This window comes from Protopterus annectens, chromosome 2.part0, assembly GCF_019279795.1.
Source record: "Protopterus annectens isolate FY-2018-M chromosome 2.part0, PAN1.0, whole genome shotgun sequence".
Lineage (NCBI taxonomy): Eukaryota > Metazoa > Chordata > Ceratodontiformes > Protopteridae > Protopterus > Protopterus annectens.
Window position 1 is genome coordinate 752,953,587 of NC_056728.1, and position 72,089 is coordinate 753,025,675.

The following is a 72,089-nucleotide window of genomic DNA, read 5'->3' on the forward strand; positions in this document are numbered from 1 at the left end:
ACACCACTACAAGCTAATTAGTATGTGCCAACCAAGATATCCCATCTCTGCCATATAACAAATCTATTCCAGGCAGGGTCAAGGCCCACTCTACCAGGGCACTGGCTTCATCTATGGCTTTTTGGAAAGGGTTGGATTCTAGAAATACTCTAGAAGTTACTTGGTACTCTGTACATACTTTTACAAAGTACTATAAGCCTGATTCCTTCTCTCTGTCCAGATCAAGCTTTGATAGGACTATTCTCCAGGAATTCCTGGATTCTTCTCCTTCCGCCACCCAAATACAGTTAGCTGTGGTAATCTACCCATATAGCTAAGGCTACTGCAGCAGTGATCAATAGGATGAATATAGTACAGTTGTGTAAGTTAAATTGACCATAACAGTAGAAGTTCAAATGGTCACTGCTCCAGTAGACACTCCCACCCTCCATCCCCCTGTTTTTCTGTGTTTTTATGCCAGGGTGTGGGCATTATTTTTTTGTTGTTCTTAGTATAGTCCTTTCAGGGCTTAGCCCCCCTCTTTCTGCTGGCAGAAAAGCTCTGTCAGGCTTTGCACCCAAACTTGTCTTTTACTCAGCTCAGCTCAAGCTGCTTGATAGTTTGGGTGCATGGAAGGTGCCCTGAAACTTTGAAATCTGTCTGGCTGTTATATCCTTGGCAAGATATAACTCATGTAGCTAAGGCCATCCAAACATCTACTGTTATGGTAAGCTCAATTTACACAATTGTACTTTTCTCTATTGTCTGATATACAGAGAATGATCATTTTTACAAAAATTCATTGGTGTTGCCAGTTTTTAATACTTTTCCCTTCTGCAATGAGTAGCAATTTCTGCTGATATGATTGCATATTTACTAGTATAGATGGCTTTCTGATGGCCATATTTGGAGGATATGTACAATGTGCTCTTGCAATTATCAAATCTTGCTGTTAACACCAGTGCAATTCCTTGTTATACTTTAATACCATTACTGCAGTCTGTTCCTAAAGTTTCTCTGATCCAGCATAAAATCTTACACTTAATCTGCATGTTCTGTCGTTCTAACTCTATTATTTTCTGAGAAATCTTGTACTCAGCTTTTCTTTGCATTTTATTCTCAGATGTTTGGAGTTTTATCAGTTCACTTGAGTAGCTACATTAAGCTTTTTCTATTCTACAGCCTTTTGTCATTTGACTTCATATATTCCTCCATTATCTCACTTATTTTAAACACCTGAGTGATGTATTTCATTTATTTTTTTCCTTTAAAATGCTGGAAACCATTTCCTGTACTACAGCTGAAACTTGAACTACTTTTGATAGAGCAGATAGAAGGTTCCTCCTAGCCAGAGTTTTTTCTTTTGTGGTTAGTTTTCACTTTCTTCAAATTTCCTCTCTGCTGACATCAAATTAGTGTAATTACTAGCCATCAACTGAATTTTACACAGACTGATTACTTCTATTGACCTTTTTAACAATTTCCCAGTTTTCATACTGGAACAGTTTTAATCAATGTGCTAGACAGCCAGCAGCCATGTTGGAAAGGTGATAAACAGTCAACTTCTCAAATTCCAAAGGCTACTGTAATCTGAATTTCAGCCTAACTTTAAATGACACCCTTTCCATGGCTTCAAAACGTTATGAAAATTTTAAGACGATCCATGAGTTGTCCCAGGATTACTGTGCTTTATTTGTATAGCCTAATATATTTTCTTCATGAATTTCTAATGTGTTATACAATATTATGATTTCTTTCCCTCCAACTCCTCCATTTATCTCTCATGCCCAGCCTTTCCCTTCTTTCTGACATGTTAAGCTCCACCCAACACATATTTGAAACTATCTCCTAAACCTGGCTGTCTTGGGAGGGTTTTTCTTGTTTCCATCTTTTCATTATTGTTGTTTTTTTTATCTGCAGTCTTTATTGTTGCTAGGACTCGCTTTTCACAATATCTTAAAATATCCATCAGTCCCCAGTAAAAACAAATTCTTGCATCAAAATGACTTCTCCATGGATTATCTCTATTAACATATTCTACAAGTCTCTTTTAAATGTGCAAAGCATTGGGCAGTCCCAAAAATAAGTTTCCATTTACCTCTCCTGCCATCTCTGCACCTCCAGCAGACCTCTCTAGCATTTGGGAATATCTTATTTAGCCATACCTGTGTGTAAAAAATATCAGTGCAGGCATTGCCATGCAAAGACTCTAAATCATCCAGCTTTTGTGGCATATCTTAGAAGTCTGATAATCTCTACCCAATCTTGTACGAAACCAACACAGCAGGAAACGGAACGGAACCAGCGTTGTTTAAGCAATCCAAGTTTATCGAAGTAAAACAAATAAACCACCAAATGGTAGATAAAGTTAATGCCAACAAGTGTAGAATTCTATTCTTCACTGAACAACAACGTGAACACAGTAGTATAATCCAATAAGTCAAGCGCTTTCGCCCGGGCTCTCCCGGGCTTTTTCAAGATACTTTTGTTCTGCAACCTGTGTCCTTATATACCACCTGGTTGCTTAATTAATTATCTAAATGTTTCAATTAGGACTTTTTTAAAAAGGAATTCCTGTAATTAAAGTTGTATTCCTTTTGTAAAATCAATTATGTTAAAATTCTTAAGATATTTTTTAAAAAGTTAAAGAATTAATAGATGTTGCCGTTATTTTGCAACATGTTTTACCTTCCTTAGCCCATTCGCTCTATTGTGAAATGTTTTTCTTATGGTAAGGTTACTGTTTCTGCGATGAATTAAACTAGTTTTTTACATTGTATTGGACTTCTTTGTTTAAATGAGTAGCAGCAAGTGTTGTCAGGGGTTTGCCATGTATAGTATTTACCATCTTTTAGTATTGGGTCAATTTTATTACACTAGTGTATTCGCATTTTATGGAAACTGTACTACTTTATATTCTTTGTTTAAAATTATTCATTTTTATCAAACTATAATATATAATAGAACAATGTTAATGTAAAAACACTTAGGCACTAGAAACATAGGTTTTAAATGGTTTTATGATTTTAAATGTTGGACTTTTTTACTTATTTATATAAAATAAAAGGTAGAATATGTAACTTATAATTATTTATCAATTATTTAATGTGTATTTATTCATCATATAAAATAAATTAAATAAACAAACATGTATTTATATATTTATTAAATATTTATCAAACAGACAAATAAATATTTAATATTTATTATTTATCAGGTCACTATTTATTATTTATTATTTATTTAATATTTTAATAATCAAAATGTGAAATTACTTTAAATATACATTGAAAACAAAAATATTAAAACTACAAAATGGGTATATATAACTTCATAGAGACATATATTATTAGTATGCATAATAAATACAACAAATTGATGCAAATACAAAATCAAACATTGTTTAGTTTGATAAAAATGAATAATTTTAAACAAAGAATATAAAGTAGTACAGTTTCCATAAAATGCGAATACACTAGTGTAATAAAATTGACCCAATACTAAAAGATGGTAAATACTATACATGGCAAACCCCTGACAACACTTGCTGCTACTCATTTAAACAAAGGAGTCCAATACAATGTAAAAAACTAGTTTAATTCATCGCAGAAACAGTAACCTTACCATAAGAAAAACATTTCACAATAGAGCGAATGGGCTAAGGAAGGTAAAACATGTTGCAAAATAACGGCAACATCTATTAATTCTTTAACTTTTTAAAAAATATCTTAAGAATTTTAACATAATTGATTTTACAAAAGGAATACAACTTTAATTACAGGAATTCCTTTTTAAAAAAGTCCTAATTGAAACATTTAGATAATTAATTAAGCAACCAGGTGGTATATAAGGACACAGGTTGCAGAACAAAAGTATCTTGAAAAATCCCGGGAGAGCCCGGGCGAAAGCGCTTGACTTATTGGATTATACTACTGTGTTCACGTTGTTGTTCAGTGAAGAATAGAATTCTACACTTGTTGGCATTAACTTTATCTACCATTTGGTGGTTTATTTGTTTTACTTCAATAAACTTGGATTGCTTAAACAACGCTGGTTCCGTTCCGTTTCCTGCTGTGTTGGTTTCGTACAAACCTGGAGGTTGTCCTGCATTGTTCTTGGTCTCTACCCAATCTTCATATGTAATGCTCTTTTATATCCTCTTTTCCCAGATATCCTTGATTTTCTTCATCTGATTATCTTCCTTACTTCCTAACAACTGCAACATTTTAGCAATAAGTTTTCTGCTTGAACCCACTGGTATACTACACTGATCTGTTTCTTTTAATTTGGGCCTCTCAGTCATTCTTAGCACTCTTCTTTTGAATATTTCACATCTAGCAATTATACCTTCATATTCCCATTGTATCTCCTATGGCAAGTGATATTCATCCCATATATCTTCCCATTTTTTTACATACTCTCCATTAAGTACCAGACACCAGTACCTATGTGCTTCATCTTTTCCATCTCCATAATAATGTATTTCTTTCCCTATTTCTGGTTGTTCCCAATGCTGTGTGATTTTCCCATAACCTTTTATTATTGGTGAGGTAGTCCATTGCACTTGTGACTCTAATAAATATTCCCATGTATCCTCCAACCTCACCCTAGTTCCTCCCATAACATTCCATATTGTTTGAAAGTTTATATCCATTATTCTAATTACATTCTTCATCATGTACACCTTAAGATACATCTCTTCTTTTGGGACCCATAAACCACCTTTTTGCTTTGAAAGTGTTACTTCTTCCCATGCTACCTTTGCTCTTCTTTGGTTCCCCCACAAAAACATTTTTAAACATCATTAGATATTGTTCCACTGGTATCAGCAAGAATACCTGCCCAGGATATATAAATTGTGGAAGAAATTTCAGTTGTATTATTTGAACTTTCTGGCCCATGTCTAGATTTATTTGCTTCTAACCTTGGCTAATGTCATCTCATAATTAATTTCTGTAAGGCCTTGACTGTTGTTTTCAGCCAAATACTTCAGTTCTTCAGTCCAAATGTTTCCCATTGCTAACCTGACTCTTTCTTCCTGTTGTGCATTTATTGAAAATTGACTGTGTTTTTGACTGCTTTACTTTGTATCCTGAGATTCTGCCAAAACTTTCTATGATATCCCATAACTGTCCAGAATCCCTTGCTAAGTCTGTCAGTGTTAACAACACATCATCAGCATACAGGGAAAATTGTCTTTGTTCCTCTCCCCACAAGTATCTACCTATACTGCTACTTCTGATCCGAATTGCTAACGGTTCTAGATTTAGAGAGAATAACAGTGGGGACAGAGGGTCTCTTTTCATGTTCCTATTCCTAAAAGAAACTCCCTAGATAACCTTGCTCTGAATTTTACTTTTGGTTTAGACCCAAAGTACATTTTCTGTAACAACTTTATCCATTTTCCTGGGAAGCTCATCTTGTAAGTATACTAAACAAGCAACTCTATCTTACTCTACTGAACTGCTTTTTCAGCATCAAATGATAAAATTGTTGTTTCCCTTTGTTTTGCACATCCTCTATCAGCATGAACATTTTTATTAAACTATCTGCTGTCCTCCGCAAAGTTAAAACCAGTTTGTTCTTGGTGCACTGTCTGTGAAACCAGTTGTGCCAGTCTATCTCCCATTATCAGCACAAAACACTTATAATCATGGTTTAAATCAATTTTCATGTGAAAAAGAGTATTATTTGCAGCTCTCATTAGATAACTCATTACATCCGAGTGACACCTCCAGATGCATCTGCAGTTAACTCCTATTGACACCTCTAGGTGTCAAATATTGCTTGTTCATATCTGCATCAGTAATTCCAAAACCATGCCATGTACAAGATTTTAAAAGATTTAATCTTAAAGCTTACACAATTGCAAACTCAACTGCATTAATATTTGACCTCTGTGTAGTGTGTCAAAATAGATAACTGTTGTTTTTATGATATTAATTTATATAGATATCATTTTTCACATGTTTCTAAATATCTCAACAACCAAGTAACACAGACAGAACTTCTTTGCCTCGTATGAAAACAGTCAGCTAGATGAATAAAATACTGCTGACTATGTGTGTAACTTGAGTGGTTGCCAAGATATTGTAAGCTGTTTACAAAATATTACAAATAGTTCATAGGTAGGTACTAGGCTATTGGCCCTAGGGCCTATATAAGCCTAGCCAAAAAGGTACCCTGGCTTTTGCCACCCAAGAAAATAATTTTCCTGTGCCCCTGTTGAGCACAACCACAGAGGTGATCCCTGGGGTGAATTTCCTATTTCCCATCCAATCATCAAGATTTTTCTTGAAGAGTGCTAAAAAGGAGCTTTGTTTGATATAGACAGGTAGTTTGTTCCAGAGTATGGGAAGTCTCTGGGACAGGAATATATCCCTCCAGCATGTTCTGTTTATTGTAGTGACATGGTTTAGGTCCCTAGAGTGTGTAGCTCGGAGGGATTGGGATTTCTTTAAGTGGAGCATGTCCAACAGCTCTGGGTTTGACATAGCTTTGTATGTTATGCAGAGATTGCCTCTGAGTAGGCGATATGCGACAGAGTAAAGCTGGAGTTTTTTGAGACGGTTGTATAGGGCATCTGTTTGAGATTGGTAATCCTCTTTGTCAGGTATTTCTGTGGCCTTTCCAGTTGTTGTAGATGTCTTGTGAGGTTCATACCAAAAGGGGCATTGTACTCTATAATAGGACTAATGAGTGATGAGTACAGGGGAACAATGACCTCTTTTTTCCTGGATGAGAAACCTTTTGTGATGAGGTGTGCCATGTAGAAGGATTTCCTGACTACTGGGGCGATGTGATTATCAAAGGAGAGACTACTGTCCACCTGTGTCCCCAGGACTCTTATCACACTTGCAGTGTTAAGTAGACTACCACCTATGTGGTAGTTTATGGGTACAGAGTTTTTACCAAAGGGGATGACAATGCACTTTTTGGAATTGAGCTTGAGGCCATGGCTTTGACACCAGGCATCTGTCTCAGTGAGGCCCTTTTGTAGGATTGTCCACATCATTAGGAGTTTTGATTATGGCTCCTAGTTTGCAGTCATCTGCGAATTTAGTTAGCCAAAGACCCTCTGTGTTAGCCTGTACTTCAGAAAAGTAGATACCAAACAGGAGAGGACCCAGAACTAAACCCTGTGGTACTCCACTTGTCATTGGTCTGAAGTCGGATTTGGAGTCTGCTACTTTCACAGTGTGGGTTCTGTCAGTGAGCCAATTGGCAACCCATCTTGTGACATAGGGATTTATACCTGGTTTAGTGAGTTTATCTATAATTCCAGAGTGGGGGGATGGTGTCAAAGCCTTGACGATATCTAGATAGGCTGTGTGAACCACCGTTCCCTCGTCTATGGCTTTGGTGGCTGCTTCAAAGAAGTCTATCAGGTTTAGGAGACAAGATCTGCCTTTTACAAACCCGAACTGGGTGGGGTCCAGAGTTTGGAGATTACCAATGTCTTTGTTTATAAGTTCCATGATGATACGTTCCATGGCCTTGCAGACCAGGCTCGTTAGGCTTATGGGGCAGTAGTTCCCGGGGTTCATGGTGGCTCCCCCTTTGTGGAGTGGGATAACTGTCGCTGTGCACCATTCAGTGGGCACAAAGCCTGAGGTGAGGCTATGACTGAACATGGTGCTTAGGTGGGGTGCCAGTTCATTCTGCAGTTCATGTAGAACGCAGCCTGGGATGTTGTCAGGTCCCACGGATGCTGTGTTCTTGGCTTTGGAGAGTGTGGTTTTTACCTGTGCAGCCATGATTTCAGGAAAATATAATAGTTACTGTGTTTACCGTGACTTGTAAAATTCCATTTAAGACCTAGAACCTAAAGAATATTACCACTACAAAAACAGTTTGTGCTGAAGAGTTTGCCATTTATACTTCTTTCATAATCCCTATGGTTCCAGAGATATGAACATTTGTTTGAAATGTGAGGAAATTACAGTGCAAACTTCCTGTGCTCCACTGGAGTGAATGAGACAAGAAAACATCAATTATATGACTCAGCTATAGTCAGTCATTATGAAAAAAATGGAAAATGTAAATGTGTTTTGTTGGGGGCTGGTATAAAGGTTAAGGTTTTTAAATCACAGACACAAGGTACAGGGTTGGATTCTCACTATTTGAAGGAAATTGTCTAGGCTTAAAATGACATAAAAATGCAGCTAGCCTAGTACTTACCCATTAACCAATAGCAAAAAATAAATAAAAGTACCAAAATAGCTAAAGAAGACCACTGGTGGTATCTAGCAATGAAGGACCATATCTCCATCTATATGAAATGTTTATGTCATTGATCTTTTTCTACAAAATAAGCAGAGCTTGCGACTTCAGCTGTAAAGACACATACCTAACATTGTTTTCATGTAACATGCTTTACTGTCTGCGACTCTAAAGCTGGGGGTGCCAGGGATTCCAGCACCAAAAATAAAACTTCTAACTGCAGGAGAAATAAATAGGATGATTATTTTCTGATAGCCTATAGTTTAGTGCATAAGTACTTAGACCATTACATTTAATTCACGTTTGTAATTTCATTATGATTTTTTTCAGCCTGTAACAACAGGTTACATACTTAGAAAAAAAGCACATGATTGTATTCTAGCCTTTCAGTGCAGCATTATTCTGAATTTATCATGCCACTTTAGTTTCATTACTCTATAGCATGCTCTCTAAGGCATGTTACAAATGAAAAATATATATTATTCTGTTAAATGTACAAGATTTACTTCTGATACAATGACAACTCTGTGAAGAAGCACAATGGCATATTTAGACAGCACAATATCCACCATGGGGAGTAATGCAAAATATCAGGCTATAGTAGTGAATACCCATCAACGAAGGGATCTGTTGGATATGCAGAAAAGTACCCATATCAGTCCCCTTTCAGATACCATTAGGAAAAGTTTAAACAGTACACACAAAAAAAAAAAAAAAACACCCAGGCCTGCTACACTGTGTGTTTCAGTGCAGCACTCCACTAACACTGACCATAGCAAATTGTTTGTTCCAATCCAATGCATGCTGAAAACAAAAAAATATATATATATTTATTTTTCTAGTAAAATTTTTCAGATGTTTTTGTCTGATGTAATGTCGACACAGTAAAGCAGCATTCTAGGTCATTATTATAGTCAGTATACTGGGCAGGAATTCAATACAATAGCCAGAATGAAAATAGAGGACAATGGAAAATATCAAACTGTGAAAGAGAAACACATGTAAACAAGGGGATCTGCTGTCTAACTATAAAAGGCCACAACTCAGCCCCCTCTGAGATTTCGGTCTACAAAAAATAAAAATCAACGTCATACTGTGGGAGAAAAGTGGATCTGTTGTCTATATATCAAATACCATAGTCTCACTCCTTTTTAGAAACATGCCAACTAGAAAACATAAATAACAGGGTTATTTTTCCTCAGGAATTTTGGTGCACCTCAGAACTGAATTTTACTATAGCATTTCACCTGACTGAAAGCATGGGAATGGAGTCATGGCAGTGTTACAAATTAATGTTTGTGTGTGTGTATATATGGGATTTGTCGATCATAGCTAATAGCAGTCTTTGTATTGTTGATCCACTTTGAGCAACAATGCAGATAGTCAGCAGTTGTGGAATAAAGGATAATCCCTGGAGAAGGGAAATACGCCCTTTACTGGGGATTGTGCTATCTTGGAGTTAGTATCATAATTAGCAGAGGGTTTGGGCAGTGCTGGGGGCTTGCCGCCTTGCAAAAACACTTTTGAAATTGTTATATGTTCCAATGAGTAACCTTGGAACATGCTCAGGTGGATGATGGCATTTGCAGCATTTTGACATCACTGAGTTGACATTAGGCACATCAATCAAATGTCAATTCATCATACGCCACTAGTTCCATAGAAATGTGCACACACACATTTTTTTTTCTGGTGAAATATACAGGATTTGTAATTGTCATTTAATGAGAACACTGTACAGAACTATTACTTATCTGCAAGCACAACACCGCAACTGGAAACCAAGTATATTACAAAATGTTAGATTATACTAGTGAAGGAATATGAACCAAAGTAAATGATGACTATGCATAAAAGGTTATATCTCCCTACCCCCCCTCCCGAGATTTTATTGTGAAACATTCAGGCTGTAACAACACAGTGGTCTTCTATGAAATACAACTAATAATATAGTTTTACAGTCAGTAATTTAATTGCAACTTAATGAAGTTGACTACATGGCATTCTCGCTATGGCATGTTATAAATAAAAAAAAATGTTGGTGAGATATACAGGATTTTTACTTCTGACATAATAAAAACTGTGAGTCTGGCAGTTGGCTTAGAGGATTAAGGCACTGCTTCCTGTGATCCAGTGGTGCAAGGTTTGATTCCCTCAGCCTCCATTGCCTAAATATATGACTTTTGAGTAAGTCACTTAACCAGGCACCCTGGGAAACAAACAATAAATATCACTTATTAATGCACATATATTCTAGGCATTAGTTTCACCCATTTTGAGAGAAGAGGTCAAATAGTTCCAAGAGAGAACAGGATATAGGGCCAGCCATATATTCTAGGCATTAGTTTCACCCATTTTGAGAGAAGAGGTCAAATAGTTCCAAGAGAGAACAGGATATAGGGCCAGCCTGTGACAACAAAAGCCCTCGGAAACACAGGATTTGCTAATATGTATAATAAGTCATATGTCAGTTATGTTATGGCAGTTTACAAGAAAAATCAATTAATTTTATTATGCTACATACATACAAAACAAACTCAAGAATGCCTTTTTACCCTCACAGGCATCTCACTCTGGGTCAGTCTTGATTTACCTGGCACCACATGAGTCTAGGTCTCATTTATATGCAATAACTGAAATATTATACTTTGGCTGGTGAAATAAAAATTAGTTATTATTGTTATTTTACTTCTGGTCTAATGAAGACTTTGTGCGGGTCTACTTCAATCGACCAAAACATAAAAGAATTAGACAAAAAGATTGCAATCGCATATGAGCAAATGTTTACAATGCCGAAAGTCATAAGAATGAAACACCCGCTGCAGATGTCACACATTACTCAGCGCTTCTGAATGGAGATCTCGGTACAGTGAGGATAGCAAAATGTACCCTTTTCCCAAATGTAGTGTAATCTCGGAGTTGGTATATATAATTTGCAGGGGGGGGTGGAGAGGGACTTACCCTCCCTGAAAAAATTTACAAAAATATATATTTTTTTTGAAATTATGTGTTTAAATGGAGAAGCTGGTGTTTCGTTCATAAGACATTTGGCATTGTAAATATTTACTCATGTTAAATTGCAATCTTTTCATCTTGTTCTTTTTTCGGTTATGTGAAAATTCGACAGACTGAAGTAGCTCCCTTTGTGCATATGTATATTCAGAAAGTTAGTTCCACCCAGCTGTATGAGAAGAGCAGCTACCATGTAGAAACCAGGTATAATGCCATCCAGTAGTACCAAAAGCCGTCTATAAAGCTGAATTTCCAATCTGCACATGAAGCCATATGTTACTTCCAATATGGCAGTTTGCCATAGCACATTAAAGTAGTTCCCCAGATATTCTCATCTAATACCACTGACCTGTTATTCTTGAATACACACTAAGAAAATAATATCTAAAATTAAACTGGTCAACTATATCCAAATCTTATTACAAATATCTAAACCCAAGCAGAAATCTGAGTGATAATTTCATCTAAAATGCAGCCGCATCACACCTGCTACCATACACAATACTGTTTTGAGCAATCTTAAGTACATCTTTCTGGAGTAGCCCTAATGGAATTAAAAACAAATAAATGTCCAGAGTAAAATAACAGACTTGCATACATAGTCACATATCTCTATACACCCCTGACATAATCACAGGAACATGAACCTGGTTTAAGTCGCACACAAAAGATGAAAAAACTATTGCCTCCTGCTTTTGATCATACCAGTAAAATAGTTGTTGGTGTAGTCATTGTATACTCAAAAGCTTTTAACCTGACTGTGCACCCCTATGCAAATAGCAAGATTAATGGTGCACTTAAAAGTAACTCGCAAAAGTCAATATGTATAGCAAAGCTATATATACCTCCTAAAGTAGTTAATTTGGCTATTAAAAACATATTATCCTGGACAACTTCAAGCATGTTACTTGAAACAGTAATCCTAGCTTAATTTTGATTGGTCCCAGTGTACTCAAAAAACTATTCATCCTCCTATTAATCTATATGGCTTAGCACAGCTAATACATATTACCACAAGGACAGAGAAAGTGAAAAAGAAAGAATTTTTGAACTGGATATTAACAATAGTCCCTGATAAATTTCCTATGTAGGAATTATGCTTGACACCAGTTTTTGCCAAATGAAAATATATCTAAATATACAGAAACATCCACTATAAAATTGTCAGAAATAAAAATAGCAACTTGTCTTTAGATGACACATTAATGTAGTTCAATAAAACTTTTCCCTCCATATTAAACTCTCTAACACATCAATATAGGAAAATACTCAAATCAAATCCTGTACCAATGCTTATACCAAATAAAAAAAAACACTAATGCACAACAAATACAAAATATAGAAAAACCAAGGAGAAATAAAATAAATGATCTGCAACAATACTGGCCCTTGTGAAACGCCAGAAAACCATCCTAAATGCTAAGCAAAGGTAGTAGACTAGTCCAAGGAAAACCACAATAAAATCATCAGTCAATAAACATATATAATTTAATCAAAACATTGCAGGTCTGCCCTTCTCAGAAGAAGTAAAGTATAACATAGTATGCAGATTTAATTCATACTACATAAATGTTGCTAACTCCCTTACTAAACCTAGTGGACCCATCTCATCAGAAAGTGACATGGATGCTGTCACTATCACCTTCCTATCAACTCTTATCCCCAGTAAAAAGTATTCAGAAGGTAAACCCACCCCTCTTGCTGCTGATAAACTACCAGTAGCCAATGTAAAAATAGCTCCAGAAGCCGCTGCATATCTATTATCTAGATGTATAAATCACTTTCTCCAAGAAGGTATAATTCCCAGAGTCTGGAAACAATCCTCTGATATTCTTTTACATAAATGTGGCAAATCACTTAAATGAGCAAACAAAAGTCATACAGCTATATTTTCCCTCTGTATAAAATACTTGAAATATATGTTTACATATAGGTGATCAACTACTTAACACAGAACAAATTACTTTCTACAACAAAGCATCGATTTAGGCCAGGCCATAGCATAGAAAGAGTTTTGCTAACTTACATAAACTATATTCATGATGGATGAAATCAAGGAGAAATGACTGTTTCCCTGTTTTTAGATCTATCCAATGCATTTGATATAGTTTCACATTCCATACTATTACTTTGATCCAAACCAAAAAGTAAAAAGGTCACACAAACAAATTAGTTAGTAAAAACTACAAGAAAAACCTAGCCAGGGTAGAGTTTTCACTATGTGATACCTTAAACCTCCTCTAATAGAGGCCCATAGGATATATGCAAATGGCCCCTTAAGGACATCAAGTTGTTGTTGTGTCTTTCGGCTTTTCCCGGTAAGGGGTCGCCACAGTGGAACTCCTGTCCGCTAATGATTGTCAGTAGAATTTTATGTGCCGAGTTGCCGGCCCTGACGCACAACCTTCAACGAAGGTACGCCCATTCACGCATGTCTCCACACAGAAGACGCTCTAGCTGAGAATCGAACAGGACAACGTCTTACTGTGAGGCAACAATGCTACCGCAGCACCACCACCGCAGTACTATTTCAGCTATATGGCTTCTGAACATCTATGTCTTTTTACTTTTTTCTTTTTAAGTCTTTGTAGAAACATTCAGTTCAATAAAGCGAAACCCGGAAAGACTTAAAAAGAGAAAGTAAAATGTCACAGACATTCAGAAGCCATATAGCTGAAACACTTGATGACCTTAAGGGGTCATTTGCATATATCCTATGGGCCTATACTATTAAAGGAAACATGGCTCAAAAGCAATGCAATTAATTTGGTTTTAAAGCTACCTCAGCAAGCAAACACAGTGTATATATGCTGGGCCTGTCAGCTCTTTGACAAATAGCATTAGGAGTGCCACAAGATTCAATATTAGGACTTTTACTCTCTAACATATTTACAAATAAAATGCCCACAATCTTTAACTGAAAACATCACCATGTGGCACTTCCTTCCTTAAGTGGCTGGATCTATTTAATCTACTAGTATATTCTCATATTAAAATGGCTAACATCCATAAATGGCCAGCACCAGCCAGTTATTACACTGGTGCATGCAATCAAAGAACAACACTCACTAAACCAACACCTAGTGCTAATCCAGAAATCTGAAAACTGATGTCTATACTCTGCATACATTGCTAAGCTATGGAACTCAAATCTAGGTAGGTAGGTGCATGCATGGGTGATTACTTGGCATGCAATCCAAGAGACCATTAATGATCCCACCCCAAATTGCTAATGGTCCCCAAAGCACTAGCTGGTTAAATGACTTGATCAAGGTTACACAGTAAACAGATAAAGACTGTGAGAATCAAACTCTGTACCATACGAAGTAACTCATTAACAGCTCACAGCTTTAATACCTCTTCCAATTACCAGGCTTTGTTATGTACAATTTAAAATCTCTTTGAAGACATACCTCTCAAGAAAATGGTCATGCAATTGTAATAACTCCATTATTCAACCCCCTTCTTATTGTAAATATTATCCCATCTACAATTTACAGTCTCAGTGTAATTAAACCTATCAATAGCACAGTCCTACCTTTGTACCAGCCCCATGTCTAAGTACCCTCCTCAAACAGGCAAATCAAACAAATATCACAGTAATTTCTGGCTTACAGGTCTCAAGGGAATTTAACAAAGTGTATATGCCTGGCCTGTGTGCGAAAATTACAATGGAAGTATGTACATGCTGAGTGTGACTTTTACATCCATTACATACCATATTCAGTAGATTTGCTTAATATGCTGTAAAGCCTATAAAGTGTATGTAACATGGTGATCACCTTTTAAGCTATATAGTCCTGGGTGTTAAATATATTTTAGTGTTAGCTCATTCAAATGTATGTAAGGTAAAGCTTTTTCCTGTGCTTCCATTGAAAATGGGATTTATTGGCAAATAAAGAAGAAAGTTGGGAACAAAACACACTCAAGCATGCCTTTCCATCCCTCCAACAGATTTCACTGCAGCTTAAACCTGATTTACTTACCAGCGCACTTTCTTTGACAGCACATGTAGTGCAGACTTCACCCTATGCACATTAATGGACAAGCTACCGCTTGTGAAATATTTTGTTTTACTTCTTATAATGAGGATTTATTGCACATATATCATTGACATTATTTTCACTCAGTCCTGTGACCAAATAAAAAGCCCCCGGGTGGAAATTTGATGTAGTGTCACATTATCACAACAAATACATGTGAAATGCTGAATATAAGATGCCATATAACGTCCCTTAAGGCAGTTTCCAATAAATAATTGAAATTATAGTAATATACTTGGGGATAAAACACAGGAATGCCATTCTGTCTCCACAGATTTTACTGCATCACAATTCCTAATATACAAGGCAATGCTGTTTTTTTTTCACTTTTGATGTAAGGATAACAGAAAAAAATTAATTCTGGTTATGGGCTACAGTCTGCCAGCTTGTACACAAGCTGTTCATGCACACCTGATGGAAACAACTATAACACACATAAGCAGTCTGCCACATTCCAATGGTGATGTTATCTGATGAAGTCTCGCATTAAAAAGATGAAAGTGCTTAAATATTTGGATCTATTTTGATTCATATTATGTGTGGTTTTGCAGATATTTTTATTATATCATTTTTACCCCCTTGCTGACTACAAACCCTCTAAAGTGCCATTATCCAAGAGCTTTTGTATTACCATATGGGCTACCCCTTTAATCCATGAATACATGCATCTCCCACAGCTGCTATCAGGGGCTACCATGAGTGGCTTTGCTGGCCACACCTACATCCTCCTGTCCCAGCTCCCATTGTATGTGCATGATCACATTTACATCCCCCTGACCCAGCATACACTGCATGATGAGTATCCACTCTCTGTCAGGGCAATAACCAATCCACCCCTATGATGAACATGCTCATCCTCCCTGCTTTCACATATTCTGTTGGCCATATTGGTAAAGACTATCAATACATAGTTATATCGTTGAAATAATTTGACATTCAGTTAAGAAAAACGTTCGGACAACAAATCTCAATATTCAGTTGTAAACTGTAGTTAGATTGTACTTTTAGGGCAAAGCTAAAGGAGTAGCAGTGATCCTGTAAATGCACTTTGTTTTCATAAGCAGCTTGACCCCAAAATGATAGCTACAGGGTGCACACATCTGATGTCTCACTGAGAAGAAAATTAAAGACATGATAAACACAATACGCTGCTGTTAGACAGATGCATCTCCAAACAAGCCATATCATTTTAAGCAGTAATCATGTAACTATCCTGTACTTTTACATAGAGCATGCCTACTCCCCCCACCACAATAAAACTAACTTCTATATATCCCTCTGATATTTGATAGCAAGGAAAGTGAAGTAAAAATGACCAGAGTAATACATTTCAACTCTGGTTGTTATAAGCCTCATAAACATTCCATTACTCCCTCAAAAACAAGCCATACCAATGACTGTTTCACATGGATCATACGACTTCTCTCAGCTTTCAAATACAGTTCACTCTCTATCAAGACATCCACTTTCTGTGCATATTTCTTGCATGTGGTTTTGAAGAAAGTGAAAGGCACAATAGCCTAATTAAGGAACATAAACTTATTTTGTGATGCATACACTGGTCATACACAAGCAATATCATATAACTGCCTTAGAATTTCATAAATAGCCTGCCACCCTACCCCCAGAAGATAGCTACCTTATGTATGTCTTTCTAATGGACTGAAAGCAAAATAAAAAATATGGTCACAGTAATGTATTCAAGTAGCTGCACTATACCTTGCCACAACCAGGCCATAGCAACAGCACCCCACTGTGAACATCTAACTGCCCTTTGCTTTCAGCCTCAAATTTCCCTTAAAACAGTCAATTGTGATAATGGTTACAGCAATGTATTTCAACATGCTAGTGCAGACATTTTGCCCTGATCCCCATAACAGAGAAACGTTAATAAATTATTTGTACTGCTGTTACTACTGCTGATATATACATATCTAGGTTCCAGGCTGTATAACCAAAGAGAAAATTGTTCTGGAAGATCAAAGTGTAGTCAAATGACTAGGGCTCACAGACATCAGTTACTTATGGCAAACAGTAACAAGGCATTGATGAGGTACCCATTCTATGTTACTGTGTCAGAGGGCAAAGGTGAAACATTATGCTAATGAATAGCATAAATTTTCACTTCAGAGTCCCCTTTTCCATCCTTTTTATTGGGAAGTGGCAGGGTAATTATTTGGCTAGAATATTCACTTGATTAGTAAAAAAAATATTTCACTGGTGTCCTGGATATTAGCAAAAATTGCCTTTTTATTTTAAAATCAATGTCATACAAATTTTAAAATGAGAAAAGATATGTTGAAACCAATTTATCTCAGCACCTCTGATGACATCCTTACCCCATCAGTGCTGAGATGACTCAGCAGAAGTGATAAAAGGGTTCTTTATGGCCCACTACGAACTGAACTGGAAAAAAGAGTTGTACATTGGAAGGGAGTATTTTTGTATTTCATCAAAACTAAATGTATATCTCCATAAAAGAAAGTGCTAATGCTCAAAGCTTTCCTTAAGTTTTTTTTTTTTTTTTTTACTATCTGAACTATCTTCTTACTTTAACCATTTGACCAAGCCTAACTTTCTATTTTATTTATTTTATTAAATAGGTTATCCAACTAGTTAAATGTCCATTTTCACTGAAAGCTCAGAAGCAATGTTTGGTTAAGTGACATTGCTCTGAATAACACAGCAAGCAAATGGAGTGACTCAAACCCAGGACTACAAACTAAAGCTTATTATCAGCTCATAGCCTTAACCTCTGTACTAAACTACTGCAGTCATATTACTACATACCATGAGTAGAAATTCCCACTGTTCTGAAAAGCTTTGAATTTCATACTATGGACCATTATCTGATATTATCATGTCAGGAATCATATACCTTGAAAACAAAGGTTTAAGTACATCCAGAGTATTATCTATAGTATCCATCAACTTCATGAGCCAAAGAAACAATATTGAGTAACAACCAAGATCAAATACACTTACTCTCAAAATAGAGACAGAACTGTTCTTACTTTATCAGATGGTTTTCATGGAATTGAACAAGGAACCATTTCTTATTTTGGATTTTTTGATAGACTTTATATACTAAACATAATTAAACCTCTTGATCTGTTTCTACTGACAGTCCTGAATAATGTAACAGATCACTGGCTATTTCATTATGCTTCAGAATTCATGAGGGTAACTTGATTATTCTTGCTAGGTTTTGTTTGTTTGCTGGAGTAGTGGACTTTATCCATGTGAACCATTTTCAGGCACAGGCAAGGGTTAAAAGTGTACAGAGAATATTTAGGCAATGTCACGTTGAAGTAAACACAACTCTAAAAACATTGCTTACACAGAAGATAGATTTAACAAGAAACAGCGCAGCAAAAGCAAATGTTAAGCAATACAAGTTATATATAATGAAATAAAATAAATTTCATGGAAGAAAAGGCAAATGCTTAATTACACATTTACCATAACGCTTAACAGAGGCAGCTGCATAAGTGTGTGTGTGTGTGGGGGGCTACAAGTGGGATTTGCAGGTGGGAGGAAAAAAGCAGAAGCAAGCTGCCCTTTCTAAAGAGCATCCTCCAGGTTCTGTCTGAGGCTTCCTCCTTGTTAGTTGCATTAACCCCATACCATCTGACCTTCAGCTTGCCAACATCCTAATGCACACTGGCGACTTAGTGTTCACCCACTCTGATTGTCATTTGACAGCAGCATATCTGTTCTCCTTCAGGATCTCCCAAGGTCTTCTTCCAGCTAGAAGAGAAGCAACATGTTCTAAATTGGAACAAAACAAATTATACGTTCTCCAGAATCTATGCCATTCTTAAGTCTTATGATATAGCCAAATGACCCCTTAAGGACATCAGATGTTTCAGCTACATGGCTTCTTAATATCTATGACTTTTTTATTTTTTGTCTTTATGGTTACACTCAGACCAATAAAGCCAAACCCCACTATCTGTGGACATGCATATTTCAGCCTTTTTAATTACCTCACCTAGCAGCATAAGTGGACAGTTTGGCTAAACCTCACTATCTGTGAACATGCATATTTCAGCCTTTTTAATGACCTCATCTGGCAGCATAAGTGGATAGTTTGGCTATACTTCAGAAATACAGGATCTATAGCCCATAGGCCTCTGTTACAGGAGGTTTAAGGGATCACACGGAGAAAACTCTAGCTTGGCTGAGTTTCTCTTGCAGTTTTTACTGAATGATTTGTCTGTGTGACCTTTTTCCCCTTTAATTTGGATGTTAATTGAGATATTTTACTGGCACCTTAGTCTTTATGGACATCAGCTGGGTTTATAGGCCCTGTGTTTCTGAACTATAACCAAACTATCCACTTATGCCATTCTGATAATATTAGATGTATGCCTTGCCTTCGAAGCCATTAGGAACCCAGTTGTTCTGGAAGTCTGATACGTCCACTAAAACAATTGTCCTACAAATACCAGAACCAAGAATCTAAATCTTCATCAGCAAATAAATGAAACATTGTGGAGCGAGAGAGGTTCAATACACAGCATCTGCTGCAAATTCAGCAGCGTGATATCACTATCTTCGTTCAAAGCAGAAATGGATGACCACATGGATATTCACAAATTCAGCCCTGGCTTGACTGTTCTAGCCCTCCTTGAAAAAAGGAGGGACAGTCTAAGGATGGGTGTTGGTAAAGCATAATTGTTTGTGAGATGATGTGAGGTATTGCCAGCTATGCCAGGAAAACTAGGGCAGTGGATGTGTAACACATGCCAGCACAGCTGGCTGAAATTTTGTAAAGAATTATATGTCACTGTACTCAGTAACATATAAGCTGCTTAGGGGAGAATTGTGCCTGGCTTACAGAGCAATCTCTGATCCCAACCTGATCAAGTCGCTGCACATCTGTAAGGCAAACGGAACTAGAATTACCAGCTCCAGTAAGCTAAATCTGGCCTGTGATTTAAATAGGATATGCTGGAGAGACAAATTCATCTCACAGAGGTTGCCACTTCTCTGGAATAGGCTACCAAATCATGTTAAGCAGAGCACCTCTATGACTCTGTTCAAAAGAAGCTTGAATGAATGGATGGGAAACTTCAAATTCTTGCCAGGAATAGCTCCCACATCCCTCTTGGACATAGGCAGTCATTACTGATAATAATCTCAGGCATTGACTAGACTTTTTATCTTCAAATATAATGGGTGTAAACAGCTAGCCTTAAAACGACCCTCAGGTCAATAGCCTATTAACCTTCTATGAACCTATGTCATTTGTCTATCAAACTGATGTGTACAGATGCTTGCGTTAAAAAAAAAGAAGTTATGTCTTACCATAACGTTCCATCAGAGTTGTTGATCTTCTTCCAGTCATCACTGATGGGTTCGGTTCCGAGCCCTCGGAACCGAGTCGGCCTAATACCAAGCTCACGTACACCAAAAACACTCGAGCTAGGCTGCTACCCACAATGCCCTTCTCCCAGTTACCACAGATTGAGTTTGCATGCAACATATAGAAGAATCAGGAAGACAGAGGCCATCTCTATGCAGAAACCCTGAAACACCACAAAGACCCTGAAGATCCGCCAGGAGTCTTTGGTGGGGGACGGTGGGAGAGTGTGATGACTGGAAGAAGATCAACAACTCAGATGGAACATTATGGTAAGACATAACTTCTTTATCTGAAGTTGTTAATCTTCTTTCTATTCATCACTGATGGGACAGAATCCCAAGCTACTTGGAGAACCTGGGTGGCCCTTATGGAAGAACATTCCTGAGAACCATTGAGCCGAAGGCCGCTCTTCCCCTGGAGACCAGATCCAATTTGTAATGCTTGATGAAGGTATGGGGTTTAGCACAAATGGCTGCTGCACAGCTGTCATCCATGGAAGCCCTGGAGTGGAAAGCAACAAAAGCTGCAATAGCCCTAGTTGAGTGAGCTTTGATTTGAGCAGGCTTGGATTCATTTGTAAGAGAATATGAGAAGGTAATGCAATCTCTGAGTCATTTTGACCAAGGTAACTTTAGATACAGTGCATCCCATTCTAGGACCAGAAAATGAAATGAAAATTGGTCCGACAGTATTCTCCCTTGTTTGAATAATTTGGGAAAAATACAAGGAGCTCAATGGACTGGTTAATAGAGAAGGCAGAAACCACCTTGGGGAAAAAAGATGGATTAGTACGAAGTGATACTCTGTCCTTATGGAAGATCAGGTATGGGCTCTTGATGCATAAGGCTTGTAACTCAGATATCCGCCTGGCTGAAGTGACCGCCACCAAAAACAAAGATTTCCATGACAGGAATTTTAGATCACATGTCGCAGCTGGCTCAAAGGGGGGGGGTAGAGAGAGAGAGACTGGAGAACCCAGGAGAGATTCCATGCCTCCACAGGCTGCCTGATAGGAGGTCTGCTATGGAAAATTCCCTTGAGAAAAGTCTTGCAAAGTCGGGTGGAAATAAGAGGGACTCCATCTGAACCATTATGGAAATTGGAAATAGCTGCTAAATGGGCATGAATGATGGAAGCTGATGCCCCATTGTCAAACAACTCAGAAAGATAGTGAAGAACAGCAGCTGTAGGGGTTGAAAAAGGATCTAGAATTTGATTATGTGACCATATAGTGAATCTTTTCCATTTGTCTCTGTAAAGTTTTCTGGTGGATGGTTTATGGGAGGCCAGAATAATATCTCAGACAGATGAGGAAAGGGTTTCCTGCCTGGCAACTAATGGAAGTGGAGAAGCCAAGCTGTCAGCTTGAGAGTGGAGAGATTTGGGGGAGTCAGCTCTTGTGGGTGAGAAATTAGGTCCTGACGAGTGTCCAGGATCCAAGTAGGTTGTAACAGGTGAGGTTGGAGGAAGGCAAACCACACTTGACGAAGTCAGAAAGGGGCAATGAAGATTACTTTGCATCTCAACCAAATAGCTTTCCTTAGAAATAGAGGTATCAGAGGATAAGCATAGAGGAGACCTGCGGGCCAACCGTGAGTCAAATTGTCTCTCGGTGACTCCCCGTCTGGGGGAAAGAGGGCAAAGTAGCTGCTGCATTTTTTGTTTGATGCGGAAGCGAAAAGATCACAACAAGGCTGGCCCCAACTGCTGAAGATTTCTGCCATCACGTTTGGGTTGAGAGACCACTCGTGTAGATAGAGGATGCATCTACTCAGCCTGTCTGCAATCACATTGGAGCACCCCAGGGTATGCGTTGCGATTAGAAAGTAGTTGGAAGCTATCGCCCAATGCAAAATTTTCATGGCCTCGCAACATAGGGGGTAGGATTTGGTCCCTCCCTGTTTGTTTATGTACCAGATGATGGACATATTGTCCAACTGGATTGCAATCATTCCCGATGGAAGGAGCGGATGAAGTGCCTGCAATGCTAAAAGCACCGCTCTTAACTCCAGGACATTGATATGCAAGTTGACCTCTAGACTGGACCACATGCCTTGGACTGTCTTTCCCTGGAAGTGGCCCCCCCCACCCTATCAGGGAAGTGTCCATGGTCACCGTGGCATTGGGTTGGGGAGTCTAGAAGGGGTGACACCAAAGATTTTCATCTGTTTTCCTCCACCAGAGGAGATCTTGTTTGCAGGAGTTGGTGATGAGGATCTGTGAGCTCAGGGGATGAAGACTGGATACCCACTGGGACAAAAGGAGCCATTGTAGTAGTCTCATGTGCAATCAGGCTAGGGGAACAATTGGGATGGCTGCCTCCATGGACCCCAGAGCCTGTAGAACTTCCCTTGAAGAGACCTTCCTTCAACAGAGTATCAGTTGTACTTGTAACCTTAATCTCTGAAGTCTGTGAGGAGGAAAAGAGACTTGGCTTGTTTGAGTGTTGAATACTGCCCCTATAAATTATAACTGCTGGGTGGGATGAAGGTTGGATTTTTCCCAGTGTATGGTGATGCCTAGGAACTCTGCTAGTGCTAGAGTGTAGTGGAGGGCCCTGACCAGTAGGCACTTGGTGGGGGCAGAAAGGAGCCAATTGTCTAGATACAGAAACACCTGGAATTCCTGAAGTCTCAGATGAGCTGTCACCACTGCTAGGCATTTTGTGAACACTCTGGGGGCCGTCAAGAGACAGAATGGCAGGGCTCTGAATTGGTAATGATTGTCCCCCAGCCAGAAGTGAAGGATACTCCTGGAGCACTTGTCCATTTTGATGTGGCAATACACATCCCGGAGGTCTATCGAGCACATCCACACACACTCCCGAAGAAATGGGAGAATGGATTGTATCGTGACCATGTGGAATTTGGTCTGAGCTACTGACTTGTTTAGTTGGCTGAGATCCAGAATGGGTCTCCAATCCCCGGTCTTTTTTGGCACCAAAAAGAATCTTGAGTAAAACCCAGATCTGCACTGGTCTGGGGGGAATTGTTGGATGACTCGTTTTATACACAGCTTTGCTATTTCTGAAGCTGCCTCTTCCCTTTGACTGGGTGGAACACCAGGAAGGGATTTTGGGGGTCTTGGATAAGAGATTAGAGGGATGAAGTAACCTCTGGAAATTAATCTCTGCACCCACTGATCATTTGTAATAGAGTGCCAGGCAGCTTGGTGCAGAGAAACGAGCCCCGACTGCTTCCAGAGGAAAGCAATCAGGCAATGCTTCAGGAGCGCTGATACAGTTGTCCAGAGAAAGAATCCCTGGATTCCTGATTTTGGGGACCCCCTCTGCCCCAAAAGGGGCATCTTCCATTATTGGAACCCCCTCTGCCTCTGGGGGTGTCCTCACCACGTGCACTACGGAAAGGGCCTTGAGATGTTTTATGCCACATCTTTCCACTCCCCTGATTCCTGGAAAAGGAGTGCTGAGGTTTGGAAAAAATGTACGCCAATGGCAGGTAAGTTTTTTCCATCCTGCTCATACCTGGCTAATGTGTCATTCACTTTAGAACCAAACAAAGCTGATGGTTTGATAGAGGCTTTTAAAAAGGAAGACTTGAAGGAGTCCACGAGGTCACAAATGCACATCCAGGTGTGGCATCTCATAACTACGCCTGCACCCACAGGTCTAGCCACCCTTTCAGTTGCGTGGGACAGCAACCTCAAGGACGAGATGGAAATCAACTCTAGGGTGGCAAGTTGGGAAGCAACTTTATCACATGCCCCATCCGAAACTTCATCAGCGAGGGTTCCAGAGAGTTCAGTGATGAGATCTCTTTGGAGCCTCGTAAAATGTTGCAAAAAGTTCAGAGACCTAACAGCAAAGGTTGCTGAAGCAAAGATTCACCCTAATCGGTCCAACACCCAGGACTCTCTGTTGGGTAGGTGGACAGCAGGACTTTCCTCCGCAAGGTCTTTTTTTGTGGCAGCCGCCACCACCACAGCACCTACTGGTAAGCCTCTAGATCAATGGGGCTGATCCTCTGGAGGGGAGAGTATTTTGTCTGATCTTCAGAGAATGGCCTCAACGATATCAGGGTTCTACCATGCCCGCTGCATGATGAGCTTGACTAACTCATCAGCAGGGGGGTCACCCAAGAAGTGGAGGGCTGAAAGCAGAAGGCCTATCTCTCACACTCCACTATTTAAAAAAAGAACTTAAGGCACATTTACTCAACTCCAGAACCTGTCCCTGCTATGACCCTACATAGCTCTCCCCTCCCCCCACACTCACATCCCTCTCAGTTGATCCTACTCACACTCTTGACTCTCCCTCACTTGTACAGTAACAAAGAATTTGTCCTGAGGGGAAAAAAAAAATTCAATTTATTTTTTCTTTCAATTATAATCTTCACATGTAGTTGTTTACTCCTTACTATTGTTTGTTATTATTGTTTGTAGTACTTCTTTTCTTACTGTAATTATATATTGTACTTCCTGGAGCTTTTCTCCTTGGGTCTCCACTGAAAATGGGACAAAATCCCAGTTGGACTAACCCGGTTAACAAATGTCAATAAATAAATAAGGATTCCTTCAAGGAAGGGTTGGAGGACTTCCAGTCACCCCTCTGCCTCAAAATTTCCAGGATGTCTCCAAAGGAAACATCATCAGGGGTGACCGTGGGGACCCTTACCCATCATCATAGCCCGTATCTTCAGTGAGGGACTCCTCCGGGGAGTCCATCTGTTTCCTCTTACACATCCATTTTTGAGGGGGTTCTTCAGTGAGAGCATCTGAAGAAGACTCAGAAAGGGTTACCCTGTACAGGGGTTTCCTGAGGCTTGTGCTCTCATAGTCCTGGGGGGGGGGGTGACCTGTTGACCTGTAATAGCTGCAGCTCAGAAGGAGCGGAAAGAAGGTCCGACGTAGGAGGATTGCTTCTTGAAGCAAGCATCCTCTCCATCACCCAGAAGGCAGGCCCACCTGAAGAGGAATGGGAGCCTGGCACCGAGGAAGACAATCTCGGAGTCATGGCCCGCTCCCAGTGATGGAGCCTCAAGCAAAACTGGGGTGAGAGTCACCCTCAGATCCGAAGACGGAGCTGGCGAAACAACCGGAGCCATACCTGGAACCGAGGGTTCCACCCCACCAAGCATGAGATTGAGGAAGGGTTGGTTCCGAAGGAACCGACACCCAAAGGGGCCTCGGAGCCTCAGACAAGGTGACTGTTGGCGCTGAGGATAGGAGTCCTTCCGCAGACGTTGGAGCTATGGGCCTCCGAACTGAAGGGTCCAAGGGAGGAGAATGCGAAGGAGTCACAGGGGCAATGGACCCAAAACACAGAGTGGGTTGGGTTCTAGGAAAATTTGTAATCACCCTGGCTGTCAGCAGCTGATCAAAGAGGGGAACCACATCCAACTCAGATAGGTTCCTGGTGGACCTTACCGACTCACCTGAGGGAGAGTCAGGTCGGTCCAAAAAGGGGCTAAAGGCTTGTCCAGCAAATGGATCCAAAGATGGGGAGTACTAGGTCTGTGGTGTAGTAAAGATCGGCACCGAGGATTCCAGTTTTGGCACAGGCAAAAGGGGGATTATCGGTGCTGAGAGTGGGCTCGGAGCCGAAGCAATAGCCAGAGTGGAAGTCATCATCAGCTCCAAAGAGGTAGTCGGTTCCAATCTCAGAACAGAGATAGGGGATGTCAGTGCCGAGGTAATGGCAGGCAATATGGCCAGTGCCAAGACTACGGTAGGAACCGTAACTGTCAGTGCTGAGAGCGGTGCTGACGAGGAAGTCATGACAATCTCTGTAGGGGCCACTGGAGCCGAGCTCAGAGCCGAGGTGGTTGGAACCAAGGAGGCAATCCTGTGCTCCATGGAAGTCTTATGAGCCTTATGCTTATGAGGCTTGCCCCTATCACTGGCCGATGACAGGGGGTCAGAATGAGAATGTTTTTTGTCCATAGATGGGGAGGTTGAGACCTCCAATGCAGAAATAGCTTCAGAAAAAGGAGAAGGAAGCAGGCCTTTGAGAATTAGTTTATTCCTTCTTTCATTCAGCATCCGCTGACTGAAACTGGCACAAATGTCACAGGGAGGTTTCACAGATAAGTGTGGAACCCCCAAACAATATACATATTCCTCATGTAGATCACTATTGGGGAGTTTATCACTGCACGAAGAGCAATGCTTAAACCCCGAAGTCCCTTTCTTTTCAGACATACTACAACACAACAACTAACCAGAGTAAGGAAAGGAAGAAAAGAGAGAGAGGAAATGCCAACAATGGTATTCAGAATACCAAAAAGGTAAAAGGGCATTTACCAATGATGGTACAAAAAAAGGGATACCCATGGGCAGAGCTGAATAAGATATCCAGAAATAGAAAAGTTTAAGAGGAAAAATTTCACAAAATACTATAAATTTTGAAAAATGTAATACTTAACTGGAGAGCTCAGTGAAATGCTGCTATATGGCTGCACAGCAAATGAGATCTGAGGTAACTGGGAGAAGGGCATTGTGGGTAGCAGCTTAGCTCAAGAGTTTTTGATGTACATGAGCGTGGTATCAGGCCGACTCAGTTCCAAGGGCTCAGAACCAAACCCATCAGTGATGAATAGGAAGAAGATTAACAACTTCAAATATGTATTTGTAAAGTTGCTTGTATTAAAAATGTACCAACAGTGTGCCTGCTGGATAGAAAAAGAAATATACATGTATTATTGTAACTGTTTAAATGTATATGTTTTAACAGAGGATACTGGAAGAGAGAAGGTTAATCTCAAACTTTGAAAATAGTTTGAAATTAAATTACCTGGCTTAGGCCATAAAGATCGTATCTTGCAGTTCTCAATGCAGTCAAAGACAAACAGTCTGTAGTAGGAAGCATCCTGTACTGCTGTTGGAGTGAACTAATTGCTACTCTGGAAGGGTGGAGGTTTGAAATTGTTTTATGACTTCCAGTAACTGCAGCAGATGTTAGCAAGGCACCCTTTCAGCTGTTGTATGGGCAAAGGGTGAGGGGGCTGTTAGATTTGATTCGTGATGAGTGGGAGGGTGAGTGTGAATCCCACAAGGAGTCTGGTGTGGCATATGTTCTAATCCTCAGGACAAGGCTTAGGAAGCACATGGACTTGGCTCAGGAGAACCTGCAGGAGCCCAACAGCAGAAAACGGTCTGGTGTGACCAGAATTCTTCGGCCCGAAAGTATGCTGTGGGACAGCAGGTTCTCATTCCTGTCAGACACAATAACCTTCCAAGTGGTAAGGAAGTTCAGTGATGTTAACTACATGGTAGAACTGCTAGGCAGGAGGCAGGGGCCCAAACTGTACCATGTTAACATGATGAAACCTTTCCATGATAGGGAGGCCCTGGTGCTAAGTATATGCAGTAGGAGGCAGGAGGAGTCTGAGGGGGATCTATGGCCAGCCAGCAAAATACTTAGGGTTGCAGGCATATAATATGACAGTGCAGTACTTTACTGGGGTCAGAAATGTCAAGGCAGATTGGATCTTAAGACACAGTATGGGTTAATGTATTCCCAAATAGGCTCCTTCCTATCAAGCAACAGTCACTTGGAAAACTATCTTGAGTATTCACAGGGGAGAGAGATGTAATGATGTGAGGTATTGCTTGTGTTGAAAAATTTATTTATAAATTTCCTTGTGTTAAAAATGTACCAACAGTGTGTCCTGTTGGAAAAAAAAGAAATGTACATGTATTATTGTAACTGTTCAAATGTATATGCTTTAACAGAGGATACTGGAAGAAAAGAGGTTAATCTCAAAGTTTAAAAATAGTTTGAAATTAAATTACCTGGCTTAGGCCATAAAGACTGTATCTTGTAATTCTCAATACAGGCAGACACAAAAAGTCTGTACTAGGAAGTTTCCTGCACTATCACTGGGGTGGCCTAATAGCTACTCTGGAAGGCTGGAGGTTTAAAATTGTTTTATGATTTCCAGGAGCTGCAGCACATCTTAGCAAGGCTCTGTCTGAGTGTATTATTGACACATATGTGCTAAATCCTGACAGCTTCTAGTCAAGGGGGGAAGCATGGGAACCAGAAGTCAGATGGCCAGATGCATGTGATGTCATTATATAACCCATCACTAAAAATAATGTTTAATACTAGGTGAGACTGAAGTGCTAGGGTAGTCTGTTCTTGGAACCTGACAAACAAGGACCCCTCACCTACTTCATCTTGCCTTGCTCTAGTAAGTAACCAAAGAATAATAATTCTTTAGATCAGTCAGGAAAATATAGCGATATTAGTTAAGTATTGTTTTTTTCTGGAACTGTGCGAACCTGTTCACCTGTGCTATTTTTAATATTTCCTTTGATTGAAACTCTGTTTACTGTAAACAGATATATAGTATGTTCATGTTCATTATTTATTATTAAATATATTTAAACTTTTTTATTGTGGTTGGTCCTTTAGAGAATATTTTAAACTTTGAGAGACTTGTATCTATTTGGTGACACTATGGCCACTTCTGGAAGCTTTGCTGCACTGGCCAAACACTATCACTTGTATTAATATTAATTTCACTCAGTATAATTGGGTACCCTTCTAAGAGCCTTAGAGTAGCTGGCTTTGGGGTGTATGGTGGCAGTGTAACTACCTTATAGTCTCGGCAGAAGGGGGCATAGCTAGTAAATCTGTGCCAGCCTTTCCCGCGCGCGCGCTCGCGTGTGTGTGTGTGTGTGTGTGTGTGTGTGTGTGAAAATCAAATCTCAAACTGTGTGTGTGTGTCAGGGACATGAAGCATTGGTTTCACAGAGAGGGTGCTGGAGGACTTGGCTTGGATACTCAGTTGAAGACTCAACTCTACAGCTGTGCCAGTGGAGAGTCTTCTGGGATCTGGACAGAGGGAAAACTCGTACCCCGGGCTGAGTGTGTTCCCTGTGTGCTCTTAAGGAAAATTGTGCTTGTTTCAGAGAGCTGCCTCTGAAAATACTCGGTGTACCCATTTTTGTTCCAATTGAACATCCCTCTCCAGTGCCAGCGGTAAGGATTCAGGCTCCTTGATTACTGGCCTAAAATTGGGAAGTCACAGTTTGCAAGACACAGCTGTCTAGTATTCCCTATGATAAGGCAGGGTGAGCAAATCAAGAAATTAGCCTGAAATTATAACAGTAAATGCAAGCTAAAACACAGGTGTTCACCAGACAAAAGCCAAGGTGCAGTTCTTTCTATGAAAATAAAATAATATCTATATGGTCTGCCCAAAAGTTAGGTCTCAATAAAATGTCAAAATTAACATTTAAACACTTAGGTTCATAGGTGTTTACTAGGTTAATGATCAAAATGGCCTTTTTAAGCCTAGCCATGCATCCCAAATCTCTGACAAGTTCTGATACCCTTGATAAGTGAAAACAGAGGTTTGGGAGATGAAACATTTACAAGCAGGGGCCTGGGAGATGAACCATTTACAGGTTGCCTGGGTCCATTAGAGACAGGTGCCAAACCATGGGTGAATTTCTGGTTTCCCATCCAATTATCCAAGTTGCACTTGAATTGGGTTAGGGAGGAACTCTGCTTCATATGGATGGGGAGCCTGCTCCATAGATGGCGTAGTCTCTAGGATACATACCTATCCTTGCAGCAGGTCCTATTTATATCACAGGCAAGGTTTAAGTCTTTAGAATGGGTAATTCTTGTGGTGTTTGTTTTGTGGATATGCAGGAGGTCAATCAGGGTGGGGTCTGACAATGCCCTGTATGCCAGGCATAGATCTCCCCTTTTAAAAAAAATATAATGATCAAATTGTTAATATAAAGCATGTCATGTAATCAAATATTAAACAAAACCTGGATACTTTTAGCATATGTATATGTAGTATTTTGTACTAGAATGGATAGAAGAAACCACAAATCTGAAAGGCTGGGTAGTAAACAGACTGATCTTAAAAGAAACTGCTTTAATCATCCCATCTTACTAGGAAACTGATATAAGAAAGCATTGAAGGGATTGTTGGACAAGTTTTAGCTTCCTGTGTAAATATATCTTATAAAATGGATAGCTTCTATGTAAAACCGATGCTGGATGGCAAGTCTCCTGGAAGAACTCAGTACTTTTTCCTTTTTCATACAATGACTTCATGAAGTCATTAGTAAAACTGCTAAATTACAGATTACTTGTGCTATGGTGACATGCATCTAAAATCTGAGTTTTCACATCTCTTAGTAAAACCTAACCTTAGCCAAGCTTGTCCTCAAATGACAACTCCTGATATTGCTTTCCTAGTCATAGCAGCCAGAGTCATAAAAGTATTTTAAATTTTAGAGGCCAACAGTTTCAGCTAGTAAAAGCTTTCTTTTTCCCCTTAGCATCTAGCATAGTGCTTAATTCAGTTAGCACTGGTGACAATACTGAATAAGACAACTAAAGTGCTAAATAACTACTGACTCGATAGCTAAGACACCCAGTGTTTACACCTTGTTTTCCCCTGAACCTAATGACCTTTTCTCTCTGTGAATGAAGTGTTCCAACAAGTGTTGGATGTTTCCCAGAAAAGGAAAAAGGGGTATCCAAGCTTTCCCGTCAGCCTTCTGGTTAAACGGCATGAATTGTCTTGATCATACCTATACAGCAGTTCTGCTTGCCTTGTGTTGGTGGACAAAGTATCTGTATGTGCAAAGTTTTCTTTCCACAAATGCTCTAAGGTCTTAAACAATGGACATATTTAAAATGACTTTTTCACTTCAAGCATCCACAGTTTTCTTCTTTTAGGTGAAAAAAAGCACTTGTTTAAGGTTTCATCCACAGAATCCACCATTCATGGAAGGTAAATTTCTGTGCAGGGGAGCTAAAAGAATTATGAGTTCTTTATGTGAATAGGGAGAGAACTGATAAGAATATTAACATACCTCTTCACCAAAAGAGGGAGGAGATGGGGTTCATAGGTACACTATCTCAGAGACTTTTGCCATTATAAATGTGGGTTTCCCTTGCTGGAGTATGACCTCAAATGTGAGCTTGTACCCTGAAGGAACTAATGCCTTTACAGAATATCTATCAAGAAAAAAGCAACTTCCTCATCCAACAGTTTTTCTGATGACTGGAAGGTGTCAGTGGGTATCATGATTCATATACATCTTCCATTTCTAGTATAATCTTTGGTAGTACAACACTTATGCAGATACCAGTATCAGGAAATGTGTTCACTTCCAAGTGTAAGCTGAAGGCATCTATGCTGTTATATGCCTCCATGGTATCAAAGAAACTTACATTTCCCTGTGTCTGGGAGTTGGTGAAGTGTCTGAAAGTGCTGGCTGATAATTGTGAAGACATCTGGATCCTGCACAAAATAGGTTTGTTTCCTGCTCTTAACAGATGCTGTTCTTTTTTGTATACCCTTCTTCAATCGAGTATTTTCTTTTTCATAAGCATCATTTTAATGAACTCCAGATATAAAAGACAACATTCCAAAGATAAAAGAAAAAGAGTAGTGTATTCACAATATCAATCAAACATATAAATTACAAAACAAAATTATGCATTGATCTTGTCTACCCCAAAATCCATGGAACGTAAGAATAGTAACAGTTATGAAGCATGCAGTAACATAAATATCAAGATTTCCAATGTAAATTCAATAGCAGAACCAATAATAAAGAAAAAATAGATATCTATTGGAGACCACTTGACTCAACAAACTAAAAGACCTATTTTTTTTTCCCACTGATTCCTCCACATATTTATCAAAATTTAGCTGATAGAGCATGATATATCCTTTCTTATGCCATAGTAAAAATGTCCTCAAGCACTTCTGCCACATTCTCTGAAAGAGATTTGTCCTTTCTTTTCTAACTCAACCATAACTAACTTGACTGTTTTAACAATGGCAACATTATCACTATTTGTGATTGTCATCTCAAATACTGTCTGTCAAAAGGAGGAACTCCAACTTTTCTTGGCTTTTCTACAGGCCCTACTTCTCATCAAAGCCTAACAAAAAAGTAATTAAATGTATATGAGAGCAGAAATTCACCTCTAACATATCCTGTACTGGCACTCTCAAAATTTGCAACACTAGAAACCTGCAGAACACATGCACCACTCCATCTTGATGACTCACCACATTTCCAACGAATATTCGATTCAAAGGTGGACATGCTGAATCCAGGCTGGCATGTAAAAATACCTGTGCAAAGACCCTAAATCTTCTAAATTTCATTGCATACATTGATAAAAAAGAAATATTTAGCCAAAGTAAATGGTTAATGTCCCTACACTAGTACACCTGTATACTCCACTGATTAAACGTTTCGTTATTTGAGATTCTTGTATAGCATTCAGCAGAAATTTCATTAATTCAGTATGAGAAATAATTAGAAGGCCATACATTTTTAGTTCACTGGGTGAGGACAAAAGCCCTTTATCTAATTTCCATTCTATCCACGAATCCATCTGCCTTAAGTATTCCCAAAAAAAACCCTGAAATCTTTGGATTCAGACTATGAATGGCCCCTTCCCTACTTATCTCTATCTGGGTGGACTCAGTAGGAACTACTGCAATCACACAGGGTAGATTTTTGTTTTTTCAAACACATTTCTCAGGGAGGACAGTACTAACTGCAGAAATATATGGAACTTAACACCTAGGTTCCAATATAGCTAAAGGCCAAGCTTTTCTTTCCTCTTGTGCTGTGCTAACTTTAACATTATAAGCTCCTTCTAGACTGTCCCCACCCCTGTGTTCCCTCAGCTATAAGGATCAGGTACACTTAGTCCTCCTTTTTTCTTTCCTTAAGACCACATTTTACCTTGTTACTTATGATTTGGAGCCTCCTTTATTGTATCCACCATTATACTTTCCACAGATTCAAGTAAAGTTCTAAAAGGGAGAGAAAAGAATAAAGCAGAAGTGAAAGCACAAAAAAACAGCACTTAAAACACTGTTTTCTTTTCCAGTGCTTCACGTCCTTTTTATTCATCTTTATAAATCCATACAGGTTTTCATGTCTGAAAAAGCAAGATGTCCAAAATAGGCTCCTAAACACTTAATAAATTAGACTGTCCCTATGAATAGTTACCGTCTCAGTATTTAACTAGGAGCAATAAAGAGCAATTGTTCTCATCTTAACCCCGTGAATCTTAAAACCTGAGAACAAATTCCTGCAAAAGCCTAAACATGATCACTATGGAACTGCCAAATAAACAGGACATTATCTGCACATTCTGGAATTATAGCTAAACTCACTAAACTAGGTATAAATCCCTACATCACAAGATGGGTTGCCAACTGGCTCACTGACAGAACCCACACTGTAAAAGTTGCAGACTCCGAATCTGACCTCAGACCAGTGACAAGTGGAGTGCCACAGGGTTCCGTCCTGGGACCTTTCCTGTTTGGTATCTACTTCTCTGAAGTACAGGCTAACACAGAAGGCCTCTGGCTGATGAAGTTCGCAGATGACTGCAAATTAGGAGCCATAGTCAAGTCCCCAAATGATGTGGACATCCTACAGAAGGGCCTCACCGAGACAGATGCCTGGTGTCAGAACCATGGCCTCAAGCTCAATGCCAAAAAGTGCAGTGTCATCCACTTTGGCAAAAACTCTGTACCCATGAACTACCACATTGGCAGCAATCTACTAAACACCGAATGCGTGAAAAGAGACCTTGGGACCCAGGTGGACAGTAGTCTCTCCTTTGATAGTCACATCGCCACAGAAGTCAGGAAGTCCTTCTACGTGGCACACCTCATCATAAAAGCATTCTCATCCAGAAAAAAAGAGGTCATTGTTCCCCTCTACTCGTCACTCATTAGACCCATTATAGAGTACAATGCCCCTTTTGGAATGTACCTCACAAGACATCTGCAGCAGCTGGAAAGGCCACAGAAGTACCTCACAAAGAGGTTTACTGGCCTCAAACAAATGCCCTACACTGACCGCCTCAAAAAACTCCAGCTTTACTCCGTAGAATATCACCTACACCAAGGTGATCTCTGCCTAACATAAAAAGCTATGTCAAACCCAGAGCTGTTGGACATGCTACACCTAAAGAAATCCCAATCCCTCCAAGCTACACATTCTAGGGACCTAAACCTTGTCACCACAATAAACAGGACACACTGGAGGGATAGATTCCTGTCCCAGAGACTTCCTATACTCTGGAGCAAGCTACCCATCTATGTCAAGCAAAGTTCTTCATTAGCACTCTTCAAGAAAAATCTTGATGAGTGGATGGGAAATAGGAAATATACCCCGGGGATCACTTCTGTGTCTCGGCTGGACAGTGGCACAGGAAAATAACTTTCTTGGGTGGCATAAGCTATGGTACCTTGCTGGCTAGGCTTATGTAGGCCCTTGGGCCAATAGCCTAGTACCTACCTATGAACCTATAAGGAGATCATCATCTGGTTTTGGCCACTCTGAAAACCCCATATCCCAAGTTTTAGACAGACATTGTCAGCATTTCATACATAACAAAGAGCAGTGGGAGACTGGTGCTGCTGGGACAGATGGAAAGGCCTAGAGAGCCCTATATGAGTTTTCAACTTAGACTATGAACCTTGATATAGCTCAACATTAAGACCCACCAGACCCACATGAAAACGAAATTTCAGTAATACCTAAGGTATGGCCACTCAACTCAGTCAAATGCTTTTTTTAGAATCTAAGCTCACTAATGCCAACCTGTCATTCACATGTGTTTCATGCATTAACAATGCTGTTCCTATTACTCAACCAAAGGTATGATACCTTTCCTCAAAGCAACAATGATCTAGCAGCAACAGCTTCCCCAAACTAGGGGCCAAAAGAGCCACAGTTTGCAATCATGCTTAAGGATTAAAATGAGCCTACATGAGGATGACAGAACAGGACACTTTCCTTCTTCATAGATCATAAATGTAAATGCATCTCTCCAAAATTGATTGGGAACCCATCCCTCACAACAGAGTTAACATGCTTCAGCACTGTGTGGCATACACTACTTGTAGCAGTCAAACAAAAGTCTAGGAGGGAGGCCATCCAGCCTAGCATCTTTCCCTAGCCTGTCTCCAGGTTTTTCTTTTTATAATTACTCAGAAGTCATTGGCTTTAGCAGACCTCTTCCTACTGTATAAAGCAGGTTAAGGAATGGGACTCCTTTTCAAGAAATCCTAGATCCTATTCTTCTAGAGAATTCCCCACTCCCCAGCCATGTATGACTTAGAGTAACAGATATAAAAACATTTAAAATGTCTGCAGGATTATGCTTTTTAATGTCCCAGTCCTAATCTGCTGAGATGTTTGCACAACTTTTTGAAATTTTCTAAGTCTCACACCAAATGATTTTTTGATAACTGGGGGAAATCTTGAAAGAACAAGTCACTCCTAGTCTCTTTCAATTCTTTTATCCAGGAATCTCTCAATGTCTCTGTTCAACTGCTGTCTTTCTCTTTCTGCTTTAACCTGCAGCAATCCTCTAAGGAGAGTCAGCAGTAATATAAAGTAGCTGGAAATTGCCAGCACAGATTCACCTAACAAGTGCATTATTGGCTATATTAAGAATTGTATCTGTTTTACAGACTGAATTAAATCTGCTGGAGTATAAGGTAAAACTGAAGTCTTCTTACAATGTAGTACATAAGCAAAGTAAAGGCGATATTTAGGAACACATTTATCACCCTTACAATCTTCGATTGCCTAAGACTCCCTTTAACACCAGTCAGTTTAATTATTCCAGTCACCCATAAATACTGAAACATGTTAAAAAGTCAGTAATGCTGCCATTCTTGCATGTTCATGCTGATTAAACCTGGGAGTGAGATGTGCACGGAAAAAGGAGCATCTCACTCTTTGTAACCTTTGAAAACCTATGCATTTACTTTGAAAATTCAATTTTGAATCCTCTAACACAAATGAGGAACAATTAGACCAACAAAATAACAACCCTTTATTTAGAGTGGTGAAATGATGCAGGCATCCCCCGATCCCAGCAAATTGCAGTTGTGTAGGTTAATGCACCCACAACAGTAAATGTCTGAATTATCACTGCTGTGGTAGCTTTAGCTATATGTGTTATATCCTGTATAGGATATAACAGTCAGCCAGCTTCTAAAGTTAAAGGCACCTTTCATCTGCCAAGACCGTTGAGAGATCGAGCAAAGAAGGAGAATGTCAATGGTTTAGGCACTGGCCCATTCAGAGCTTTCATGCTAACTGAAAGAGTGAGGCTAGAGCTCTGACAAAAGCCATTGCTTGGTAAAAAAAAAATCAATGTCATCATCCAGGCAAATAAAAATCATACAAAAAATAAGGGTGGTGGTGGGAGGGAGTGGTTTCTGCATCAGTGATTATTCAAACCAACTGCTATGGCAAGCTTACTTACACAGCTAAACTATTGAACACAAAAACCTCTAAGGAAACAGTCCTGCAGCGATAGATTCACTGAATTTATCGCTGCAGGACTGTTTCCTTAGAGGTTTTTGTGTTCATTGGTTTGTTCCGTGGTTTGAGTTCGACACAGCTAAACTATGCTCATCATCTGATAACTGTAATAACCTTAGCTATATGAGTAGAATATCATATTTATCATTTTCAGGAGGAGGAAGGATTAGACTCTAAAAGCCCCCTTGAGAATGATCCAAGAAAAGCTTGTTCTACACTTGGAAAGGGAATCTAGTTTATAATGTTTTGTAAAAGTTTCTATGGAGGACCAAGTTGCTGTCCCTAGAATACCTTTAGAGTCTACTCTGTTCCAAAAAACTAAAAAAGTCTAGGCCCCAGTCAGATGTGCCTTGATCATGCTTAGAACTGACATGTTGTGGTGGGAATAACCAGAGGAGAGAGCTTGGAAAAACCATTTGGAAATAGTTTGCTTTGACTCAGGTTGTCCTCTTTTACCTTCACATGAAATGAATAAATGACCAGAATTTATGAAGGTTTTAGACAATATCTGAGTTAGACTATGAAGAAACCTTTCTCCCTCATTTTTAGTTTCTGGAAAGAAGACAATGAGATCAATAGCATGGTTTAAAGCAAAGTTGGATACCACTTTAGACATAGAAAAAGGATTAATTCTCAAAGAAAACTTATCTTTGTAAAAAGTGAGATGAGGCTGACCTACCATGAGAATCTACAAATGAGACACTCTTGCAGAAGTCAGAGCACTCAGAAAAACTATTTTCCATGTTATGAACCTCAACTCAGCCTGATAAGCTGGTTCAAACACAACAATAGTTAATTCTTCCCAAACAAAATTAAGAACCCAAGGAGAAGCCACCTGTTTTCTAGGTGGATGGGTATGCAGAACCCTTATAAAAAATCTTGCCATCCTACAGTATTTCATAGTACCAAAATACAAAAGATGACCACCCTTTTCAATCCATCTTGCTGTTTTAAAAATAGTAACTCTCCACTAAACCTTAACTTTTTAAACAGGTAAAACTCAAGTTACCTACTTTCACATCTAACTTCTCTAGTGCACACTGCAGAGTGCATTCTTTTCAATCTTACCTTTAAGCATCCCTGTGACTAGCACTTTCTCTAATACCTGCTGGAAAGCACTAGGAAGCCTTAAACTCATACAAACACTGAACTCTCCTTGTTAACAAGGAGAAATTAATAGTAGGCACTAAACAGCCTATAATTGCAAAGTACCTTGCTAAGGAAACAGCTCCTATACTTTACAAAGAAAAAAAAAAGCCCCAAACCAGGCATGTCCAAGGGTCAGCTTCCAGTGATTTCTCCTGTCCACCTGGTGAATCTGGGCATACTGGGGCAATGCAGCAATTGCCTCATGTACACAGACAACCCTCTCCTCCTACCACCCAACACTACAACCTGTGAGATATGCACTTACATAGCCAAAATGGAAGCAAAGCTCTCTCCACCCAAGATTGTGCTAAACAGTCAAGAGGAGAAGGTTAACACCCACACTACACCTCAAGCAACACATAGCCCTTCTAAACCCGCACCACCAACACCCACATATAGCAACACTAAATCCACATATGCAGAGGCCCTTAACTGTAACCTGCCCAAGCAACAAAGACCTCTGAAGCTGAAACGCAAACAAACACCAATCACAACCAATGTGTCACATAGTTCACAACACCAGTGTGCCACCCAGCAACAGCCCCTAAGGCAAGACAATGTACCTAACACTTTAGTCATAGGTGACTCTATAGTCCGGCACACTGATGTCCCTCTCACCAGGTTGAATAAGGAGAAAATTACAGTCAGCTGCCTGTCGGGTGCCAGGATCTGCCACATAATGCATGCACTCAAGTCACTCCACAACAAGTACAAATATGACTCTGTCATTGTCCATGTTGGAGTGAATGACTTGAGACATACCTCCCTGGACTACATGAAAAGAGACATGGAAGAGCTCTCGGATCATGTGGCCCAGGCAGGTATGACACTAGCCCTGAGTAGCATCCTGCCTTCACCCAGAATGATACCACAATATAAGGATAAAATGATTGACTTCAACAATTGGCTAAGCTTATGGTGTCATTCAAAGGGGATCCAGTATCTGTCTGCCTGGGATGACATGATTGACAGACCACGATGCTTTGCCAGAGATGGTCTGCACCTGTCGCCCCTGGGATTCAGGTTACTGGCTAAGGCTCTTGCCACCCCTATAGTGCCTTTTTAGGCAAACTTCAAAGGACAAAACCACCACCATAACAGGTACAAGCATGCAAAATCTGAAGGTAATGCTACTCAATGCTAGAAGTCTAAACCTCAAAATGCACTCTCTTGAGGCACTCCTAAAAATGGAGAACATCGATATCTGTGCAGTAACTGAGACCTGGTTCAAGGCTCCAGAGAGCACCCCTGCAATACCAGGCTACAACTCTTACCACACTTTTCGCCACCAAACCAGGACCGAAACACTAAAGGTGGAGGAGTGTCAATATTCACCAAGGATATTCACACCACCAGGCTAGTTGGCCAACACAATGTGTCTGAAATTCTCCAAGTGCAACTAACACTAGGTAAGACTGCAATCCAAATTGTAGCTTGCTACAGATCCCCCACCATACCCCAAGATTCTCACTACACCTTTCTAAACATACTGGAAAATATTAAGATAGAACCAAACACCCTAATACTGGATGATTTTAACTACCCTGCCATTAACTGGGAAAACTACTCATGTCCCAACACCTTTGCGCAACAGTTCTTGGAATTCATAAATTCCAACGCCCTGGATCAACTAATCCATAGTCCCACCAGTGGCTCCAATATCCTAGACCTGGTCATTACCAACATGGGAAATCAATGCTCCATACCTATGGTCACCCCCTCGTTAGTCAGGTCTGACCATAAGCTAATCACCCTTAACATCCACATCCCACCCCCACCCCCCAGTAAAGAAACCACCATAAAAACTTCTCCAAAGCCAACTTCATGCTACTCAAGTCAGAAGTGACAAACTTCATGACACCCATGCAGACGGGAACTGAAAGTTCAACTGCTGAATCCTACACTATGGCACTGTACGAGCACATCCACTCATGCATGAATCGTGCCATCCCAAATAGAACCAAAATGCTCTCATCCAAAAAAGGAAGCCAATCTGGTGGTCCCCTGCCATAAACAAACTTTACAACAAAAGGAAGAAACTTTTGCAGAAAAGAGGAAAATCCCAGGATGCAAAAAACTCCCTTACTAGCCTCAGTAAGAAACTGAGATGCCTCATAAAATCCTCCAAAGCTAGTTACGAAAATAAAATTGCCAAAGATTCCAAAGACAACCAGAAAGCATTCTATAATTATGTCAAGAATCTAAATGGCAATGCTCAGATCTGCTCTGAGCTAAAACAGAATGGCATTAAATATACTGATCTGAAGGATATTGCCAATATCCTGGCAGATCGATTCAGTGCCAACTTCAACCCACTCTCACCCCCTAAATGGCCCATCTCAATACCGGAAGATTGCCAAATTCCAGTAATAACGGCCACACAGGTACAAAACGCACTCTCTAAAGCCAAGAATACAGCATCCATGGGACCAGATGACATCCCGGGCTGTGTACTACATGAACTACAATATGAACTGGCACCTCACCTAAGTGTCATGTTTAATTATAGCCTCACCTCAGGTTTCATTCCCACTGAGTGGCGCAGAGCTACAGTTATCCCAATCCACAAGGGGGGATCCACCTTGGATCCCGGAAACTACCGTCCCATCAGTCTGACAAGCCTTATCTGCAAGGCCATGGAGCGTATTATCATGGAACTTATAAACAAAGACATTGGCAACCTTCAAACACTGGACCCCACCTAGTTTGGGTTTGTGAAGGGCCGATCTTGTCTCCTGAACCTGATTGACTTCTTTGAATCAGTCTCCAGAGCCATGGACAAGGGTAAGGTGGTCCACACAGCCTATCTAGACCTTGCCAAGGCCTTTGACACCATCCCCCACTCTGGAATCATAGATAAACTTACTAAGTTGGGCATAAATCCCTATGTCACCCAATGGGTTGCTAAATGGCTTACTGATAGAACGCACACTGTAAAAGTAGCAGACTCCAAATCCAGCTCCAGACAAGTGACAAGTGGAGTACCTCAGGGTTCAGTCCTGGGGCCGCTCTTGTTTGGCATCTACTTCTCTGAAGTACAGGTCAACACTAAGGGACTCTGGCTAACAAAGTTTGCAGATGACTGCAAACTGGGAGCCATTATTGAATCCCCAAATGATGTGGATACTCTACAAAAGGGCCTTACAGAAACAGATGCTTGGTGCCAGAGCCATGGGCTCAAGCTCAATGCCAAGAAATGTATTGTTATCCCCTTTGGGAAAAAACATGTATCCATGAATTACCATATAGGTGGCAGTACACTAAACACAGAAAGTGTGATAAGAGACTTAGGGACACAGGTGGACAGTGGTCTCACCTTCGATAACCACATCGCCACAACAGTCAGGAAATCCTTCTATGTGGCACACCTCATCATGAAGGGCTTTTCATCCAGTAAAAAGGAGGTCATTGTCCCACTATACTCATCCCTCATTAGACCCATTATAGAATACAATGCCCCATTTGGTATGTACCTCTCAAGACATCTGCAACAACTGGAAAGGCCTCAGAAATACCTCACTAAAAAAATCACAGGCCTAAAGCAGATGCCCCACGCTGACCGCCTTAAAAAACTCCAGCTATACTCTGTCGCATATCGTCTACTCAGAGGCGATCTCTGCTTAACATACAAGGCCATGTCAAACCCAGAGCTGTTGGACATGCTACACTTAAAGAAATCCCAATCCCTCAGAGCTACACGCTCCAGGGATCTAAACCTTGTCATCACAATAAACAAAACATGTTGGAGGGATAGGTTCCTGACCCAGAGACTCCTCAGACTCTGGAATAGATTGCCCATACATGTCAAGCAGAGTGCCTCTTTGGACCTCTTCAAGAGGAACCTTGACGATTGGATGGGAGAAAGGAAATTCACCCCAGGGAATCACATCAGTCGCCCTGCTAGACAGGGGTCCAGGAAAGTAAATAATGTGGGAAGAAATAGCCAGGGAATTGTTATGGCTAGGCTTGTATAGGCCCTAGGGCTGATAGCCTAGTACCAACCTATGAACCTATGGGATTGCATTGAAAGAGGGTGATCCATTGGTAGAAATGCTGAAATGGCCGACAAAGTAACCTTGATGGAGGAGTAAGAAAAAACAGAATATAATAACTCACACACATGCTGTAAAACAAGATAAATGCTAGCCTTAAAGGGGTCTTGGTTCTTAACATGGCACCAACAAGAAAATATTTTCCATTTGCCAATATATAACTTTCTGGTGGTAGTTTTGTTTGCCTCCTTCAATACCTGGGGAGTACATTGTGTCACTGAATGTAATTTCAGCGAATGCTAAAACAGCAAGTGTTGTTCGACAAAATTATGTACAATGACAATGGAGTTTGCTTTTTCCTCCACTATCGTATGACCTCAGACTTGATATATATAAGTCTGGGGTATGCCCCTCCACCCCCACATGAGGAGATGCTGGGGGGCTTGCCCTCCTGCAAAAACAAAATTGAATTGTTTGTCAAAAGTGGTTTTGGCAAACGGTTTTCTTATTTTTGTTCATTTACAGAAATGACTCAACATGAATCCCAATACCTTCTCCTTGTCCTCTGAAAATAGGTTGGCAGCTGAAGTTGTTTCAAGTTGGGGTGATTCAATCACTGTCTTGTATATGTAGCTCCAATCTGTGAGCAAGCTTGTAGGAATTGCCCCTGAACATTTCCAAAAGAAAGGAGAACCACTGCTGTGTGGGAAGAAGGGAATTACCACAATGATCCTTGGAGAGCCTTTCTGTCTGCAATAGGCTATCACTGGAGTGTGACACTTTGTGAACACCCTTGGATCAGTGAATTACACAAAGGGACATGAAGTAAAATGATTGAATGGAATCCAGACACAGAAAACCTTTAAAAAAAGTATGCAAATCTGAGGTTATAGGAGAATGATAATAAACATCCTTTAAATATAGAATGACCCTAAATATCAGTGGAAAGGCATGCAACATATTCCCATCCAAAGAAATGAGAATGCGTCTGTTTTACAGGTGTGCTTGCAAGGAGCCACCAAGCCGATTTTTGCTAGTTGTTTGTTGTCAATGGAGGCAGTGGATATATCTGTCTAAAGTGTTCCCCACAGCTGGATCAAATACTGGAAGACCCTCTGATTTCAGTTTCCATTTGGGATTGTCTGCCCTGGTCCTGTTCAGCTTGCCTGTCATAATGCTTTATTCTGAAAGAATGCAAGATGCCTGTGGAGTGAGATTGTGCTTAAATAGCTACATTCCAGGCTACCACAGCTAATCTGCACATAGATCAAGATGTGGAACTTCCACAGTTTATATAACACATCACTGTGATGTTGTCTGTAATCACTTGTAGCGGTCCTGGGGACCAAAGATGATTGAGAAAGTTGAGTGCATTTATAACTGCTAATGTCTCCGTTATGTTTGTGTGTTTGGGTCTGTCTTTATTGTTCCAAATACCCTGTACTTTTACTTTCAAAGATACAGCTACCCATGCAGAGTATGAGACAGCTGTTGTTACAGACTGTACTGGACCTGGAAGGGAGAAAAGGAGACTTGGATTCAGATAAAACTGGTCTTTCCACCAAAGCAGTTCCCTTATTACAAAACTGCAATCTGAAATGTCAGGGAGTGTTGATGTTGAGACCATACAAATTTTAGATACCACTGAATCCTTCTCATGTGGAGTCTGGCCAGAAGAATCATGAGAATTAGAGATGCCATGAATCCTAGTATCCTGTAGAATTGTCTTGTTGCAATCCTGGACAGAGTGAAAAACTCTGGAATAGTTCTAGATATAGATCTATTTTTGCCAGTGTAAGAAAAGCTCTTGGAACTGAAATATTCAGGAGACACCCCAGGAATAAAATCCTGTGAGAAGGAGTCAATCAAGACTTTTAAATGTTCTACTGAAAACCCAGACTGTGAAGGAGGTCTCTTACCAAGTGAGAGATTCCTTACAATTAAAAAAAGACTCTACAAAGATTAGTTGTCTTTTTTTGTGTCTTTCAGCTTTTCCCGGTTAGGGGTCGCCACAGCGGAACTCCAGTCCGCTAATGATTGGTAGTGGATTTTTACGTACCAGGTTACCAGCCCTGACGCACAACCTTCAACGAAGGCACACCCCATTTACGTATGCCTCCACACAGAAGATGCTCTAGCTGAGAATCGAACGGGACAACGTCTTGCTATGAGGTGACAACGCTACCGCATCACCACCACCGCAGTCTCTAAATAAGGGAAATGTGAATACCTTGCTGTCTGCAATAGGCTGACACTGGAGTGTGACATTTTGTGAACACCCTTGCATCAGTGAATTACACAAAGGGGAATGAAGAAAAGTGATAGTGTAATCCAGACAGAAAATCATTAAAAAAAAGTTTGAAATCTGAGGTTATAGGAGCATGATTATAAACAACCTTTAAATCTAAAGTTACCAAAAAACTGAAAGGTAGACTAAGTAGTTAAAGGTTGTGAAGGTATAGCATTTTGAACTTTGGAACTTTCACAAACTGATCAAAACAGGAAAGATATAGGATTGGTCTCCATGAGATCTCTCTCTCTGGATTTAGAAACATTTTTTGAATAAAAACCTTTCCCTATCTGAAGCAGAAACATGCATGTTGACCCCTTGATTCAGCAAATGTTTAATGACAGAAGGAAAAAAGAGTCTGACATGGTGGAAGAGAATGAATCCCCTGGAAAAAGAGGGAGGGACTCCCTTTGTTATTTGTACCCTTGATGGATCACTCCCAGAATCTATTTGTCTAATATTATCTGTTGCCATACAGAAATGGAGAGACAGAGATTTTGAAGGAGATTTAAAGGCTTGGCAGGATAGGAAGGTAGAGGTATCATTTGAGAATACTTATTCAAACTTATTGGACTGTGCTGGTTTCTGGGAGGCTCCAACTTCTTTTTGTAGCCTCCTCATCAATGTTTTATTTTTAATGTCTGCTTATTTTACTTTATATAAAAAAGATCCTGAGTTAAGGATGAGACCTTTAACAAATTTGGAGAAGAGGGGCTGAAAAATCTGAGTCAACCCTTGAATGAGCTTCCCTCTTTCATCACACGTCTTCAGCACCACAGCAGCAGATGGTCCAAACACAACCTCACTATCTAGGGGAGAGTTCAAAATTTCAGATTTAATATCCTGAGGTAAATTTTGAGACCATAACCATGCAAACCTTCCCATAACAGATCCAGTAGCTGATATGCTGGATGATCAGCTGAGTCTTGAGAACACTTCAGTTACAGTCTGTAATAAAAATATGTCCTCCAAAGGCGGAAGAGCAGGAGGAACAGGAGTAGGTTGTAGACATTCTACTTGTAATAAATGATATTATGTTCTCAAAGAAACTGGGACGTCATTATTTTCTCAGTGAAACAAATGGTTCATACCAGATATGGCTTCAGAAAAAGAAAATTCTTACAAGGGACAATCAGAATCAGTTATCTGAGGAGGAAAAAGTTCCCTCACAATCATTTCCTTGTTCTATCTTCAGAAAATGAAGAAATCCTTTTTCTCTTACAAGTAAATTCAGAATGAGAAGAGCTAAGCAACAGACAGCAGAAGATAAATGCTTAACTTTCGGCTTCTCTTTAACAGGAATCTCCACAGAATCACACAGACTGCAGTTCAGTACATCAGCCCAGGGGAATAGGCATCTCAGTCCAGTTTGGCACCGAAACATTTCCTAATCTTTTCTCTGAGAGTGACAAGAGTGATTCTCCCATGATGACCAAAGGCACTTTAATAGTCACAGAAGACATATCTAACCCCCAGTTGGCTGCAGGGACTACACTAAACTAAATCAAGGAAAATGAGTAGCCAGGAGTACCAGGTATGACCACTGCAAAGTCATCCATCTGTGGTTGAGGCAAAGTAGTAGCTTGCTGAAAGGGAAAAGGTTGTCTGGAAATTTTCATCTTTTGTGACCAGAGGAATGAAGAACCATGGAACTTTCAAATTGTTCCATGGTGAAGCCAGAAGTCCAGGTAAAACTGACAAGCAGCAGTCAATAAAAAGGTAAGTATAAAAAGGTGAATTTTCACATCAAAACACTGTGACAAGCACCACATATCACTTACCCCAGCCTCTGAACCCAATTTATGAAAGTTTTCTCACAAAAAATGAAAATAAATGTTAAAATAACAAAGTTTACACTAAAAGTAATATTACAATCATAGTCTCCTAATGGACATAAAAGTTGACGTCGAACAAAAATGCAATTACTAGCATAAAGTAGTTTTAGACAAAAAGGAGTGTTTTAGCCCTAAAATAACTTTTGGAAGGTTTCTTCCCTGAGGGGAACTTATCTGCCCAGAAATGAAGAAATGCTAGCAGACTGTTGGTCCATGAACGCCTGCAAGAGGCATGCTCCTTAGTGGCAGGAAAACTCTGAATGGCTTGGTACCCAGACTGATGATTTTATCTACCTCTGCTCAAGCTGTGAGTGGTCTGGGTGCATGGAAGTTGCCCTTAAGCTTGGGAAGCTGAGTAACTATGCTATGCTGTGCAGAATATAACCCATATAAATAACTAAGGCTACTGCAGCAGTGATCAAATGATCATCATCTTTCAGAAATCTGGTGTTCTCCCTTGGGTCCAAATGGGTATCCTGAAATGCCACTGTATCTAGTTTTAATCTTTTAATATACATCTGTTTCTTTTAACTGGGCTATTCCACCCATTAATATGCCATGATATTAATTTTATCTACTACTGGCACCAGAATGCTACAATTTTAATATCCTTACCAGAGTTACACTCAACAGCATCTTCATGTAGTGGACTCCTAAAAGTTATTATCCTCTACATGTCCTCATCTCCCTGGATAAAGATTCCCAGTGTCCCTGACTTAAATGCACCTCTTCTGGATGCATGCATAATTAAATTAGTGCAAACTCTTTTTATAGAGCAAGTTAAGTATTAAACAGGACAAAACCTTAAAATCATAAAGAATTGTCAAATAGGTTAAATAAATGTATAGAGCAATTTATAACAACTGCTTCCAGGGAGTGGGTAATTCTCTCACATTTCAATACTCTGATCTAATCAGGAAGCAGTCCCTTGCCTTTAGTGTTACTGCTTGATGTCATTGTCTTGATAAGTGAAAGTTCTCCTAGGCTGCCCCAGCTCAATAATCTGCATAATTCACTATTAAATTATATTGCTATTTGTTAACTGAGCAATGCAAACACACTGGACCATTTTCCGCCATGATACATTTACACAATAAGGTAACAGACTCTGATTTGTAATCAGAAATCCTTTACAAACAGCCCAAGGTAGCAACTGTATGACACAATGCATAAACAGCGTAAGCAACCTCAATATGCATCAAGAAGAATACTGAATTCTTGACTTGTCTACATGAAATCAACCTTTCACTCAAAGGCATTCAGTGACAATAAAAATAAGTATTGCTTATAAATTAAAAAATGTCCATGAAAACACATCAGGCATTAATTTACAGCTGAATACCACCAGTCATCTACCTTACTGAGTACACTCTCTATTAATAATAGTATATAACCATGCAAAGAAAATATCCAGCTTCAATCGAAAATGCAACATCCAAAGATGATATACATATTCATTTTACATATAAATATATAAGTAAAATAAAATCACGTTATAACTATCCAAAAATGTGGATGGACACAGTCATTTGAATAAAATGCTTCTGAACCTGAAAATGGCAGATCTACTTCAATTAAAAACGTAATCTGATTTACTGATGCCATCACATAAAGGAACCTGGGCATGTGTATGCAAATACTCATTTATAGTAATTAATGAAGAGAGAACCTACAGAGTTACATGAGTCCAATGCAGACAGAACAGGATATGAGGACTGGGTCTAGATCGGTGGGGCAACAGGAATAAAGGAGAAGTCATTATAGACCTCTCTGGCAAACAGCTTAATGGTGACTGTAACAGTCCCTACTCTGGGCCAGTAATCAAGGAGCCTTAATCCTCACCACTGACAGCCACTAGGAACAAAAATGGATACACATAGTATTTTCGGATGTAGCTCCCTGCACCAAGCACAATTTCCCTTAAGAGCATACAGGGACCACACTCCAGACCTGGGGTTGGACTCTTTCTCTCTCCCCCCCACTCCAGGCACAAAACAAGACCCCACACTGACCACGTTGGAGCTCTGTACCCCTGTTCCAAGTAGCTGACACACATGCTTGGATATTTGACACACACAGACAGACACACACACAGACAGACACACACACACAGGAAAGGCTGGCACAGATTTACCAGCTGTTCCCCTTCTGCCCAGTCTATAAGGTAATTATGCTGCCACCAGTCAACTACTCCAAGGCTCTTACAAGGCTAGTCAATTATACTGAGTAAAATTAATACTAATACAAATGGTAGCGTTTGATCAATGCAGCAAGGCTTTCAGAAGTAGCCACAGTGTCACTAAAAAAGCATAAATACTCTTAAGATGTTAAAAGTATTCTCTAAAAGACCAGCACAATGAAAGGTATAGAATACTTAATAATAAATAATAACATAGAAAATATGAGAATAGCTGAATATCTAGTTGCAATAAACATCAAAGCTTCAATCACAGGAGATATGAAAAAATAACACAGTTGGATAGATTCACACAGATGCAGAAAAACAATACTTAACTAATCTCACTATATTTTCCTGACTGACTAAAGAATTGCTGTCCTCTATTTAAGTTACTTACTACAGCAAGGCAAGATGATAAGTGTTGAGCTGCTTAGTAGAGCAAGACAAGATGAGGTGTGTGGATGTATGAGATATCTGTGAGAGATCTTTCCTGTCAGGTTCCTAAAAACAAAGTGCTGCTGTGAGTGTTCCGTCATATCTCTCTGATATCTAAAAAAATTATTTCAGTGCTGGTTATAGAATGACATCACATCTAGTCACCTGACCCTGGTACAATACAAACCCAGAGCTTTGCTAAGATCTGTTGCAGCATCGGAAAGCTATAAAACAATTTCAAAAAATTCCACCATTCCAAGGTAGCAATTATTTCACCCCAAGGACAATACAGTAAAATTCCTAGTCCTGGTTTTCCCAGACATTTTTGCCTTTGGCTACAATCAGACCTGTAAGATAAAATCTTTATGGCCTAAACCATGTAATTTTCAATCTATATTTCAAAATTAGCTGGACTGAGATTAACTCCTTCCCTTCAAGAATTCTCTGTTAAAATATATATATTTAATCAGTTATAATAATATTGACTGACATACATGTACAGTTCTGTCCAGTAGGGCCCACTATTGATGCATTTTTAACACAAGCAACTTTACAAATACATTTTTAAGACAAGCATATGTACAAATCAGTGTAATAGTCAAATGACATAAAATTCTTTACAAAACTCCAGCTAGCTATGTTGGCATAAGTTACACATGCACTGCCCTACTCTCCCTGACACAGATGGTGTTACCTCATGTCATTACATCTCTCCCCCCTTTGAAGACTCAAGCTACTTTTTCAAGTGACCCTAGAAAAATGTCACTTGAGATAAATGGGCCTCTCTGGGAGCACATTAACTTATAATCTGTTTTGAGAGCCAATCTGCACTGGTATTGCTGACCTCACTATGGTGCTGCACTGTCATGTCATATGCCTGCAAAACTAGGTTCCACCTTAATAACTTGGAATTTTACTGGCTGCCATGATGTAGCCATGTTAAAAATTGTGGTCTGTAATCACAGTAAATTTCCTTCCATACAGATATGGCAAAAGTTTCTACAGTGCCCATACTATGATAAACATTCTCTTTTTTTACAGCTGCATAACATTTCTCCCTGGATTGGAGTCAATGGCTGAGATATACAACTGGGTGCTCTTTTCCCTCTGAGGAAACCTGGCTGAGTACAGCCCCCACCCCATGGTATGAAGCATCCATCTGCATAACAAATTCTTTGATGTAATCTGGACTGGCCCACAAAGGGGATCCTCCCAAAGCCCCTTTAAGCTCTTGGAATGCCTACAGCTTATTGTGTCTGACAGGAATGAGCAACATAACCTGCTGTCTGACAGCATACTCTAAGGCTCAAGCATTCCTGACATACCAGGCCGTTTTCTAATGTTGAGTTCCTGCCAGGTTCTCCTGGTCCAAGCCCATGAGCTCTCTAAGCCTTGTCCTGAGTTTTTGGACATACACCACAACAGACTCCTTGTGGGATTCACTCTTACCCTCCTACTCATCATAAATCAAATCTAAAGGCTCCCTCACCCTATGCCCATACAGCAACTTAAAGGGTGAAAAAAACAGTGGATTCCTGGGGTACCTTTCTGTATGAAAACAGCAGAAGGGGCATATATTTGTCCCACTCTTTCTTAAACTGGTCTGCAAATGGCTGTACATGGTCTTTAGTGTAGACGTTAGTCTGGGGGTTGTAGGGTATTGTCTTTAGGTGCTTCACCCCACAGTGCTCCCACAAACAAGCCAGCAGGACTGACATGAAACTGGCACCTCTGTCAGTCAGCATTTCTCTCAGGAAAGCTACCCTTCTGAAAATCTCTAACAAAGAATTTGCCACCTTCTCTGCCTGGATGTAGGACAGAGTCACTGCCTCAGGGTATCTAGTAGCATAATCTACTACCATCAGGATATACTTCTTCCCTGAGGAACTTTGGGTGCTCAGAGGCCCTACAATATAGGTTCATAGGTAGGTACTAGGCTATCGTCCCTGGGGCCTACATAAGCCTAGCCAAAAAGGTTCCCTTGCTTTCACTACCCAAGAAAATTATTTTCCTGTGCCCCTATCAAGCAGTGCCACAGAAGTGATCCCCAGGGTGAATTTTCTATTTCCCATCAAGTCGTCAAGGTTTTTCTTAAAGAGGACCAATGAGGAGCTTTGCTTGACATGAATGGGTAGTTTGTTCCAGAGTATGGGAAGTCTCTGGTACAAGAATATATCCCTCCAGCATGTTCTGTTTATTGTGGTGACAAGGTTTACATCCCTGGAGCATGTGGTTCAGATAGATTGGGATTTCTTTAAGTGTAGCATGTCCAACAGCTCTGGGTTTGACATAGCTTTGTATGGTAGGCAGAGATGAGGCCAGTAATCCTCTTAGTGAGGTATTTCTGTGGTCTATCCAATTGTTGTAGGTGTCTTGTGAGATACATGCCAAATGGGGCAGTGTACTCTATAATGGGTCTGATGAGAGATGAGTAGAGAGGAACAATGACCTCCTTTTTTCTAGTGAAGAACCCTTTTGTGATGAGATGTGCCACGTAGAAGGATTTCCTGACTACTGTGGCGATGTGGTTATCAAAGGAGAGACTACTGTCCACCTGTGTCCCGAGGTCTCATCACACTTTCAGTGTTTAGTGAGCTACTGCCTATGTGGTAGTTCATGGGTACTGAGTTTTTCCCAAAGGGGATGACAGTGCACTTCTTGGCATTGAGCTTGAGGCCATGACTTTGACACCAAGCATCTGTCTCTGTGAGGACCTTTTGCAGAATGTCTACATCATTAGGTGATTCTATTATGGCTCCCAGTTTGCAGTCATCTGCGAACTTTGTTAGCCAAAGACCTTCTATGTTGGCCTGCTATTCTTCTGCTATGCAGAAGTAGATGCCGAACAGAAGAGGACCCAGGACTGAACCCTGGGGTACTCCACTCATCACTGGTCTGAATTTGAACTTGGAGTCAACTACTTTTACTGTGTTGGTTCTGTCAGTGAGCCAGTTGGCCAGCCATCTTGTGACATAGGGATTTATGCCCAGTTTAATGAGCTTATCTGTAATTCCAGAGTGGGGGGGTGGTATTGAAAGCCTTGGTGAGGTCAAGATAGGCTGTGTGCACTACTTTGCCCTCATCTATGGATGTAGTGACTGCTTCAAAGAAGTCAATCAGGGTTAATAGACATGATCTACATTTCACAAACCCAAACTGACTGGGGTCCAGGGTTTGGAGGTTACCTGTGTCTTTGTTTATAAACTCCAAGATGATACATTCCATGGCCTTGCAGAACAGGCTTGTCAGGCTAATGGGGCAGTAGTTTCCAGGGTCTGTGGTGGCACCCCCTTTGTGGAGTGGGATAACCATTGCTGTGCGCCATTCAGTAGGCACATAGCCTGAGGAGAGTCTATGATTGGACATGGTACTTAGGTGGGGTGCCAGTTCATTCTGTAGTTCGTGCAGTATGCAGCCTGGTATGTTGTGTGGTCCCATGGATGCTGTGTTCTTGGCTTTGGAGAGTGCAGTCTTTACTTGTTCATCCATGATTACAGGGGCTTTGCATTCTTCCTGTATTAAGATGGGCCCTTTGGAGGGTGAGAGGGGGTAAAGGTAGCACTGAACCTATCTGCCAGGATGTTGGCAATATCGGTTGGTTCTGTACATTTAGTGCCACTGTGCTGTAGCTCAGAGCAGATCTGAGTATTGCCATTAAGATTCTTGACATTGCTGTAGAATGCATTGTGGTTGTCTTTAGAATCAGTGGAGATTTTATTTTCATAACTGGCTTTGGAGGATTTTATGAGGGATCTCAGCTTCTTGCTGAGGCTGACCAGGGAGTTCCTCCAATCTTGGGATTTTACTCCTTTTTACAACAGCTTCTTCCTTCTGTTGTAGAGTTTGTTTATGGTAGAGGACCACCAGATTGGCTTCCTTTTTTTGGAGGATAGTGTCTTGGTTCAGTTGGGGATGGCATGATCCATGCACTCATGTATGTGCTTATACAGTGCATTTGTGTAAGACTCAGCAGTCGTACCTCTATTTTCCATCTGCATGGGTGTCGTGAAGTTTGCCACTTCTGTCTTAAGAAGCATGAAGTTGGCTTTGGAGTAGTTTTTGACGGTGGTTTCCTTAATGGGAGGGGGGTGGGATATGGATGTCTAGGGTGATTAGCTTGTGGTCGGATCTGACCAACAAGGAGTTGACCTCTGGCATGGAACATCAGTTATCCATATTGGTAATGACCAGGTCCAGGATATTGCTGCCTGGTGGGTGTGTGGACAAACTAATCCAAGGCAATGGAATTTATGAATTCCAGAAAACGTTGAGCGAATGAGTTGGTACAGGAGTAGTTTTCCCATTTGATGGTGGGGGTAGTTGAAATTGCCCATAATTAAGGTATTGGGTTGTACCTTAATATTTTCCAGTATCTTAAGAAATGAAGAGTGGGAATCCTGGGGCATGGTGGGGGAGCTGTAACAAGCTACAACCTGGATTACAGTCTTGCCCAGTGTTAGTTGCACTTGGATAATTTCAAATGCATTATGTTGAGCAACTAGCCTGGAGGTGTGGATATCCTTAATGAATATGGGCATGCCTCTGCCTTTAGTGTTTCAGTCCAGGTTAGGTGGCCGAAAGGTGTGGTATGAATTATAGCCTGGTAATGCAGGGGTGCTCTCTGTTGAACCAGGTCTCTGTCACCGCACAGATCTCAGTGTTTTCCATTTTAAGGAGTGCCTCGAGTGAGTGCATTATTAGGTTTAGACTTCTAGAATTGAGTAGCATTATCCTCAGAGTCTGCTTGCTTGTACCTGCTAGGGTGGTGAATTTAGCATGTGAACCTTGCCTAAAAAAGACACTATAGGGGTTGCAAGAACCTTAGCCAGTATCAAGAATCCTAGGGGTGACAGGTGCAGGCCATCTCTGGCAAAGCATCTTGGTCTGTCGACCATGTCATCCCAGGCAGACAGATACTGGATTCCCTTTGAATGACACCAGAAGCTTAGCCAATTGTTGAAGTCAATCATTTTGTCCTTGTACTGTGGTATCATTCTGAGCAATGGCAGGATGCTACTCAGGGCTAGGGTCATATCTGTCTGGGCTACAAGATCGAAGAGCTCCTCCATGTCTCTTTTTATGTAGTCCAGGGAGGTACATCTCGGGTCATTCACACCAACATGGACAATGACAGAGTCGTATTTGTACTTGTTGTAGAGTGACATGTGTGTGTTATGTGGCAGATCCTGGCAGCTGACAGTAACTTTCTCCTTGTTTAGCCTGGTGAGTGGGACATCAGTATGCCTAACTATAGAGTCACCTATGACTAGTGTGTTGGGTACGTTGTTTTGCCTTATGGGCTGAGATTGAGTGGTACACTGATTTTGTGGGCAGTGTGTCATTTGGGTAGTGTTTGGGGGGGGGGGTTCTGTGTTTCAGCTTTGTAGGTCTCTGTTGCTTGGGCAGATTTTTATTGAGAGCCTCCTTGAGTGTGGGTGTGTGCTTTGTGTTTCTATGTGTGGGTTTTGAAGGACTATGTGTTGAGTGTGGTGCAGGTGTTAACTTTCTCCTCTTGACTGTCTAGTCCAGTCTTGGCTGGAGACAGCTTGGCTTCCAGTTTGGCTATTTAAGTGCATCTCTCACAGGTTGTAGTGTTGGATGCTAGGAGGTGAGGGTTGTCACTGTACATGAGGCAATTGCTACATTGCCTCAAGATGCCCAAATTCATCAGGTGGACAGGAGAAAACACCAAGAGCTGACCCTTGGACATGCCTGGATAGGTGCTTATTAATTTATGTACTAAGAACTGTTTTCCTCTTGACAAGTGAGGAAAGTGGACTGATGTAGCAATTTGTAGTTTATTTAGTGCTTACAATGAGTTCTGAGCAAGTGCTGAGCACAAGAAAACAGTTCTAAAACTAAAAGACTAGTTAGTTTTAGCACCAATCCCAAGAAGAGAAGCAGGCCACGGCCTGTTTGGAGATCCAATGTCTTGTCCCAGATGATGCAAGGGTCTGCAGGCTTGTAGCCTTTTTCTGATACATGCCTCAAATAGCAACCAGATCAATCAGGTATGTTAAGCACGGGCACTCAATGTCCTACCAGAAAGAGTCAGGAATCAATGCAGTCTGCTTCTACACTCAGCAATATCAGAATATAAGCACTGATTCTAAGCTGTCACCTATAAAGCAGTTATTACTTCGGTTAGGAGGGTGGCCTAATGGTTAAGGTGTCTGCCTTACAAACACAAAGTGCAGGGTTTGAATCTCACAAGGGATAATTGGCTAGGCTTAAAATGGCTTGCAAGGGCAGTTAGTCTAGTGCTAACCTGTGAACCTATAAGCTTTCTCCTGATCAGCAGTCTCCAGGAAATAATTTAACTGCACTCCTTCCCTCACCAGGAGAAAACAGAAGCACTAATCCCAAGATGACTACTGAGGGGCAGAATGTGGACTCTACAATAACTGGTGGTATTGCAATAGATGCTTAAAGGTAAGATGAAAAAAATGGTTTATCCTAAACACTGCAGTGGGCATCAGAGAAGTAGATGTGAAAGAAGTTAACTTACATTTTACCTGAATAAAAGTTAAGTTTTAGTGGAGAGTCACTATTTTTAAAACAGCACGATAGATTGAAAGGGGTGGTCACTTTTGTATTCTGGTACTATGGAATACAGTAGGATGGCCAATAAATTTAAATAGTTGAAGGGGAGTGATTTCACAAAATGATAATTTTGTGCTTACTTACACCAGCCAGTAAAAGCAGAGTGGAAATGAGATATATGGTCAAATTAACATAAGGGGCAGGCAACTAGAAAGACAGTGGTGTTTAAGAACACAACAGTAACCAGGTGAGAAGGTGGGAAAAAATTTCTGTCTGACTCACAAGAGACAGAGTTGTGGTCTCTTTTCAAGTTTTAGTATGCAGTTAAAAGCAGAATACAATTAAAACACAGTGTAAAGAAAACAAATCACAGTATACAAAATAGAAAAAGGCAATAAAGTAACACAAAACACAACAAATAAAAAGCAAACTAACCTTTCCCTCTCAGCAAACTGTAGCAGAACCTATGTGAGCCTTGCCAGTAAGGCTCAGAAATGTTTTATTTTACCCCTTAAATAGAAGGTTTAGTTTCTAGCTCCACCCCCCTCAGTTCACAGATGATTAACCTTAGCTGACCTATTGTAACTTATGTGTGACTCCTTAATTGACCTCTTCTAATTTCTGTCTGACTCACAAGATACAGAGCTGTGGTGTCTTTTCAAGTTTTGGTATGCAGTTAAAAGCAGAATACAAGTAAAACACAGTGTAAAGAAAACAAATCACAGTATACAAAATAGAAAAAGGCAATAAAGTAATACAAAACACAACAAATAAAAAGCAAACTAACCTTTCCCTCACAGCAAACTGTAGCAGAATCTGGGAGAGTCTTTCCATAGATATAGATACCCTCTGAAATGTCTCTTCAATCACAGGCAAAGGCATCAAAGGAGCTTTGACCTTGTCACCTATGTTGTCCACTTTTTGGTACTGGTCACAGGTCCTGCGGTACCCCATTATATCCCTTCCAATCCCAGGCCAATAAAAGTTCTACATACTATGTCTCTTGGTAGGCTTTATGTCCATATCACCTCCAAAAGGAATGTCATGGGCTATGGCGAGAAGTGCCAGATGGTAGGCTCTGGTCATTACCAACTGTATTACCTCACCCTCTAGCCCTCCCTCAGGAGTCCACTCTCTATACAGTAACCCTTTGTTCTAGTATATAAACTCCTCTTTTCCTTGAGAATCAGGTGCCTCCTTAGGTACCTCCCTCAAGCTTTGTAAGGTAGGATCAAAAAGATGAGTCTGTTTCAACTCTACCTTTGTGACCCTTCCCAGCTGACTTTCCACAGGAAGCCTGGTATCTTCTGAAAGTGGTGCTTTACTGTCAGCCTGGGACTACCACTCACCTCTGTGCCTGCAGTCACCCTGTCCATGGGGACATCAGTAGCTACCAGCAGCTGTGGCTCACTTTCAGGCTTAGTGCTACAGGGTAGCTCCCTCCCTGAAATAGCCACATCACCATCCCCAGCTTCAGGTGTGGGGTCTGTCTGGGTCTCCCTCAGGCTACTAGACCCACATGCCTGTCTTCATGCCTGACTGCATGTAACTCCATGCACACGAGTTACTACATTATCAAAATCATTCCCTACCAAGACATCTGTGCAGGGATATCCTCAAACACACCTACCTGCCTGCTTCCTTTTCCACCTTCCCAGTCAAGGTGAACCCTGGCCAAAGGTATTTGGAATGGGACCCCTTCTAAAGCTCTGATTGGAGGTTATTGCCCAAGCAAGTACTGCTCCTCTTTAACCACTGCAGTCTTCACAATGGTTATGTCAGAGGCTGTCTCTCTCTTAGCTGAAGCCTTTCTTCTATCCACTAAGATAGGATACAAGCTCTGGTGATAGTTTTGTACAACAGTTGTCTCCAGACAACTTATCACTGGCAAGCTGTTATCAAACTTACACTGGCATGCTGTTATTACCACTTTCTGGGTCCCTGACCTTTTGTTTCTCACCTTACTTCAGTGAACATTTGTATGTTACACATCCCCTCTGGTTACATTTAAAGCATCTAACCCTCGATCCCAACTGCGTACCTGACCTACTGGCTTCCTCTGTTACTGGTGGACTCTGTTGGGCTGGTTTAGGCTGCCCACTGTGGGTTCCCTTATACCCATGTGCAGCACTGGGTGTCCCTTTCTTGTGCAGTGATGCTCTGCTTGCTAAGTAGAGATCTTGTTTTCTCCCCAACTCATCAGCTGTGTTACACTCCCAGTCTGCCAACCAGATTCTCATGTTCTCAGGCAAACTGCTAAGGGCTTGTTCCCACACCAAAAGTTCTGCCATTATTTCAAAAGTGGTGACCTGACACCCACTCACCCACTATGAAAATAAGTGCTTAGCTCAACAATATAATCACATACACTTTCATCTGCCTTGTATCTATTGTCACAAAACTTTTTTTCCGTAAGCTTCAGGTGTTAACTTAAAACACTCCAATAAACATTGTTTAACTTTATCATAGTTTAAACAATCAGTGTCAGATAATTTAGAAACAGCAGTTACAGCTTTACTATGAAGTAAGGCGGTCAGGAACCATATCCAGATCCCTTGGTCAGCATTATACTGTTTACATACTTTTTCAAATATATGAATAAAACTATCAAAATTAACATCCTGTGTAAATTGTGGAAGAAATTTACTGACCTTTATTCCTTCTGGGGTTCAGGTATTCCCTTCCCCATTACCTCCATGACCCTGATGAAGACTCAGCATCTCCCTGTCATGTTGGTGCTGTTTCCCCTTTTCTTCGGCCACCAAATGCGGAAGTCTTTCATTCTTTTTGACCTCCAAATGCTGCAGTCTCTTTGCTGATTCTAATTCCAAAAGTTTGGCATCCAGTTCAAGTCTCATTAACTCCAGATGGGTTTTTAAGTCCTCTGAGGAAAAGGTGAACTGTCCTTTTTCTGAAGGCTGCACATTCCCATCACCAGACTGGTTGTCTTCCTATTTGCTGGGCTGTGCTGCAGCTGTGATTAAGGCTGAAATCATTTTCTCATTAGTCAGATTGGCATGCACCACCCCTTTGGCTTCACACACCTTGCCCATGTCAGCTTGCCATAATCCTCTGCTGACATTTGTGCCTGCTTTCTCTGACTAGACTAAACTAACAAAAATAAAACTGTTGTGAAAATGAAACTCTGTATGTTTTGCTTGTGGCTGCTGAGAGTACACACACCTTTAGTGGCACACAGGATACTGAAGTTTTTTTAATATCCCACCCAGCTGTCACTAATATAACAGTCCCTACTCCAGGCCAGTTATCAGGGAGCCTCAATCCTCACTACTGACATTGGTGAGAGATGGCTATTAGGAACAAAAATGGATACAAACAGTATTTTCAGATGCATCTCCCTGCACCAAGCACAATTTCCCTTAAGAGCACACAGGAAGCACACTTCAGACCTGGGGCTGGACACTCTCTGTCTCACCAGGCTCCAAATAAGACCCCACACAGACCACTTTGGAGCTCTGTGCCCCTGTTCTAAGTAGCTGACACACACACTTGGATATTTGATTTTCATACACACACACACACACACCTGGGAAAGGCTGACACTGATTTACCAGCTATGCTCCCTCTGCCCAGACTATAAATTACACTGACACCAGTCAGCTACTCTAAGGCTCTAACAAGGGTACCCAATTATACAGAGTAAAATTAATACTAATACAAATGGTAGAGTTTGACCAATGCAGCAAGGCTTTCAGGAGCAGCCAAAGTGTCACTAAAATAAGCATAAGTACTCTTAAGATGTTAAACATATTCTCTAAAAGACCAGACACAATGAAAGGTATAGAATACTTAATAAAAAATAACATAGAAATATGAGAATGGCTAGTTGCAATAAACATCAAAGTTTTAATCACAGGAGATATGAAAAAATAACACACTTGGATAGATTTCATACAGATGCAGAAAAACAATATTATATAATTTCACTATATTTTCCTGACTGACTAAAGAATTACTGTTCTCTAGCTAAGTCACTTACTACAGCAAGGCAAAAAGATGAGTGTTGAGCTGCTTACTACAGCAAAGCAAGATGAGGTGTATAGTTGTGTGAGATATCTGTGAGAGAACTTTCCTATCAGGTTCCAAAAAACAAAGTGCTGTTGCAAGAGTTCTGTTTTATCTCTCACTAATATCTAAAAAATAATTTCAGTGCTAGTTATAGAATGACATCACATCTGGTCACCTGCCTCTAGTACAATACACACCCAGAGCTTTCTTAAGATCTGTTGCAACATCTGAAAGCTATAAAACAATTTCAAAAACATCCACCCTTCCAGGGTAGAAATTAGTTTACCCCCAAGGATAATACAGAAAGATTCCTAGTCCTGGTTTTCCCAGACATTTTTGTCTCTGGCTGCAGTCAGACCCAAACCAACCCATTTCATTTTCAACCTATTTTTCAAAATTAGCTGGACTGAAATTAACCTCTTCCCTTCCAGAATTCTCGTTAAAACATATAAATTTACTCAGTTATACTAATACTGTCTGACATATATGTATATCTCTTTTCTATCCAGCAGGACCTACTGTTGATATATTTTTAACACAAGCAACTTTATAAATACATGTTAACACAAGTATCTGCACAAATCAGTGTGGCTTTCCTTATGTACCTTATTTCTATACCTGGCTTGACTGCTTAGCTGTTCTACAGTCCTCATACATGTTGTTTTAAGTCACTGCCATTCTTCTTCAACTACATCTATTTCTTCTTCTCCCTGAGGTACAAGAGCCCTGACTCATTCCTTGAAATGTTGTGCTTTCTTTCTCCAGTCAACTTCCATGTCTTCAGCCTAGTCTCTGTTGACTGTAGTACCATCTCTGCTCACTGCAGATGATTGTGGCAACCAGGGGTTTATACTGTGGACTGACATTTTTACTGGGGATGACTCTGCAATCATTGACTGAGGAAAGAGTCCAACTGGCCATTCCTAGACTTCAAGGAAGCATATGACAAGGTCCCAAGAAAGTTGATTTGGAAAGTCCTACAGTGGTTCTTAGTACCAGAAACATTGATAGAAGTAGTGCAGGTTAAGCACAAGAACCCAATAACTCAAGTATAAACAGTGTTGAATCTCACACAGGGGACACAGGGGTTCCCAGTAGGAGTGGATGTACATTAGGGTTCAGATTTGAGCCCACCGCTGTTCATACTCATGATGGATTACACTAGTGAACAGGTCAGAGGGAAAGCTCAACATTTACTGTATGCAGATGATGTGGCATTACAGGCAGACTTTGAGCAAGAACTTCAGCAAAGGGCAGGAGAATGGAATGCAAAACTAAAGGCAGATGGGATGAAACTGAGTACAAATATGACAGCTGTACTGGCAACAAATGGGGGAAATCAGAAGAGGCTGAGAATTAAGATAGAAGGGAAAATAGCAGAACAGGTTAACAGTTTCAGATAACTGGAAGGGGTGATTGAGGAAAAGGAAAGTCTGAATGAGGAGGTCAAAGCTAGAATGAGATGCACTGCAGCCAATTGGCATAGAGTGTCCGGGATGGTGTATGACAGAAGAATACCAAAGGGATTTCAAGAAGCTAGAGGTGATGGAGATGAAGTGCCTGAGAAGGGTGGTAGGATTCACATTGTGGGAAAGCTGAAGAAGTAAGGACAACAGCAGAAGCCAAAGTAGCTCCAAATGCAAGAAAAGGTCTAAGAGAACCAATTATGGTAGTTCAGGCACCTGCAGAAGACAACCTGGTGAAGAAGATTTAGGACAGACAGGAAGAAGGCAAATGGAAATGAGGGTATCCAGCAAAGAAGTGGATGGATTGTGTGAGACAGGACATGTGACAGACATGTATGAGTGCCAAAGAAGGTAAGAGAGTGGCACTGAACAGACAGGTTGACTGTTGATATTACATCCCGACCCCATGTAGAAAATGGGAAAAAGGAAGGTGAGGGTGATGATGGCTGGAGTCATCTTGTGGAAAAAATGAACATAAGTATGAAAATTCCTACTTATGGAGACCATGTGAACACACATCTTGATGATATCTGGCTATATCATAATCTCTGTACTTACACAGCCCAAGATGATGAGCATCTTATGTATTGTTAAAAAATGGGAATAACCATGAGAGAGAGAGAGGCCCCTTCCCAATAGCCGAGAGTTCAGAAACACTACCCTTCAGTTCCCGTGGTATGTTAACTAGCACCTGGCCAGGTTTACTGCCTGGTTAGGTACTGGTTGATTCTGTATTGACTTTTACTGCCCCTCCTTGACAGATCTGAAAGAACATTTAACCTTTTTTCTGTATTTAGTATACCGTTGTCTGTCAATCTTGAACCCTGGATGCTTGGATGGTCACTCTTGCTTTGATCCCTAGTATGATTTGCAGCATACTGGGGATCTGCAAATGTTTCTAATGCTACATGGCAGTCAGGCTTTTAGATAGGTTGAGAAAATTAATCAAAATGGCAGCTTCCTAGATTTACATTTTTATAACCTCTTTGAACTGAGCTCTCTTGCTGTCCTGAACCTTACAAATTTTGTTAGAGTGCCAGTACAACTCTTTCATTGTGTCTGCCTCAAACCTAGCATGTGTAGTACCAGGTTAGAAGACCATCTGAGCTCTTTACAGTCTAATGGCTGAGTCCAGGTGCTCCACCTGGCAAGGTGCTGTTGTATCAATTGACAGGAATTACATGCTTCCATTCATTTTGGGACCCCACTATTCACAAGTTTTTCCCCCAAGCTCTATCTTGACTCTCTGTTTTTTCTTGAACCAACCCAACTCAGCTTTAAAATGGTAAGAAGATCAGCAATATGTTTCTGAAGGAACTATCTGGATGGAGTTGAACGACCCATAACAGCCTCGTCTTTCAATTCCTAGCAGCCAAACTCAGTGTATATTTGAGCTCTATTGTCCTTTTAAATATTACCACTATATTTCTAAATTTCAGCTGGGATATGGCAAAGAAGAGTTTGCTCATTTTAGGATATCTTACTTGGGATGGACTTTCTTGCCCTTAACTGAGATAGAATCATGCAGTCAAGTGTGGCAGTCTGTACTAAGTGGAGGAAACACATATTCATATTACTATATTTTTCTTCAGCTTCTTAGCAGACTAGTACACCTCTAATGATTATTACATCGGAGTGACCCAGGAGCCATGGTATCTTTAGAATTATATAAAAGAATAATGAAATAAAGTATTACTTTATTTTTGAAGTATCCAAGGTGTTTCTGTATTAAAAATCAAATCCATAGCCTTACGCCTCTTAATTGTCAGCCTCAATTTACTGCAGAGGTCACGATCCTCTATATTATGGTCCAGGCCTATGCAAAAGACGCACTGGTTCTAAGAGTCTTTAGGTGCTATATTGCCTGCATTTATTCTATTACCTTTCAAAAAATACTTCCTGTGTACCAAGGAAGGAACCAATAATGATGAACATTGAAAGAAAAGAAAAACAAAAGCAAGACTGAAATAACTACACCACCGTTTTTTTCACTTCTGTTGCATCAAGGGGTTATACAACATTTTTAAATTATGAAAAATTAAAAGAACGTGGAATGATGTGGAGCATAAAAGGAGACCCAACACCATCCTGAGACCTGCATGACTATTATGTGGATAAATTCTGGCCAGGAAAAGAGAATCGAAGTGGGCAAACTCAAATGTCATCCACTACTGTTACAGTCTGTTTTCAAAGAAGATATGTTCAAACTGGTAAGTAGAGCATCACTCTCATTTTCTGAATTATTTCATAGTTGTACATTCACACTGAGAATTCTTCATTATGCCAAGTCACTGACAAGTAAACAACCCAAAACTGGGCTAGCAGCAGTTGCAGCAAACATCCTGAACATAAACCTGTACTTTTTTTTCTTATATTAACAAGTTAGCACTTTTTGACAACCTGAAAGAAAATCAACCATACAAGGTGAAGAAAAAACACTGGCTGGAAAGAATCCTGCAGCTTCAGCTTTGGTCAAATAGATGGCATTCCAGTAATTTAGATGAAAAAATAAATTAAATAGATTCAAAGGTGATTAAAATAAATGGAGTATATCAATTCAAATGGCTGGGGGAAAATAGAAGAAGCTTTAACTAACTATTCAGATTAACTAATAAAAAAGGTTGAAATGAAGAAAAGGCTGGCTGAGTATGAAACTTCTCAAGAGGGGCTGTTTCAAAAACTGGTAAGAGTTAGAAGACAGAATACATAGAGAAAGCTTAAGATTTTCTGTTGTACCAGAGAAACTGGAAAGAACAGGCTGCATTCATTTTACGAAAGTTTAACTAAGCAAATGGACTGGTATTTCACAGAAGGATTTTTTTAGCTAAAATGACATATTGAATGTATGCTGCAAACCTGGTCAAGAGAAAGCAGCCAAGACCCATATTAGTAAACATGCAATCATGCCAGCAGAAAGATTTGAGCTTGACAAAACGATGATGGAAGAGAAAAGTATTAAAAACTGGAAACAGTTGAGTCTGGAAAATGATTCTTCACTGTACACCAGGGAGAAGAGAAACAAATTTATCACTGCAATCAGGGAATGTCCAGAGGCAAGTGTGACATTCAAGCTGTATCCACTTCCCTTCAGAATATTTTTTTCTGGACGATCAAAGACATTTTTGATACAAAACAGGCTAAAGAGGAAATAAAGTTTAATCGACAAAAAGTGAAGCAGCAAATAGAAGGGGGCTCTGCTTCTCAATTTTCTGACAATAAAGCTTGTCAATAGAGAGCCTTTCCTAATGAAACTTTTTCCAAAGTTTCAAAGGAAAATGCTTGAGACAGAAAAAAAGCACAGGAGGTGGCTAGAAAAATCAGGAGTACCTCGGACTTCAACCAGAGTCTGAGGCTGGGAGAAGAACAGGAATATCAGCAGCACTGAAATTACTGAATAAATGGGAAACTATAAAGTATCAATCAGATTTATGAAATATGGCTTTGCAAGAAAAAGTGGCTGAGAAAGACTGGACTTTTGATGACTTTGTTAAACTTGCAGATAGACTATTAAGCATTACTTCATCATAGAGCATTAATTCATCATAGATTCGTACTAGGCTAATTGCCCTTGTGAGACATTTTAAGCCTAGCCAATTATTTCTTGTGAGGCTCAAACCCTGCACTTTGTGTTTGCAAAGCAAACACCTTAACCATTAGACCAACCTCCCAAGCCCCACAAACACTCAGCTGTTTCCAATTTTTAATACTTTTTTCTATATCACACTTTTAATACTTTTCTCTATATCACACTTTACATCATTAATGTTTAAAAAATATTTGTAAGTAAAACAAATGTTCTTATTAGTATTTGTATAAAACATTTCATGATATAAACTGCATGTAAAGCAGTTTTGTGGTGTGTAGTCAGGGGTATTTTAAATGTGAGGAGAGTATCTTTAGTGATCGTTTTGCATGTTAACGACATTACAGTACACAAGTACATTTTGTAGTTGTAAGAAATATAGGCTTTACAGTATAACATTAGGAAAAAAGGCTGGACAAAAGCAAGTTTAATGTTAATATGCTGAGATCTTGGGCTGCTGGAGTGGGGTGTAAACATGTACTGATTATATGTAAAATTAAGGTATTTTTTATTTTTGCAAGGGTAAATGTCAAGATTGATGCTCTTCTCTTAAGCTATAAATACTTTTTTTGTACGCAAATAGGCTTGAAAAATAAGACAGAATAATGAAAATTTGCAAATATATTAGCTTTTTTTCTATTAATAAATGTTCAGTGGGGTCAAGAAGTCTGCAGATGAAGACAGCTGTAGGCAGCTATAGTTTCTTAAATCTGCAAAGACATTAGCTTGTTTTTTTTTCTATTAATAAATATTCAGTGGGGGTCAAGAAGTCTGCAGATGAAGACAGCTGTAGGCAGCTATACATTCTGTTCTGACTGAACTTTACAAAGATTCATTGCTGACTACTATTACATGGAGGTGAGTTGTCTGCATGTGCAAGCAATTAATAGAGTTCTGATCATTCTTTGCTGAAGGAAATGCAAAATTTAAAGGTACAATGGCAAGCAGTTCAGTGAAAAATAAAGTTTGAAATTATGATAAATGAATAAGAGATAGCGTTAATACTTTAATATATTTAATACAACAGTGTACAATTTAGTTTAATTTGAAGATAGTACATTTTTTTCATAGGGCTAAACATTAATGTTTTCTGAAAGCATAGAAGTTGTTTTTAACATTTGGGAGGGGAACAGAGATAAGAAAAGAACAAATAGCAGTTAGGGTAAGTGGAAACAGACAGTAGCATGGGTAGCCTTAACATTTAGGCTAGGTAATGATTGTGATTATAGCTGATGATTTGGGAAACTTGTTTCTATCTGGAGGGTTAAACTTAATTTTTGAAGATGTACATAGCTTTGTGTGTGTTCTAAGTTAATAGGGGATGGGGTGTTTGCATTTATTTATTGTTTGTTTGAAGGGGCTTCATTAAAACAAAAGGTCTTGAAAATGTGACATACCAGCAAATAGAGATGAGAAGAAACAACTGTTTTTCCTCATCTCCATTTGAACCTATGTCACATTGCCAAGATCTTTTCTTTTAATGAAATTAAAACAATGAATAAAATTTATTTTCATTGTATTCTGTCCGACATTGTTGATATTGTATAACTTAAAAGATTGTATTTGTACTGCATTGTACTGGAGCTTTTCTTCCTAGGCCGCCACTGAAAAAAGGCCTTTCTGCCCAGCCATACTTCCCTGGTCAACAAATGTAAAATAAATACATAAATAAACTGTATAGAAGATCAGCCTGACAAACAAAAGTGTGTGCATGTTACACAAAAGTTGGAAATACACACAAAAAAAGACTTGTATAATAGATGGGAACAACATTTTTTTTATCATAACAGTAATGCTATCTATATTATCTTGGAACATAAATGGCCTTACAGGTAAAGACAAAAGGAAAGAGCACTGAATTATATTAAGAAATGAGAGTGCAAATAATAATACTGCAGGAGACACATTTGGAAAGAAATGAGCATGTGAATTTGACAAAAGATTTCAGTAGAACATCAAGGGCAAAAGAAAAGAGGAGTAATTATATTAATTGTTAGAGGGGCTCCAATAGTGCTACAACAGGGAAAAGACAATAATGATAGACTGGTGGTAGCAAAGGGTTATTGGCAAGGGTGGAGGAGGAGTATGCTGGCATGCATTTATATTTCAGCAAAAACTCTTATTATGATTCAAAGTGGAAAGGGATGATGATAAAGCACAGGGGAAATTCAAGAAATAAGGATAGAGTGGGATTTTGGATGCATATCCTTAAGGAGAATAACAGCAACAACACAGATTATATTCATACAGTAGCAGAAAGTATTATAAGAACTAAGTCAAAAGGAAAATGGAGAAAGGAAATTCTGCCAATAGGGGTGACTGCAATTAGGGGTACACAGAATAGGCAAGAGGGGACTGGAATTTATTGGATAAAACTGGCAAATAAACCAAAGTATTGGGAACAAATAACTAGAGAGAGAAAGGTAATAGAATGGGAAGAGTCCAAGAAGACATTTGGACTGTGAGCCAGAGAATGCCTTCCCTATCAGGGAATAACATCACAGTATAGGCAGAGACAAAGGAATACAGGAATCCTAAGTGAATGACCTACTCTTAGAGTTCTTAGTTGAATCTAGAACAGAAGCTGCTGTTACAAAGAGGCAATTAGTAGGGCATACAGCACACTGCATGACAACTATAGGAATCAGTAAGAGGATAGAAAAACTAGGGAAGATAGACTGGATAAGCAATTCACAAGGAAACAATGAGAAGACAACTGTATGGCTCCTAAAATGCAACTAAGAACAGAAAATTTCAGATTTTTGCTTGGATGTGTTTGCATAGATATTTATATACCCCAAGCAAGAGATATGAGTATAAAGTAACATGAATTACTTAGAGGGGCTGACAAAGGTTAAAGTGTTTCAGAATAAGGGTAATTTCACAAATGTAGAGTGATAAGGACAAAATAAGGGAGTATGCAGATAATATGCATAAGTTTAGCATGACTGGTGCTAATCAACAATTTTTTATAATAACATCAGAAAAACATTTAGCACAATGATGTAGGCAACAGAAAGTAGAAAGAGCTGTCACCAAACTTAGGGAGCCTATAACAATAAAAATAACCAGATATCCTGTAGAAGTATTTTGGAAATGTTATGAAAAATTGTATAAAGCAGAGAAATGTGAAATAAAGAAAGAGCAGAAACTTAAATATTTATGAAAGACTTAAATTATGCCATGGTTAGAGGTTCATGAGGCTCAAAAACTAACAGTTAAGATAGGAGGAGATGAGATTAAAATTGGGGTGCATAATCAAGCCACTGAAAAGTCTCAAGGAACAGATGGTATTCCTGTGGAAGTTTTGAACTTAGGAGGGAGGAAAGTGATAAAGATCTAAAAGATTTTATTTAACAGTATTTTAAAAGGAGTGGAAGCAACAACCTCTTGGAGGATAACTGTGCTGACTGTAATAATAAATAAAGACCCATAAGACCCAGCTTCATATACATGCACTTCAATTTTAAACATTGGCTATAAATATATATATATATATATATATATATATATATATATATATATATATATAGATATACATGTATATATATATATATATATATGTATATATATATATATACATATATACATACACACACACACACACACACACAAACATATATATATGTATGTATGTATGTATATGGCTCAATGAGGTTTTCTGGAGGTGAGTTAAACATTTAACATTAATCAAACAATGAGTATCCAGAGGGAAGCAGAATGTAAGAAAATACCAGTGTTGCTAAAGAGTCTTGATACAGAGAAAGCATTTGATAGATTAAGCTGGGATTTTATGAGTAGGGCAATGGAAGCATTTGGATGCCCTAATACAATAAGGTTAATTAGAAAGATTAATGAAGGATCTGAGATAAGACTTAAAGTGGAAGGGTTCTTCTCTGATACATTTGGTTATAAAAGAGGAAGAAGGCAGGGGTGTCCTCTTTCCCCTTTGTTATTTGCTTTATATTTAGAGCCATTGGCAAATAAACTAAAAGATTCAGAAATGCAAGGATATAATTGGTATTGTAAAATTAAGAAAAGTTGTCTTTATTTGCAGATAATATTCTATACCTGATTAGTTCAGAATAGGACCTCTCAGTGTTGAGGAACATTTTGAAACAGTTTCAAGTCATTCCATGATATAAAATTAATGAAGGTAAAACAAAAGCTATAGCTGTAAATTATGTACCCACACATGAACTGGTTCAGCAATACTCATATATACGGGGACATGATGAGATAAAATATTTAAAAGTATGACTTAAAAAGGATTCTGTTACAGCAGCTAAGGGTATGTGGGAAGAGACTGAAAAAAACAAACAGAAGCTGGAAACTATTGTTTAGGGATATGGCTAGAAAGACAAGCAGTGAAAATGTTTTTAGTTCCTTTAATTTTATATATGGATCATGCATAATTTTATCAACTGGATGAGAAGTTGTGGACAATAGTAAAGAGCTGAAAGAATTTATCTAGGAGGGAAAGAGGGCAATAGTTAAGTGGGATATGTTTATCTTTCCAATGGAACAAGGTGGTTTAGGATTACCTGCTTTGAAGGGATATTTTAGAGCTATGCAGTTAAGGCTCAGATACAGAAGGTTATAATTCAAAATGGAAAGGGTCAATGATGAAGCAGGGGTGGGGTTCAAAAAAGAAAGTGTGAGTGGGATTTTGGATGCAGGTCCTTAGGGAGAATAGCAGCCACACAAAGTATTGGACTTCCAAGATGGCTGCACACTGAGTAACAGCCTGTTTCTAGCTTTCCCAGTTTGAAAAGAGAAACTCAGCAGAGAAGGCCAGTAGACTTGTGTTTATGGGTAAATTCCAGTAACTGGCTAGTAAGTGCACTGCCTGAATGCCAGGAATAAAGAAATACAGAAGAACTGGGAAAAAAATCAGCTACAAAACATGAGGCAGAAACACTGACTGGGGACAGTTCTGCAGCTGTTCAGCAAAAAGCAATGCAACCTTACAACATGACTTCCAATAACCTACAGGAAGATATAAGACAACTGCATATGGACCTGGTAAAATAAATGAAACACTAAGGGAGTATATCAACACAAACAACAAAAAGCTGGAAAAAATGGAAGAAGCTTTAAAACGATATTCAGATGAGATGATAAAGCTGCAAAAATCAGAGGTTGAAATAAAGAAAATGTTGGCTGAATATGAGACTGCTCAGGAAGAGTTGTTGCAAAAAATAATAGACTTAGAGGACAGAGCATGTAGGGAAAACCTGATATTTTCAGCAATACCAGAGAAGCTGGAAGGAACAGACTGCATTAATTTATGAAAGCACAAATAAGCAACTGGACTGGTATTCCACAGCAGGACTTGTTAGTTGAAAGAGCACATCATGTGTATGCTCCAAACCTAGCTATAAGAAAGTAAACTAGACCTTTAATAGTAAAGATGCAATCCTAGCAGCGGAAGGAGATGATTCTGACAAAACTGCGGCAGAAGGACAAAATACTAAAAGTGGGAGACAGCAGAGTGTTTGTGGAGAATGATTACTCATTGTACACCAGACAAAAGAGAAGTAAATCCATTCTACTATTCAGAGAATGTCAAGATCTAGGTGTGAGATTCAAACTGCTGTATCCAGCTGTCTTTAAAGTAGTCTTCTCTGGAGGGACAAAATCATTGTTGATGAAGTGCATGCTAAGGAGGAAATACAAAAGTTTGTCCAACAAAAAGTCAGCTGTGAAACAGAAGGAGATTCTGCTTCTTGTTCCTCTGGTAATAAAGATCAAAGAGCGACTGTACATGTGAAACCTTTTCCAATATTTCAAAGGAAAGTGTTGGAGAGAAGGAAGGGAGCACGAGAGTTAACTAGAAGAATTGAGAGTATGTTGGAAATGAAGCAGAGGCAGGATTTGGGCGATGGAGAAGATCAGTAATAAAACCAGTAACAATGTGGGATTACAATACAATAATTATATTTATGAAATATGATAGAACAAGAAATTCTCGAAATATTGGACTTTTTCAAAATTTGTTGGATTTGTTGGGGACTCTAAAGTATATGCCCTACTTCATGTCATTAATGTTCAGAAAAATGCTTTGGGAGGGGAAAAGAGGTGAGAAAGCTAACTGTAAGAAAAGAAAACACTATTTTCTTAATATTACTGTATTTGTGGTGCAAGGTGTTCTTTGCATGTCATTTTTAACTGTAATGGGGATTTATAAACAGGTGGTGTCTTTCTTTTTCTCCCCTCTTCTCTCTCTTCTTACACAGTTTTGAGAAATATAGGCAATGCAATGAAACAAGCAGCCCAGTTAAAAAGGCATGGCAAAGTTAAAATTAATGTGCTTTTTTTTATTTTTGCATGGAGAAATGACTGGCTTAAGGAACTTAGATTGATAACTTTTTGAGAGAGAGCAAGTAAATGAAAAAGCCTATTGAATATTATGAGGCTTTTTTTCCAGCAAATGCAAGTATACTAAGTAGCAATTCTGCTGCTGGTCTTCATGTCTCTATGGAGACAATCTGATAAAGGGAAACTGGAGACAGTCTGGTGGAAGGGGACTGGCTGAGGGAAAAGAAAAAAAAAGAACACAGAAATTGGCTATTACATAATGTTCTCTGAAAACAATCAGGGGTTTTCCCAGCTGTGAGAACTTTAAAGTTAATACAAAACCAAACAGACGAAGTAAAGTTTTCTCAGTTTTTTAATGCAATGGGGATACTAATATAAACAGTTGCTTTAGTTTTTTTTTCCTTTTCTCACTTCTTCTCTCTTTTTCTTTGTTCAGTTACAAGAAATCTAGGCACTACAATGAAAAAAGAGGAGGAGGAGTGGAGGGGGAGAGAGAAATGGGATAGTTAAGAGAGTATGACAAAAGAAAAATCAGTGTGATTTTTTCCCATGCCTGCATAGGAAAATGACTAGGTTAAGACCCTAGACAATATCCAGTAACAAGTTTATTACAAAGCATGCAAATGAAAAAGAATATTGAATATTATAAGTTTTTTTCTGGTAAACAAGGTACCCATAGCAGTTTTTTTGTCTGGTTTGCATTTCACTAGAAGACAATTTGATAAAGGGAAATGTCTTGGAGAAAGTGTTTTCTCAGCTGCTGACAAATTCAAATAGCACTTACTAATAGCACAGGCTGCACCATGTGTCTTATCGTGACTAACCTTTCTTTTTGGTTAACTCTAGCCATTCTGTGTTGCTGTCAACTTAGAACTTTTGTTCTTATTAAGAAGCAAAAACTTCAATATTTAAAGATGTACATAGTTTTGTGTGTTATTATTAAGTTAAAAGGTTTTAAGTTTTTTTTTTTTTGGGGGGGGTGTTTGTTCTGTTTGAGGGTCTTCAAAAAAACAAAATGTTATGTAAGATGTGGCATAGGCACAAATGGATATAACAAGATGCAAGAGTGTAAAAGACCAACCTGCCGAATAGTATATGGATATAACATAAAAGTTGGAACAAGACATTTAACAAAAAATCAGTTATACATAAAAGGTAATAGTAATAACTATATAAGAAAATGATGCTTTCTATAATGCCTTTCAATCTGAATGGTCTTACAGATAAATACAAAAAAGAAAGAGTAGTGAACTATATTAAAAAATGTAGAGTGCAAATAGCTATGCTACAGGAGACACACCTGGACAGAACTGAAC